At 37.4% G+C, this 59213-nt stretch overlaps 1 protein-coding gene across 1 annotated transcript; it reads left to right on the top strand.

The window, feature by feature from the left end:
- Positions 1–9604: 9604 nt before the first annotated feature.
- Positions 9605–55732, top strand: LOC104083463 (TOX high mobility group box family member 3-like; the record flags this gene model as incomplete). The annotated part of the gene is made up of 3 exons (XM_009586949.1): positions 9605–9703; positions 51476–51541; positions 55478–55732. Coding segments are annotated over exons 1-3 (420 nt in total), but the record flags the coding sequence as incomplete, so codon positions are not given.
- Between the last annotated feature and the right edge of the window lie 3481 nt (positions 55733–59213).

The raw sequence follows: 59213 nt of genomic DNA, 5'->3' as shown, positions 1-59213 counted from the left end.
GGGCACCTCCCTCTGCCCCGCTCCTTCGGGTGGTGCCGGCTCTGTTATGGCCAGTCTCTAACTGGAGGATTGTACCAAACAGGAGGACTATCTGAAAGTACCTCAGCTGCCGGCATGGGAAGGTAACAAACGTTTTGATTTGACGAGGGTTGCCAGAGAAGTTGCAGTACCGCTTCTATCTATTCACACCTTCTCTGCCGCATGTGTAGTTTCTGGAGTCAAAAGCAATAGTCATTTCCTAGTGGCTACCTTCGTTTACAAAAATATGTTTTAATAACACAGGGATGATTTGTTTCACAAATTACTCAAATCTGGGAAAGGCAAAGTTAAGAATGACACTGTGACTCATGCTATTTTGAAAAAGACTTAGCTGTTTGCACTGTGATGTGTCAATAGCACATTGAGCTATTAGCACTGGGCCCTCACACATGCACATAAAGATCCCTTTCACACTGTGTTTTTCCTGGTGCTATGTTTGTCCAACCTCTGGGGCCTTTTGTGAGGCACTGTATGAGATGCTGGGGAAAAGAAGGGTGCTGCACAAAGTCTAAGCTTACGTTAAAACCTGTTTTGTTTAGAATTCTTTCCAAATGAGTAGATAAAGTTTGATGAACTACAAAGATCACTTTAAGAGGGATGTTAGTAATGTGGGCTCAGATAAGGAGGTTCAGTAGCTGAAGAAAACTTTCTCCTAGAGAAATTGCTTCTAAATAGATCTCATGAGTGTACTTTTCTGTTGCTCTTTACGATGATCTCCGTCTCGGCTGCTGCGATGTTCAAGTTTGTCGGTACTGATTTGGTGGCTGCCTCCCTTGTCGAGAGGCACAGATCTGCTTTCACTGGAGATGCAGACCAGTGTTCCCGTGGAGCGTGCACAGCCCCTGCCCTGCGCATGCTCTCTGCGCTGAGGCTATTAGCATGCTGCTTTGTTAGTAGTTAATATAGAAAGACACAGGAGCATGAATTAAAGATGAAATGTCAACCTTAACTTTGAATGCTGCTAAGGACTTCAAGAGCTCTAAAATGCATAGTAAATGTTCACTGTTGTCTGATATGCCAACTAATTTTGGAAACTTGCAACGCTTACTGACAGACAGCATGCTTACTGTAAATTGCACTTATTCAGTAACTCTATTGTGTTATGCATGGTGTGCTTTTTTCCAGGCTCTGTTACAGGTTACTGTACAGGTTCTTTTTAAACTTTTTTTTACATCCGAAATCTTGAATGGCTTCTGAAAACCACTAGTTTATTATGTCCGTTAAGTTGCTGCAAAGGCACAGTTATATATAACCTTTCGACTGTATTTTCCTTCATCATACAATGGGAACAGAGCACACATTCAGAAAAAGTCAAAAGTGACTGACTTTTGACCTATTCAAAAAAGCATTTCAGTTGCTGTGCTCCTGAACATAATTTTGGCAAGTATCTTGTAGGCCAGGCTTCCAATCTGCGGCAGAAAATATTTTAATTAACGGAGTACAGCTCATGATGCATGTGTCTTATAATAGATATCTTTGTGTGCAAAAGGCCTGATCCGGAGCAGACTGACACAGGCGGAGCTGTGTTGCTGTTGCTGTGAGCTCTTCTTTGGCTCGGCTGGGAAAGCAGCAACGTGGTGTACAGGTGTTTCAAGGACAGAAGAGGAATTTGTGAATGAGTTCCTAGAAAGGAGGATCTTAACTGTGTTAATCTAATCTCATTTTCTGCATTGTTTATAATCCATAACTACAGGAATCATTGTAAGTTTCTTTTTTTTTTTTTTTAAATTATTCTGGAAGAAGAGTACATTTATTTTGAAATCTTTCCTCCCTCCCTCGCTTTCTATCCATTCTGTCCTTTTCCTTGTGTTCCTAGGGAAAATAAATGGTTACTCTGTTAGGCACTGTGATGACCAGAAGGCATAGAAAAAAAGAGTTGAAATATTTACTCTGCTGAAGTAAATGGGAGAACTGTTGCTGATTTCACTGGGGACGGTATTTCACCTCAAGTCTTTCTGAAACTCATTTGAGTGTCCTGCCCCCCCATCCGTGCCTGCTTCATTGTTAGGATCCGAATCCATATTCTCCTTGTGACAGTGACATTGCCTGTGACAACTGCCGGGAAGCAGGAAGTGTGATGGCAAGAGTAAACACGTTGCGTGGTTGTATGTATGTGCAAAAGCAGAATTATTTATGTGAAAATACTCTCAGGATCATTAAGACATAGGGTTGATGGCATACGGCCTACCTGTGGAAAACCGTATCTTATATCGCAATGTCTAAAAATACTGAACATAAAGCCTTTTAGTGTAAACGCATTGCACTCTGCGAGACAATGCTCTCTTCCACCTGCACGCTTTAAGGAGGTTTTCACAGGACTGTAAGCTTTTTTTCTTTTTGTGGGTGCAGCGCTGGCAGACTGACCCAAGAATCCCCAGGCAGGGCTTGGGATCTCGCGCTGCCCTGTGAGCAAGGGACCAGCAGTGGGAGGGGGATTGCAGCAGGGGTGACCACGCGTGCTTGGGAGCTGTCCTGGCCCATACCTGCAGGTACCCTGCAGTGGGATTCCTCCTCCACAACTGCTTTTTAAGAGCAATGTCCTGCTTTTGAAATTGGTTGTCAATACTGGGTAAGTAGACCTAAGGGTAAGGGATGTCATCTTGGGGCTTTTTTGGGTGAGCATTAGTTTTGAGACAGGCATTTGAAAAGGGAGTAAAGTACATAAGTATCCCTGCCGTTATTTGTAGTACAGCAGTTTCCAGAAGATTCCAGATTGGGATTATTTTTGTGAGATGGTGTGCAACATGGTAAATGCACGTAAAGGGCAGAGGAGGAAACAGAGACACAGAAATACGGTGATTTGTCCAAGGTTACACAGTCGGTCACTGACATAATCAGGGCCACAACCAAGGTATTCTGAGATTCAGTCCAGTGGTTTATGCTGAATCTCATTTACTCTAATAGGATTACTTACATGTTTAAAGTAAAGCATGTGCTTAAGTGCTTTGCTGGATCAGGGCCATATTTGATAAGTTTTCAGTGCTGGTGTGAGAGTACATAACTTGACCCTGCATGTGTCTGGCTGGTGGTGGTTTGGGATAACAGCGATCCACCTCTACTTCATGGAATTGCATGAGTGAAATCATGGTCTGCTTGCAGTGTACTAAAAAAATTTCACCAAAATGTAGCTACAAAAATTACAGAAACTTGAAAGAGACCAGCTGTTGTAAAACCTTCTGCTTCTGTTTTGAGGCCTTTTATGGTTCTGCAGGTGGAGAATGATTTTGGACACTCACTATAGTTGAGTAGTTTTTTCTAAACAAACTTTTTCATGTACTGATTAAATTACATGTCTTATATTAAAAATATTTAGGGAACTACCATTCATCACAGCAAATACTCTTTTTTTTTTTTTTTTTTTTTTTTTTAATTAAGGGAACCATAGTTCTTACAATGCAGTTTGGAAAAGGGAAAAGAAAACTCCAAAACCTAAACATGTACAGCTCAGTGCTTGAGTTATCATTATATTAAATTCCAGAGTCCTTACTTCATTATTTAGTTGTCTGTGTTTTATAATGTTTATCTCTTCTACACAGATTGTCCTTGAAGGATACAAATTTCAAACATACATACCTTAATTTAGGCACTAGCATACATATGTGAATGTCAGAGCTTGATGTTTTTGGCTGAAATATTTTGCGTTTTACAAAGGAAGCTCAGGAAGGTTATCTTGTTCTTCCAGAGGTAAAGCGAAGACAGCAGTAGTTTAGTAGCATGCTAAACTGGGGCTATAAGTCATTCCTATTAGTGTGTGTTGTTAGGAAAAAATGGATTACAGTTATGCAAAAGATTGAAAATTACTCTTCTTGCAAATCTAGTGTGGCTATATATGCATAGGTTTTTCTTTCATATAGCAGATGGTGAGAGACAATGGGTGCATGTCGGCTGTTAAGATAGAAAGCTCTATGCTCGCTCATCATCTGCCCTGCATATATGCTGGTTTACATCTGGGCTCTGCTCTGATGCGGACAGGGCAGTCTCTGGTGGCTGGAAGCTGGTGTGTGCTGTGGTCATGTGTGTACCTACAATCTGACCATGACAGAGGTGGCCCCAGGTGATGGGAGAGTGCCAGAAGGCACCCCAAGGAGCTCCCACAAAGTAGAGAGTAGAGATGCATAAGCAGAGACACAGGTATGAGTCTCGCTGGAGGCAATTTAAGTAAGGGATTGGGAACTTTCTGTTGCAGTGTCAACTCCGTGGATGCCATTTTATCTTCAGTGTTTCCCATTGATCCTCTGGCACTTGTGGCAAGTGTGCTGAACTGCTTCTTTCCCAGAACAGCCTCCCCCGCCTCTGATACCTCAAAACCTCAGGACTATGCAGGCAACTACTGCTCGGGAGCAAAAAAGTTCCGAAATATTTCGCTGTCCAATCCAGCACTAAAAATATTGGATACGTGATTCCCAGTGCTTGGAAGAGGAGGTGCAATGATCAGATGAGTATGTCCACAAGAATACACGTTATAATTTGTATTATCACCACGGCTTGCATTATGCTGTTTTTCAGGAGCAATCATCCCACAGGTTTCGTGACGTCCTTGAAGAGCTAGCTGTGAAAGGAAACCCCTCTATGCCAAAGGCAGCAACTGTGCAAGAACCTGTGTTGCTCAGAATGAGCCTGTATAATGGTGATACTAATTGCATTGTGCAGGGTACCATTTTTCTGTTGCGCGAATAATGCAGCTCCTATACTGAATGTGCCATTTGTTATCAAGACATAAGGAGTTGGTTGTATACAAAGTATACTAAGTAGAAGTCGATTTTTAAAAATATTTTTGGAATTTTTCATTACATCGGGTTACAATTGTATTAGTAAGATACTTGTAATAACATACGGTAATATATGAAGAGTTTCAGTTTAACGCTTAGAGGTAATCTGGAGTACTTATGGTATGTGTGGAAATGACTAGTGGGTATGTTTTAAAATAATGATAATTTGTAGCAATCACAACTCTAATGTGTGCATGCCATGGACATGGACACCCGCTAAAACATCTGGCTCTAGAGTGAGGAAATACTGACTAAATCCACTGGGATGACAAGAGCCTCATTCCCATAGCATCGCCTGCATCAAATGTTGTACTTCATGCAGAGGTACCGAGTCCAGCCTAACCCTGTAATGAATTATTATGAATTTCTAATAAAATCTAAAATAGAAACACAGGAAATAACAGCTTATATTCTTTGGCAGATACATGAGATGAGAGTAGCTTGTGTCGACTGTAAGTTGTGACTCATTTGTTGCAGTTTTGTGCAGTGTCTGGCAAAGCGAGGCCAATCAGACTGTGACCTTTGGGTTGTGCTGCAGGCTTTTATTAAATTTACAGTTAATACATGCCTATATATTTGTTGAATTCTGACACTCCCTAAAAACCTAACTAATGCTGATGAATGATGATAATCTAATTTAAGAGGAGGAGAATTTGTACAGCACTAATCCTACCTTTTTATCTGTAATCACATTTCTACTGCCGTAAAATTGAGTACTGTTACACAGACCTAATGGCAGGGTTGAATTTTCAAATGCTTCAAACTCTTATCTGATAGCCGTCTTCTAGACTGTTACCTGCCTGTGTGATGTATTTATAGAGTTCCAGTCACCATAGTATCTTTGCAATGATTGCTACCAAAATTGAGAACTCTGAGGTGAAAATCTAATCAGGACTTTAGATAACAATGTCACACAAGAGCCTTCTGGTCTTTGCCTCTATGCTCCGTTCAGATGAAGACTTTGATGAGATCATGCTTGCTGCCGCGTTATTCATTATTTATTTTTGTAACAAGATTTCTATTTCATATCTTTTCCACTGCATGTTAGCACCTGCCAAACCAATCCACATTCTGTTTTGAACGTATTCTCTCTGTTTGTACCTGAAACAATATATTGAAAAACACAGTCATTACAGGGCTGCTGAACTAGCAAAACCAAAAGGGGAGACCGTCGTTATACAACTGCTTCTGCCACAGGCACCTCGGGTATCCGAATAGATGTTTTCATGAACTTTTTCAGACACTTCATGGTAATGGGCAGACAAGCTGAAAATACTATTTTCATCACATTAAAAATAACTGAGTTTTATGAGCAGAGTATTGGAGGATATGATTGACCAGTGCTGCAGAGTCGATTCGGTTGGAAAAAGTGTGCTACTAAAACTAGACAATATGAGTTTATTATTGAAAATGAAAAGTGTTTTAAACAGTTAATCTAGTTTTCAGTTTATTTGTATAGTTCATGTGCCAGCCATTGGCATCCGTGTTCTCTGTTTACTCCTGCATGGCCAGTTTGCCCAGCAGCCCACATTTTGTTGAAAAGCCCTGTATAAGTATCAAGAGGGAAAAGAAAAGCAGTCCATTCTCAAAAACTGCAGGTTGAAAATATCCCTTAATATCCCTTTAAGCTTGATTAAAAAAAAAAATTATAAAAAATCATGGATAGAAGTCTACTTTTTTTTTTTTTTCCCCCCTGGTGCTTGTATCTCAGCTTTGTTTATGCTCATTGGAGACTGATTCAATGTGGGCATCTTTCACTTACTTATATGGGCATTAGATCAGGCCTGCCCTTGGCATTTCGTGGGAGAAATTGTTATCAATTCAATGTTTTATTTTTGCTGTTGTAAATTTATAGCCCTTCTTACTGTCTGGGTCACTACGACCATATATTACCATTCCTGGCTGAAGACTTGTGAGAGCTAAGACTAAATCTTATGGAAAAGAGTGGGTTGTGACATAGTGAAGTTAAAAATGAAGGGCGTGTTGGGATGAAATGCCAGGATTTGGACTGGCAACCTCTGCAATAAGGGTTTGAAGTTTGTCTTCTGCTTTTTTTTTTTTTTTTTTTGGTTATTGTTGGCATGGCTTTATCTGCTACTGGCTGAGGTGAGAGCTGCAGAGGCAATAGCATGGGTATCTCCTCACTTTCCTCATCTGCTTTACACAAAGTATGTAATTGATGATTATGTAAAATCATTATGTTAAAGCAGAATATTGCTTGAACAGATACATTTACATTTGGATTTTCTTTTCTCTGTATTTAATATTTTGAAGAGTTGCAACCTAACAACGGTTGCAAATATGTAAAATTACCAGTATGGTAGGATTTGTGGAAAATGAAGTCTACGTGCAGATGTTTTTGGTCATTTGAAGCGAGTTGTCTTCATTTCTCCATTTGGTTTTCTTAGCAAAATTTTCCAAGAGAAACTCGTCTGTGTTTAGCACTCCAAGTGGATATAGTTTATGTTGTAATTCTGTAAACAGTTAATATGAGAGAAATTAGATCGGGATCTAAAACCTAAATAGTTTTAGATATGCAAATTAATAAAGTATTAGGTTGGTTTTGTTGTTGGTTTTGTTTTGTTTTGTTTGGGTTTGTTTTTTTTTTGCAAGGAACCCATGCATGGAAACAACGTGAACGGTATGAATCATCCTTTCTATCCCAATGGGACAACTCCTGTATAAAGGTTTGTAGGTTCAGGATATATTTAAACACTTTGATATTGATTAACTGTCTCTCAATATTGATTAACAGTCTAATTTTGATATGAAAAATTGTGTTAAAACCGTGCAAAAACCAATTGCTGCGTAGTGGAGTAGTTTATTTTCAGAGCAGATCGTATTTATCTGCCGTTCTTTTTATGCTACTCTCTTTATAGTCATATGGGTTATACAAATACTTGAATTTTGAATGGTTTAGGATACTGTATTTCAGTATTACTTTGTTATTAATAAAAGTGCTTTTGTTAAACTGTACTTTTATCAGTAAACTGTTTTACTGATAAAGGATTAGCAGTCCTCTTTTTTTTTTTTTAAGCAATTTGCTTTCTTAAATAAATAAGAATTTGATTAGGCGTGGGAAAATAGTCATTCTGTTTGCTTTAGTAGGTTAATGCTGTTACTTTTGTGGGTTCTTGGTAAGCGTGTGGATGAAATGATGATAATAATAGGTAGTGATGTAAATATGGGGATATCATGGTATTGATTTGTTCTAGTAAAAAACTTGATGGCTGTGGTTTCCTACCACAACCCAACATAGTTCCTTTTTCTCCTATTGTTTTGCTTGATATGGTTTGAAATACATTAACAAAAAAAAAAAAGCCTACTCTATACATGTGGCAAAATAAACAGAATTTTACAATGCATTTTCTGCTCTTTTTCACAGCAGAACTGTAAGTAAAAACAAGACTGATCTCAAAACTGAACACTGGACGTACCACAAATGTAAATACCTTGTGAGGTACAAACATGGGAGCTTAAGGATTTTGCGCTGCAAAGTAATCATTAAAGTAAATAATGTTTATACCTATGTGAGACTCTGTGGTTTTCTGAGAGTGTCCAGTAACTGTATTTCAAATGATAAAATGAAGTAATTTGTATCAATTCATTTTGTCCTGCCAAATAATTTACAAGTGCAAGATATTATTAAGTAAAGGGATTTAACAGATGCTTCTTCTGTCCTTTCCTTCTGATGTTTTAAAAACCTACATCAGGTTATCTTTATGCTCCCGTGGTGGTGCAGCTGAGACCCAAGGAGCGCATGTGGAGTGGTAAATCAGACATTATGTCACACCAGTCAGCCGGGGTTCCTAAATGGTGGCTTGCATCATTGCTTCCATGATAGAGACCTACCTGTTGTTTATGACATAGCAGAAGTGCTGGTAAGGAGAGCCGCCTTTGTTTTGTTCTCGTACCTCTGTCTAAGCGTTTTTTAATATAATAGCTTTGCGCTGGGATCTTGGATGATGTTTGTAAGGTGCATAGGGTATTGTATGGCTTGTTGAAAATATGTAATTGTTGTTTCAAGGATTTGACAAGCCGTACATGCGTGCATTCTCAGTTCTGATGGTTGTCTTACCTTGGTCTTTTTGAAGTAATGTTTGAATCAGACGTGTGCATCAGTGGCTTCAGTGAAGTGTTTCGGTACCCCGTGCTCTCCCAGTCGTCATGCCTTTTGGAGATGATGACTTGCTGCCGAGATTTGGCCTTTGTGGAATCAGCTTTGTGGGTGCCTTTTCTGTGAAGGACCCTTGGAGCGTGCTCTGTGTCAGCACATTCCGTGGGTGACTTTCCCATGTCCCCTTGGCTCTGCTGCCTGGTTTGGCTTGGACTTGCTGGCTGATAGCACACAGCAAAAACCTGAAATTCTTGGAGCCATGCACAACTGGGACAGAATTTCAGTTGATGTGCAGCTCTGATTGAACAAGGTGAAAGGCAGGCAGTGTAATCTAGGGCTAAATATAACTCGGAGAGATTAATCGAATATCATATGAAATGAAAACATAGTAGTTCTGTTCATTAAATACCTACTCAAGTAGGCAAACCAATAGCACTTCAGTATTTGTGGGATGTCCAGTGTACAGCTTAGAGATCAATCTTGCTCTTCTACCTGTAATTCTTCTCAAAAAAAGCTATAAAATTGTATTGTGAGCTTCTATGTTTATTTTGCCTCAATCTGCAACTGTAGCTTGCCCAGTTTAAGTAGCAAACTGTTTTTCTAAATTTAGCCAGCAAACAACTTGTGATAGGATAGCAGCCTTTTTCTGTCTTCTCTGTTAGCAAGTGTTTGAGTAAGGATGGCGAAGATTGGCTTTGACTTCTATCAGCACAAATATATTGCTGGCGATAACATATCGTACAAGTATGCTGCCTATCTTCCTGTATTCTTGTCTCTAGTAAATAGCAGTTTTTCAATGAAGGTCTCAGAATTTGCCCTTTTGTTAATAGTCTGGCAGAGAGTTTACATACCAGAAAAGAATCCCAATTCTTCACTTGATAATGTATTAAAGGGAGGTTTTTTTGAGCTTTGTGTTGATTTTTGTAAAGAAAAATTGGCAGCTGTTACTGGTAATACATGTCACTAATAAATGTTGAATCAAAAACGTGACTCTTGTACAGTCACACGTTTTTAAAACACAGACAGTGTGTATCGGTCTGCATCAGTTGTAACAATCTTCCACTGCTTGGAAAATGTGGGGAGAGGCTATTTGCTGCTGTACAGGACACATACATCAGGATACGTACATCTTTGGAGAACGTGGGGTTCCTTATCATTGCTTCTAATTTTTGGATTGCTAATTAACTGAATTCCACTGTAGCGCTCTCTGCATCTTATTCCATGTTATTTGTGTGTTTATGCAGAATTATTTCTAAATAGAAGTTTTAAGGTTGTTGCATCATGAGGCATAAGTGAGAGACAGTGATGATAAAGAGCTTGATTCATATTATGACTAACTGCAGGTGAACATTATGTTGTTATGCCTTGTTCTCAGTGTTTCTGTGACTCAAAAATGATAATAAACTCCATTAAGATACTGTTACATCAATAGACTGAGTATTTAAAATGCATATGAAAGGATAAATTCTAGAAATCATAAGAATATAATAGCTATCCATATAATTTTAGACTATATAAAGTAGTTGTAGATCTTCTGAGTTTCATTTATTCTCTGCATGGGTGAGAACTGATACCAAGCATACACCTTGCTTTCTGCCCCCCCGAGGTAACCTTTTTCTTTTAAAATAAGTGTGAAAGTAAAAAAGAAGGAACAATTTCCATGGAGGAAAATCAATTCTGGTCTTTCAGAATCATGAACTCAGATTGATACTTTGCAGCTACAGTGAGTACAAGCAATGCACCACAAGTCTGGCACAGAATTTTGACAGTGAGAAATCTTCAATCTCCTCCTTCTTTTTAACTACAGTTTTTCCGTTTCTTCTTATTTTGTTGAGTCTTACTGTTTTACTTCATCTTTCACGCTGCTATGGTAGGAAGCAGTCATTACACTCTCTGTTGCCAAAGGAAATGGCCATTTGTTAATTTAGAAAAAGAAGAGAGAAGTGGCTGTGAAACACCTTAATGAGAGAGAGAGAATGGTGGCTAGGGAACATTGCTAAACATTTACAATTTGGGGATCAAGTATTTTCAGTCTGCCGAGTTCCTAAACTCCCTGCAGTTCTGGGTGTTGTTTGTTTGGGTTTTTTTTTTTTTTTGGAGGGGGGAGGGAGAAGAGGGTGAAAATACATGTTATTCATACTTAAAGATTTCCTATACATTTTGGAGAACTGATCTTTCATTTTCATTTGATTGAAAGAAAGAGACAGGTTCGTCTTTGCTTCTCCATTCGTTGGCTTATGGCACCCAAGCGAAGGAGCTCCTATCTGCAGCCTTTTTCCGAAACTGTGGTTGCCAGGAATCTGTGAATGTAGAAATAAGAGATAACATGATTTTAGATGATGAATCTCAGTATGTATGCTAGAGCAAGGCCAGTTGCTTTATTGATCCCAACTACTGAAGTTTCCCCTGTGAAGATGATTTATGTTTATCTTAAAAAAAAAAAAAAAAAAAAAAAAAAAAATCAATGAGACAAACTGAACTTCATGTAAGAACTGATTTAAAACATACTCAACTTTTTCTTTCTCATCCTTACTTTCTAAAATCTTCTATGGATTCAAAAGAAATGGGTGCAATCCTGCTCTTGCACATAGGAATATATCCTCTTTGAAGAAGAGAGATGTTTCTGCTTTTGAATTGAGCTTCATAAACTTGCTGGAAAAAATTCAGCTCGGAGGATGTATTTTGAAGTAGTAGTTTCTTGGGCACTGAACCGTTCATTTCCTAAAAGGATAAAGCCACTTCTTTGTACCTGCTGGCAAAACAAAGGCATCGGTACTGGTAATATGTTACGTGGGGACAGGCTGTGATGTTGGTAAGCGTTACTCTGGCTGCTGAAAAGCACCGGTTCTATCTGGCCTCTCATCCTTACCAGAAGCAACACATCTGCCTCACTGGAAATCGTAAAAATGGTCTCCAATTGGTTTTGTCTGCACTTTTACTAAATAAATGAATCATTATTATGTTTCCTCCAGCTTAGATACCAAACGAAAATGAAGCAAAATGCTACATTCAGCTGCTGCAAGTTGGGAAGGTCTAGATAATCTTCATCTCTGAAGTGTGAAAGAACTGACACATAAAATTGCAGGTCTGGCAGCGAAGATTTTTTTTGTTTGTTTGCTTTTTTAAATAAGTACCTTACATTTGGAGAATTGATTTTTCTTAAGAAAAGAAGACATAAGAGACCCAAAGTATCTATGCTTTAACAGTAATACTGGAAAAAGCAGGGTGAGAGAGAGGACAGTGTGTTACAAACGTGGCTGGCTATGAGCTTAGACTGGGAATGAGAAGAAAGCCTTTCGCCTCCGGAGGAGCAAGGTGCTGAGGCACCTTCCTGTAACAGTGGGGACAAAGGAGCAGTCGTCACTTTTAAGGCTCTGAGTTTATACTAGGTATCATATACTGTGGTTGGCTGGAACAGGGACCATGGGGTTGATTGTACTTTTAATCTTGTTTAACGTGGTTCTTTTAGGCTTCGTGTTTACATTCCTAAACATATGATATTGAAGTTTTGTTACGCACTCTGTGATCCCAAGTGAGTCTTTGATTTGGACAAGGCAACCATAGATGTGATAGTTACTTACAGACTCAACAACAATTTTGGAGTTATGCATAACAGCTAGTAAAGAAAATTCTTGTCTGAAGTCTAATTTTATGGTGCAAAACTATTATAAATGAGATTTGTAGATGCTGGGGAGTTACCTAGTATCTGCGAATATGGAGGGATTACTTAGTTCTTCCTTCAGAAATGGTGTGCTTTTCCTTGGTGGTGGTGGGGAGGGAAAGGCCTTTAAGTGTCTGAAAGAGGTGATGGTAAAACCCACATCTTGTAGAAGTTTGACAGCCTGTAGAAGCGTGGTATCAAATTATTAGGTGGTTTGTCTTGATGTGGGTGTTATGACAGTGCACATCAGATAATCATCTGCTTCCTTACCTCCATGCTCTGCTAACTGCCCAAGTTCCAAGTTTCTAAAAATAATCTGGTCTCAGGGATCTGAATGAGAACTTCATTTTCAAAAAGTGTTTGGACAACGAAACTAAGCAGCCCTTCAGAGAGGTATATGAAACGCAAAAATTTGCAGCCTGTCTTTGTGTCCATTTGTGTTCGTGAGCAATGCAATTTCTCTTCTCTAGAGTCATAAAAATTGAAAATTATGATAGTGGATGTCTTTATTTTGCCTTTAATCCATGAAGATAGAGTGTGTTATCTTGTTTGTGTAAAAAGTGCCATCTGCCAGCACCGTTGTAAATATTCCAGCCTAGCAAGAGCAGCTACTACAACTAGACAGTTCTTTGCATATCTACTCCTCCACCCCAAGTTTGGACACTTAATTACTCATAGCCCGACCCGAATGGTTTGTGTGGCAAAGGGAAAATGCTGATTCCCTCATACAGTTGGTATTTTCTGCCATTGTAGAACATAGTTTCTTCATTTTTAAATTTAAGCAAAACTGTTGACAGTACCAGTTGTTTTTATATATATGATAAAAGTGGAATTACAGTAGAGTAAATTAAGGATTAGAGTTATGGATTACTAGTTAATATCAAAGGTACATAGGTACAGCATAATTCCATTCTTCTAATCTTTCCTTGAGAAGTCCAGTTTATAATCCTATTTAGGTAGCAAATTGATTCATTTTATACAACTCCTTATACCATTTTATAGAGTATTTGTGCTTGCAGACATACTGATGAAACACATATTTTTGGCTAGGATTGCAGGGATACTTGTATTTTGGCTTAACTTTACTAAATCAGTAAATTAATTTAAAAGGAATTCAGTTCTAAAAGAGCTCTTGTATCAATTTTCTGTAAGCAAATTAGAGGTTTTTGAGAATGCAGCATTCCCAGGGAATACGCTTTATGCTTTATCCTGTGATGTTCGTTTGTATCTGGTTTTAGTCCAGTGTACAAAAATAACAACATAATTCCTTACCTACTCATACAGTGAAATTTCTACTGTCCTCGATGATGATGATGATTATCTCTTTCTAATTGCTCTTATGATTTTTTCTTTTTTTTTTTTTGGGGGGGGGGGTATATTTCCTTTTCCTGGCCTATTATATGATAGAAAAATGTAGGTGGCATGTTTGTTCATTTTAAACAAAGATTATCTGGTGACTTCCTGAGACAGTCCTCTGGTTGGAGTATATAAAATTGAAACTTCCTCCGATTCAGTTTCTTTGAAAAGTTGCATTAAATAAGAGTAAAATTGAACAGAAGTTGTATGTCAACAAACAGTATCTTGAGAATTCTTCAACTGGGGTGGAATCAGTTTAGTTATTGTTTACGAAAGAGGTGGCCCAAATGCGTGGTACAATAGTCAAAGATCTGGTAAATCATAGATCTTTTTGAAAGCCTGCCATTTGTAGCACTGAACATAGCAGGCTGATGTTTTTGGAAGCGATCATTCAGTTGAACTGGTTTTGAGTCTCAGATTCAAGAAATCTGTAGATTAATTTCAGAAGTCCAGAAAAATTAGCAAGTATCTGCTACTTCTGAGGTTTTAAGAATTGGATGGCTCTTTCTGGACACCAGTAGCCTCATCGTTAGAAGTCTGATTATTTGCATTTGCAGCATGATTTCCTGGGAATTACTGAAGTCTGAAATGTACTGTGAAGATTTGCTGCTTGGTTATAAGGCAGTTTGAGTGCAAAAATCTTATTGCCAAATTTCATTGCTGCTATTTCTTAGTATGTCCTGGGACAGGTACATAATTTTGTGCAATTAAAGCATGATTAAAAACAGTATACAATTTTTTAAAGAGGGTTCTAGCTTTGTCTTTTTTTGAAGTGTGGGTTCATTTGTTGTTGGAGTTAAACTTTGAAGCAGGTGGCTATAGCTGATGTAAAAGTTTTCTTCAAAGCCTCAATTATCCAAAGTGATGATTCTTCCTACTTCAGCTGCTTAATACTAACAATAGGATTTTATTTATTTATGCTCGTGCATCAAGTTGGTAATTAAGTATTTCATTTGGACAAAAAAATGAAAAATAAATTACTACTTTTTCTTGTAAAGTGGACTTTAAAAAAGGGGCTGGGAGATCTGTGAGGCTCTTTTAGCATCACAGAACCCTGAAGCTCAATGTCAGTGCATTTATCCTTGGCCTAATGCATCAACAACTTTTTATGGCGTACTGGTTGGAGAGATATGGGCTGGGGTCTGACTGGCTGGGAAGCAGATCAGTTGAAAAGGACCAGTGGGTCCTGGTGGATAGTAACATAAATCAACAACCTGGAGTGAGTTCATGGAGGGCCAGCAGGATGGTCAGTCCCTGGCACACTTGCAGAGGCTCAGGGAGTGGGACTTGTCCAGCCTGGAGAAGGGAAGACTTCAGGGGACTTGACAGCAGCCCCAGTACCTGCGAGGAGATGCAGCCAGGCTCTTCACAGGGGTACATGGTGGGAGGATGAGAGGCAACAGGCACAAGTTGAAAGGAGAGGTTCAGACTGCATATAAGGGGGGAAAAAAAAAAAATCACTTTGAGGATATCGGGAAAAGTGTTATCTCTATCCTTGATGGTTTTTAAGACCAGACTGAAGAAAAGCCCCACGCAATCAGTTCCTGAATTCACTGTGGCCTGTGCTTTGAGCAGAGGCTGGATTAGAGAGCTCCTGATGACCCTAAATGATCCTATGATTGTACAAGATGAATAGGTAGCAAAGATTAATTTGATTCTCCCTGTACTGTTTTAGAAAAACATGGATCTGGAGGAGTGGCATTGTTTTACCCTTTGCCTGGAAGGTCCATGCAGTGGGAGAACCAAGACCTTGTTCCGTATTCAGGACAGCTATCTTAATTCTGTTGGTGAAGAGTTTGCTTTCAAGTTTCAAGACTGGGAATCCCAGTCCTGCAGGGTGTGCTTGTGCGTACTGGTGTGAGCGAGCTGATGATTGTGACCTGTCTAGAGCATATGAGTGTAATATAGCCGGCTGGATACCTTTGCCTTTGTAGTTGCTTGTTAACTCATGACATCCTAAAAGAAATAATTTTTGTTTAGCTCCATATAATCTTGCTGTAAGGGATTGTTAGTTAGAGCTCATCAGTTTGGTTTGGCAGATATAACAGTGTAGAAAATAACAGCGTGTAAAGACTTTCTTTCAAACTCCAATCTGGAGTATGTGTCACTGGTACCTGTTAGCTTTTTGTATATGTGACTGGGCTGTTGCTTCTATAATTAAGTTTTAGAGCTGCTTCTTTCTTTCTTCAGAATTATAGTCACATGATAATTCAATTTTATTCTCTATAGTACTCTTTAGGAACGTAGTTCAAGCACCAGAATTTCCTATTAAACCCTGTTACTTTTGACACATAGAAAAATAAATCACAGTAGTTTAGCACAAATTTGGAGATGTAAAGTAGTTTTCCTAGAAAATAAAACTTTGTTGTGCACAGCATTTGTGGAAGAGTGTTTCTTGAAGGAAGCTTTTAACTTAAGCAGGCATTCTTCATTTCTTCTTCCTCTCCAGTTTGATGCCAATTGCTGGCTGCGTGGAGGCTAAAGTGCCCATGTGTGAGAGGAATGGGGAATATGGTGAATTTTAAAATCATAGATTGAATAATCTGATGCTTTTTAAAGTCCTAGTTCCAACCTAAATCTTCGTGGTACGTAATGGTACCCAAAATGTTTGTGTGCAGTACAGTATTTTGGATTCTACATTTAAGACCCTAGAAAAGTATCTGATTTTCAGAGGATGGATATTATAGTTATGAAAATGAAACCCTTTAAAATGTCACGTGTCCAAGCCCCTCCCCCTAATCACCATCTGTATTGTAATAAATTAAGCATTGACTGTTTAGTGCAGTCTGAGAATAGGAAGTGTGAGAATCATCATGGTAGTGATTCAGATCATTACTACAAGAGGGTAGCCTAATCAAATTGCTTTGTTTGGGGACGGGGGGGATGGGACCCAAACACTAAAATTGAAAAGAACTCGTGGTTGTCTTCCAAAACCGAAGATTTCACTGTCATTGAGATCTACTCCAAACACTGAAAGGAGTAATAGGTTGAAAAGAAAGCATCACCACTTTTATATCTTAGTACATTTCAAAGCAGCTTTTTTATTCTTATTAAAGTATTTTATAATTGCATCAATTTATTAATCAGACATAATTAGCTTTTCCAGCTTTAGAGTCATTAGTCACAGAAGTCCTAGAGAATATGGACCAGGATTTCTTACATCTGGCAAAAACACGGTGCTACCTTTCTGGAAGTGGAGCTTTCCCTCTGTTCTTTTGTGTTAGTTAATAGAAACCCTCCTTGAAAAAGGATACTCATCAAAGAATGTTTTATGAAACAGAAAAACAGTACTCATAAACCCTGTTGGATTCCAAGAGTTATTACATTTTACATCATATACAGTTTATTTTTCCAGATGCCATGTTTCAAAATAATGTATTTTTAATACTACTTGTAGAATTCTACAGATTCATAATAGCACGTGACATGTTAATATCCTCTGTGACATCCTACTGGTCATATCCAACTGTGATAAACAGTTGTATATGCTATAAAAGTGACATCTATTATAAAAATAAGGATAATGCAAAAGGATACAAACAATCCCTTAAATTTGTAAAGACTGTTACAAATCTTGAATGTTAATTTGAAGGAAAAAGTACATGCTAATGCTAAGTTTATGCCTTCAGTTAATAGTCCTTTATTCCTTCAGGAAAAAAAAATCAAGCAGCTATACTTTAAATGAATTTAATGAACTGCAAAGACTGACATTTTCACTATAAAAGTCACACTTCATTTAATGAAGTAGTTAAATATTGATGCTGTATTAAAATACAGGCTGAATAAAAATGGCAATGTGGTTTTCAAAATAGGAATTTGAGCTGGTTTTTTCTTGTTATATTGAAAATTTCATGAACTGAGAAAAGGGAAATACAGCAGAATATCTCCATAATAAACAGAAAGCACTTTGTTGAAATAACATTAAAGTTGAAAGACGCAAACCCGTAAAAGCAAGGAAATTAAGTCACTGTACTCTTAACTCGGCCTCTTTGTGCTTAAGCACTGAATCTCTTAAACGAATGGACCCAACATTATCACCATTCGATGCACAATATTTTCTAAAATTCTTGAAAACAAAGGCAGATTGTAACCCTGTGCTACAGGTGGCACATAAAAGACCTAGCCATGTGTTTACCTGGGATGAACAGTTATATCATGATATTGTTTGATCTTAATTCAAAGTAATTGTGTTTTAAGTGCTATGAATTCGTTGGCAATATTCTGGGAAAGCTGTGTTGCCTGTGTTGTGGCTTCCACACGTTTCCATTGATACAATTTTAATTTTCAACTTCATTTATATATCTGCACTTTCACCATAACAACATAATAATGACGGTGGATAAAGGAATATTGCTGACAAACATGGCTGAGGTTTTTCCCAGCTCCAACACATAGATGATGGTAAAGGGAAAAGAAAACAAGAATGAATCTTACTATAGATGTGAGTGGGAACAATGATTGAGTGATGATACGATTGGCTTCGTTTTGATGGATTGAATTATGTTGTACTGTACTTCATAAAGCTGTACTAACTCTGACATCAGGCTTCTGTGTATAGTAAAATACCGAGGATGACATCTTTGGCCCATTGAAGTCAATGGCAAAACTCCCATTAATTTCAGCCATCTGTGATTTCATTCTCGGTGGCTGACTTGTAAAACAATGGCAAATTGATTTAGTACATTTTTTTCTTCCCCCCTTGGGAAAGATCTCTACTCCATGTAAAATGATTTGTCTTTTGACTTTCATGCTCTTACTCTGAAAATATGAATTTTAATTCAGGATAGATATAGTCTGATTTCTTTGCCATACTTCTTTCATGTAAACATAAAAGATGATGGAAGAAAGTGGAGCTATTTTGAAAGTGGTAGGTTGGGTACACCGTTATATACACAATTAGTAATAGAAACCAATGATAAGGAATGCAGCTTTCCTATGGAAGACTAACGAATCATTTCTGTAACTAGCAGCTATCGGGTGTGGTCTCTACATGTGTTGGTGAAAATGTGGTTTAGGTGTTTGTTTTTTTCCCCCTTATATGCAAACAGTTTTTCTTTAAAACAAAAACAAAAAAGAAAACACTGGAATCTGAAGAACCGATGATTTAAGTGTATTTGTATTTGGAAGACATGCAGTATTTGTGTTTATGATGGTGATCCTCAAACTTCTTCATAAGGTGCTAGATCAGCATCTATTTGCATAGTTATGTCTCCTGATATTTTGCCACAGCAAGCACTGAAATGATCTCCTTAATAGAACATAAATTTTGTAGGGTATTATGTAAAATCACCAAAATTTACCTAGAAATTAATAGAGCATTGAAGAATTTCTTCCTCTTCTAGACATCCTTTCAGAAAAAGGAAGAAAATGGATGTCAAATATATGTTCACGCTATTCATTGTCCTAAACTAGTTCAGGTTCTGCAACAGCCGTGGCTCTTGGTTGCTGATCTGCTCTCTGCTTAAGGCAGTGGTCCCACTGAATAGAAAAGGATAAGGCATAACCCAAAGAGAAACACTTGGTGACATGTTTAGCAATCTGTGTCCTTATGTAGGTAAACCTTTAAAGAAAGGATTGCAAAAGGTTCCTGAAAAGGTATTTCTATACTGCAGATATTCAATAGTTACATATTAGAATGCTAATATTAAAACTGTAGCAGTGCTGCTGTCTTTAACAGTAGTATAGGGAAAAATGTTTTATTAAACACTAATTTCACTAGTTATTTAAGAAGTAGCTGGCTTTGCACACATTAATCTCTTTTTCTTTTTAATTCAAGGTTGATGGTCTAGGTCTTACACATTGTATTTATGAATAGGGCACTCAATAACTATGCAAAATATCTATTTCTCCCATGGGAATCTGTGCTTTGATATATTCTGATCCTTATTAAATTTAAACAGGATCAAATTTATACAGCTTTGGCAGAGATTTATTAAAATACACTGAGTGGACAGCTTGTGGGAGTGCAGTGTGCTGTAATAACATATGCCTCTTACCAGAGAATAGTAATTATTGAGAATCAAATAAATCTGTAGGAGGTTAAGTATATATGGAAAAGATATCAATTGTAGTTTTTTACAACCAGGCAGAAGTACTGTCTGAAGATTTGTGGCTGTATAAAGAAATGAACCACCCTTATAAAACCCTAAATATTCAAAATGTCATTTACCAACAAAGCTAACATTCATCCAATCTTCAAAAAACGTTAATGACATTTGCTCGGTAGCATTAAATTAATTGTTTAGTGCTCTGCATAAGCAGCTATTCATATTTATATCAAAGATTGATTAAATGTAATTGAAAACTATGTTTGTTACAAAGTTTTGTAAATGTCTTTTCTAATCAGAATCATCATGTCCTTAGAAAGGAAAATCCAAAATAATGGCTGCAGATTAACCAAAGAATTTTTTTAAAGTTAAAAATACATTATATAACGTCCATCATTCATCCAAAGTTCAGCAATGGTCTGTTTAAGATTAGATACTTTAACCTTTTAAATTATTGTATGTGGTAATTTCACTTGTGTAAGAATTGAAAAATTGATAGATGGGTCAGTCAAAGCAGTAATTTCTGGCATAGTTGTGGTTCAGATGAAGCTTTTGTGTTTTGTGACACAATTCTTTGGAATTTCAAAGCTTGAGACATGTAAAAATGGTAATTTTGTCACTAAACATGGCAAAAAACCCAAGCCATCAATGGGTAGGTGGGGGGCAACAACATATATCCTAGCCCTGCCTCCACTGCTCCTGGCAAAAAGACTCATGGTCACATGTTAAAGCAGGAGGATTTGGAGGAATGCTTTCAAGTTTGGGAATCCTGAGGAGGTTGTCCTGTGCTCTCAGGGAACGTAGCAGAGACAGTTGGGTAGTTCTGGTCCTTCCGTGGTTTGGATCTCCCAAACAAATTTTCTTTGGAAGGCCAAAAAAGAGTTCTTTCAGACACCACGGCGGTTCCTTCAGTTACATATGGAGTTCTCTACTTTGTTTTCCATCAGTCTTCTCTGCTGATTATTTCAATCTAAAATAGATTTGGTTTTGAAGCAGTAGTTAAAAATCTGTAATTTTTGTGCTATAGTAATTTGTAATAAGCCATTAGGATGATTTTATGGGTTAGGGATGTTTGAAAGCAGTATCCAGATAGACTATCTGTTATGTATGCGCAGGAGTGTGATTCAGCACTAATGTGACCTTCGGACTCTGGGCTTTGCCAGAGTGGTTTAAGCGAGTAGGACTTCATTCGGACTATTCTACTTGCGTTTCTGCTCCATTGTGTTGTGAAAGGAATGGAGTAATTTCAGCAGAAAATTTATTTCTCAGGGCTTATTGTATTAACAAAGTGACTTTTTAAAGAAAATGCATTTAGATAGAGGTTATATTTGATTTAAAATTAGTACCATCAGAATACCTCTGCGTTTTATTATGAACATCTAGTGAAAGCTGTCTGGTTTTATTGGTAAGACACGTAAAAGATACTAATTTTGGTAAAAGTCTTTATGCTTAAGCAATTGTATCCTTTTTAAAAAATTCACTGATTCACATTGATGTGGATGTGATACAAATCTAGTTCACTCCTTATCGAATTGGTGGTGGTTCTTCTATTAGTTTTTTGTCCTATTATTCTTCTTCCATCCTATGGTTCCAAACATAGTTCAAGATTTTTCTAAATAAACTAATGAAACCTGATTACTTCAAGCTAGCAAGTGTATTCTCTTAAAATAACATACGTTCTGTTTCTGTCCTTTATTATAAGAGAAGAAACACTGTGTATTTGTTAAAATAAAAGTCAGGGCATTTAGGTTCCAATCCCATTTCAGTTATTACATTGCTGTATGACCTTGGGCAAGCCGTTTATTGTGCCTGTCCCTCACTGACTTTTTCTATGAAAATAGAGGTGATAATATATAGGGACCTCCTGGTAGTGCTCTGAAGCTTAATTCATTGCTATCTGTGGAGGGCTGTGGGAGACCTGCCTAGGCACTACTGCAGATATTTCTATACATTCATGCATGTTACGGCTGTGCGTTATATATGAAATATATATGTATATGTAATGTCTACCAGCATATTTGCTTACCATCCTGTATAATTATAGCTTATATTAACGAGTCATCTTGTGACACTACTGACTTTTTTGTTTCCATTTATGATTAGTAGAATAAAGATGTAAGAAGTAGGAGCAAATTCTTTTTCTTAAATCCACAGGTGTTTTGACTCAGAATGTGTATTTCTGTGGGTGTCATGATTTTTTTTTTTTAAAGTAGGTACACTTTAACAATATACACACGGATTTTAATTTATATGGGGTTAATAAAAACTGAATAATTACGCTAAAAAGAGGAATTGCAAAGTCAAATCACTAGAATAGCAGTTTGCTCACATCATTATGCAGGTAGCAATACTGTATGGTAGATAGCTGCCCAATTGTCCTAAATTTTCATGTTTAAGGCTGCATGGAATCAAGTAATTGTGGAATAAAACTGGGAATCTGATGTGCTGCAGTTCTAAGAAAATCTTCATCTCATCTGTTAAATATTTCTAGGTCATGCTTTTCATTTTCCAAGCCAATTATAGAAAACACAATGTTTTGCAACTGATTCCTGTTGTGTTTTCTTGGGAATATGCTAATTTCCTTTGGTGCAATATAGATTAAGGAATCCTTTGCTTATAAACAGACATAAGACCGTTTCTAGTTCAAGCACAGGAAATTTATTGTTTAAAAAAAATAGCTTTATTTGTTGATGGAGACTAGCCACATTATGCTGGTTTGTGTTTACTTTTATTAAATTTGGTATGCGATAGAAAAATTGTAAATCTTCTGGGGTTTTTAAGTATTTTATATGCACAATCATCTTTTGAAATTATTTCCTCTGTTAATGTCTCAAATCAAATGTGCTGTGACAAGCTATGAGGTTATGAATTTATTCATTCATCACAGTAAATCAGGTTGGCACAGTGGCTTCTGAAAGATCATCATCTATATTGGTATCTTCAGGGTCAAACAATCACATCACCTCTTACTTTGAATTGGTGTTACTGTCTGTATGCTTTACTACAGGCCCTAATACAGAGGAAGATTCGTCACTGTGTTGAGGGGATTATTAAGGATTTAAAAAAATATTTTTTTTCTTTTTTACTAAAATTTTCTCTTGACTGCAATAGTTGCATGTTTTGTATAATGCAACAATAAAATTTGCTTGCAGTTGTAAAACAATTTATGTAATAATTATGTCATGGGTTTTGTGCATGTGCTACGAAGACAGCGTAAGCTAAAGGTAATAGCCTTGTAGTATTTGAAGACAGCTAAATAATTGTTCTAAAATGTCAGTGGTTGTGACATTCTAAAAACATTGACTTTCTCTTGAATGATGTCTTTTTCCTCTTAGAATCACATTGATTAATTAATAATGCTCAGATAGTAAAAGTTTTAATTTGAAGATAACATATGAGGTACAAGATATTAATTGCACCAAAGATAACATGCTAATTAAAAGGTTCATGCACAGTTGTCTAAGGTTAACAGCGTGCATTGAAATACTTGGAATAGAAACCTAATTATAATCTAGTATCTGAATGTTGTATTTTTGCAACGGTAGCATCTTTTGTGGTTTCTGATTTTCTTTTTCTGGGGAAGAATTCTTTGTGCAATGTTCCTTTTGCAGTGAAGGTAGTTCGATAAGAAAACAGGCATTGTAAGCCAATGATTTAAAGCGGTATAAATAGTTCTGCATTGAGTATTAGTTCCAAATGCAGTTGCAAAGATTGTGTCAAAACAAATGTATTTAAATTCACAGTTTAGAAGAGAAACAAAATGCAAACCTCTCACATCTTTAAAGCAAGGAAGTTGTTTTTACCTGTTAGATGCTTTATTTTTTGATAGAGGAATGATGCACAGTGTAAGCAAGGTAATTGATAAAAGTCGTAAATATCAGTGCCTACAGTTTATGTGGCGATCTGGAGTCTGTCTCCTGGGCCAACCTCCATCTCATTCTCTCAGCAAAAATGGAAAGGAGAAAAATGCAACTCCTGTGGCTCTCCTATGATTTATTCTATTGCAGTGCAATTTTCCAGCACAGCAGTTTCTACCATTCCTTCCTCTGTCCTCAGCAACCTTTCGGAAGTTTCAGCGTCACCTTATCTAGCTCACAGGAGTGAAGCAAAAGCTTCTAGCTCTGGAAAGCATTGGCTTTCATCTACAGGAAGGCTGCATGTCAAGCACTGGCTTTGGGCTCAGTGAGATCGGTCTGCCACTTGTGCCACGAGTAATATAAATAAATAGCACGTATAAAGCAAGTGTCACAGTTTAAGATACAAAGATTATCTCACATTGAACATTCATGACTTTTTATGCGTTCTCCATCCAGGGCTATGCAGTGGAAATATACCTTTATGTACTTCCTAGATTAAAATGAAACCAACAGCTTCATACCAGAATAAAACTAGATTAAATGGTAGTGAAGTGGGTTCTGAATTCTTACCTGCATGAAGGAATGGCTCTGGACATTGACTGTGATCTCACACCAGTGTTAACATTCATTATTTGTTGGCTCGGAGGGAGCAGCCATTCTTAAGCTCTATAAACCATTTATAAAATTCACTAACTCAAAGTGCAGAGGCAGTATCACTTATATTTTAAATCATCAAGGTGAATAATGGAAAAAAGTCTCTGTGCAAGAGAATTAAGCAAATATTTAAAGAACATAAATCTTCAGTCTTGGCTTTCTCCAGTGCTACTGTAGGCAGCAGGAGCAGTTGCTGCTCTGTGCAGTTATATGCATGTGTAGGGGGAGGTATTGAGTTGCATAAGAATACTGCATGCACAGCTGAAATAGCTTCATATCACTAATATTCTGCATTGTGCAGTCATCCTTGTACTAAGGAAAAAAAAAGAAGTCTTAAATTATTTGAGTCAGCCAGATGAGTTACCAGAATAAAATCCGTCAGTCACTTCTTATGAGTGGTTGTTTCATTCCGTGATTCTGTAGTGCCAAGAACTAATTCACCAAATAATACTTCTGTCATTTAGAAACCTAAATGGTTTAGAAGTTTATACCCTAGTGTGTAGGGCTGAGATCTAGACAGAAAGTGTCTAAATCCGAAAGTGTGAGCTTTAAAAATCTCTGCTTCAGTGTTCTTTTCCCTAAAGCCCATAGGAACCTGCAATTTTTCTCAAAAGTGTTTATACCTAGAAAAAGTTCCTGTGTTTCTACAGGTAGCCAACAATGCCACCATTTTGCAGAAAGCCTGGTAAAGGGAAGACCACAGCTTGATAAGACCTAGATCAAAGAGAAACTTTGCGATTGTGAATCCTGCTTGCATTCGGGGCTGTAGCCTCTGTTGTGGAGCTCGGATGCCTACAAGTTGTGTGCAGGCGAGAATCAGGACAGTGTTTTGCAGACCTAGCCCTAAGCCAACGGAAGGGGACTTTGTGTTTTAAATGGGGCACTGGTAGACTTAAGGAGCAAACAAATGCCAGGGTATCTCCAAAGACAGACTACTAAATCTTAACTCAACCTGTGAGCGTGTGGCTTTCTGTTGTTGTTTTTGGTTGTCTAACAAATGTTACATAACAGAAGTAGAAGCAAATACAAAGAATTAGTTTCTAATCAGCAATTTTCTGTAAATGGAGGCTGTATGAATATTACCACTTTTTTTGCCTCCTTAATTTGATTCATATCCAATTTGATTAATATCCAACTGGGTATTAACATATGACCTGGTGATTAAATTTTGGAGCCTGATTTATCCTTTATTCTTACAGATTTTCGTGCTTTTGGCTTATTCTCCTTGCCATTGGAACAACAGTCCTTTAAGTTTTCCTACTTACATTTTAGTGTTACCTAAAATCTATACCCTGTCATGTTAGAAGTTTTATTATTTTTGTTAGACACTGAGGGCCAAGAGTTACAGAGAAGTTAAGTAACTTGGTCAAGGTCATGCAGACTCAGGTGGCAGAATTAGGAATTGTACGTATCTTTCCTTAGCTGTAATTCCATCCTTCCTTTCCTGGTAAGATGCAGAAACCTAACTCCCTTGAGACTGCTACCTGTGTATCAGTGGCTTCCAGGGAAGAAATTAAAAAGCTGCATTGGACTGTAATCAGTAAAAGTCCCCAGGCTGGTTACAGTTCCCTGGGCTCAGGAGATTGCACTGTAGCATTAAAACTATTTCCCCCTGCCCCTTGGCACGCGTTGGGTTTTCCTAGGTTACCCTGTTAGTGTCTCTGAGGCCTCTCTAACTCTTCAGGGAATTGTGTTCAAGAAATAAATAAAAGAATCTGTCTTCCAAGAGTAGTGATTCCAAATCAGCCCTAACAGATGTGAGAATAACTTCTTGTGCCAGAAAAATAAAAAATTCACAGGAATATGTTCCTGTTGGTTATTGCTCAGGGATAGAGACACTTTCAGATTTGATTCTAACTTAAATGACGCATACCATTGTTTAAAAAAAGCTCAAAATTAGTATACACAGACATACAGATTTGAGTTAGCAAAGTTACGTAGAGTTTTTCATGGGGTATTTGTACTTTTATTAAAGTGCTTTTACTTGGACTGAACATTGTTTAGGCGCTCTTAATTTTCTTTTTTTCTTTTGCTTTCAAGAACAGACCTTACCATGCAATAAGGTACGAATTAATTTCCTCCAAAATAAAAAGATATCTGAACTACTGGCTATTTGCTTAAGCAATAGAAGACAAAGACATTACCCTTTGAATATCGAATCTTCTGCTTATGTTTTTTTCTTATGTAGACTTCAAAATACACTAAGCCCTGTAAAAAAGGTAACATTTATGAATGTTTTCCTGAAAAATACTGAAGCATGCATTGCATTAAATTTTTCTTGGCATTCCAAATAGTGCTTTTTCAAGGCAACTTATTTGTAGCATCTGGATTTTTGAAAATAAAGAATCCACGTTTCATAGTCAATAACATCTCAGGCTTTTTCAGCCTGTAGATGTCTGGGTAACAAAAACTTGGTATGGTTGGTGCTTCAGTTCAGCGAATGCCAGAATTCTCCATTACTCATGGTTTGGTGTTGGGTGTTTTTTGTTGGTTTTTTTTTTTTTTTTAAATGTAGTGTGGTTCCATGTAAGAAGATGCTCTTCTGTAGACAGTACTTACCATCTTCACTACAGAAATGAGTTTAATGTTCTTCGGAACAGAATCCTGAAAGCGCTTATTTGAGTGGAATGGGCTGAATTATCCTATCACCTTGGGCAAGTGATGGTTATTACATTGCCCAGTGGTGTGACAACTTTCAGGCTTTGAAAATACAGCCTTTAGGGCAGTTTATCTAACTGTGGTAATAGCAGAAGTTAGGTTAGTTATCTAAACGCTCAGTCTTTCAGTATTTCACAGAGGTTATTATTTTGGAGTCATTATTATTATCCCAGAGGTCATTATTTCATTGTAACAGAGGTTCACATCAGAAAATCTGGAAGATGGTACTTCAAGGAGTTGTTGTCTTGGCAAATCATAAACAGATGTTTCGGTTCAAAGCTGGTGAGTGTGCTGTGTGGAGACAGCAGTCAAATTCCATGTTAACAGAATATTCAAGGGACAAAGGACCTTTTCTAGCACCTTTTGATCAGCTCCCTCTAAAGAGAAGGGCTGTTACGAGTATTACTGAAAACAGTATGTCAGTGGCACTGTCCTGGAAATGATCATCAGCAACGCCTAGCAGAGCATGTTATGTCAGAAGTATTATAGCCAGTGTAATAAGTGTTAGGTAGAAAAAAAAAAAAATCTATCTGAGAACAGTTTAAGCAAGCTGTAACAAGAACTAAGGCAGATTAAGCTACTACACTAAATGAGGAAGGGATGCTCAATGAAATTATATCCTGAGGACAACATGTGTCAGATGCAAATGTATTACTGCCTCTAAAGGAAAGCAGTGTGGGGTTTTTTTTAATTTTGTTTAAGTGTGATAAACAGTTGGCGTAACTAACTGGTTTGATGATTCAGGGCTGATTATTGGGAAGAAAAAAAAAAGGAACTTGAATTTTAAAGTATCCTAGTTAGAACTCAGCTATGTAGACCACAGAAACTGTGTACGTGGAATACTTAGTCATTGCTACTCTTGTGAATGCCTGCTTGCAAGTAGTTCAAACAGTGGACAAACAATTGTCAAAATCTGGGCTTCTCTAAGCCATACCTGTGAATGAGAATGATGCAGACCATCTGAAATCACTCTTCCCTGTAGCCCAAGTTGTTCCAAGCATACTGAACTTACCTTGGAAAGAATTCTTTCCTTTGCAGGAACTGGAAACATGCTAGGTAAAGCTCTCATGAAAGTCAATGTCTTTCTAGGCACGATGCTATGAAGTGCTTAAATTTTGATCCTGTGCATTGAAGTCTTTCCTTGCAGGCTTTTTTTATTAATGCACATTTCATAACTGAATGGGTTCAGTATCACAATGCAGTATCACTGTATTTGTTAAAAGAATCGATGTGTAAAAGTCCAATTTTGAACAAGGGAAGGCTGTAGCTATGCATACATAATGGTTTGAAAGTCCAAGCCTGCATTGTGTGTGCAGTCTGTTCTGACAGCAAGTGTTATTGTTCACTAGCTGATTAGTTGGCCTTCTACCTTGAATGTACTACTTATTCTTTTTAATGTTATAGTTACTATTAAATGCTCTCCTAATCACTATTTCTGATGCCCTGCTAGTATAGCAAGCAGCTCTATAGTCCACTTAAAATATAAATGAGTTTTCTGTGTTTTTTCTCCTTGATGTCAGCTCATGTATAATAATGAAAAAGGAAGAGAAAAGCCATGCCATCTTAAGTTTTCTACTACTTTGTACAGAACAGTGCTTAAAAAGTTTTACAGAAGGGACAAGAAAACTTACAAAGCCTTTATGAAAACTGTATTTGTGCTTGATTTTTCTACTGGAATAGCTGTATTGGGAGGGGAGTTCAAGGGTCTTAATTTTTAATGTTTTCTCCAACAGTAGGAATGTATCTCTTTGAATTTTGTGGAACTATTATAATAACTTCACACCTTTTATAAAATTTCAGATTTTTGCCATTGTTATAACCTCTGCTAATGAAAATGTCCATTAAAGTGCCACGAATGTTTTAAATACATATTCATGCTGTGCTTGAAATCCTGCACGTAATTTTCTAAGCCATTAGCATTGATAGACACTGTTATTTTGCAAATCTTCACTTCAGCAATTTGTACATGTCAAATTTAACCACTGCACAGTAGCTATATAGAGCAGTAAAAACATCTGAGTTTGGTGCTGTCTATACACACAGCTCTCAGTATCTCTTTTGATGGTTGATAACGATGATGCTGCTAGATATGTTTTTCACTGTATAACGCAGAACACAGGTCACTATTGGTAAACCTATTCTAATCATGGCTTCTCAGAACACAAATCCATTAACCTGTAGCGATAACCCTGCTGCAAAGACTCGACACAAAAAGTGCTGCACTATAAATGATAGAGTTCATGGCTGACCTGCATTTGAAATGGCATTCTGAATAAAGTTAAAGTAAGGTAGAAGAAAAGTTAATGAAATTTAAGATGAGTTGCCTGCTGTCAAGGTACAACTGCTTACTGAAGTTTCTACTCGAGAAAGGCTAATTCCAACTAGAATATTGCACTAACGTATGCATAGCCTAACTCAAGCAATATAGAATGCTTTTGTTTCTTTTTTTCTGAAGGTGTTTAGGAAATACTTTTACAGGTTGCTTCAGTGTCACTGAGTCTTGAAGAATTGAAGAGCCACTTCATCATCAAGAGCCATAGAATAATTCTGGCATGACAGATGATGGTGATGGTAAAGCTGACATTATCATAACACATCGTCATCACTTTTGACGAAATGTTCCACGGCAAACATCAGCTAGCTGAGGTGAAAATCTGCTTCGCTTCTTGTTTGACTCCACTTCTTGGAATATCTGTTGTTTGCTTTGGGTTTTTTTCCCCCCTCTTAACTCTAGTATATAGGGATTCTCCCTATATATATGTATGGCTTCTTGGAAGCAGATGAAATGATAGCTTTTTTTCCTTAATCAGGTCTTCTGAGACCTAAGAGTAGTTTCTCTGGTATGCTTTCTTAGGCTTTCATGTGACATTATATCTCTTGCTATACATAGGAACATCTTTGGGGCTGTGCCGAGATGTCTCTCTCACTTTTGTTTTTTTCAACAAATTCCTTGAAAACTGCCTCAGGCCTTTCTTTTTCATTGTTTAGCGGTTTGATTTTTCTAGCTCCCAACCTTGGCAAAACAATTGTTTTAATCTTGTTGGAACCAGGCTTCATTCAGGAACTGAATTCAGTAAAATATTGAAAAGTCATTGTCATCTTGTAACCAGAGACTCTGCTTAGAGTAGTTTTTTTCATTATTAACTTGATATTAATCTTTTGGAAGAAGTCACCTTCCCAAAGAGAATTGGTAGTAGTGGACATGTGGCTGATTTTGAGAACCAGTGGATCTACAAGCTGACCTTTCCGAGTTACTTTATGGTGAGAATCAACTATCTGCAGCAGCCGTAGACTGAACCACATGTGAAAACCACTTGTGAAGTTTTTTAATATCTCTGTCATCACAGAGACATTCGTTTGTTCTTGAGAAAAATCTGTTTATACAAAGAAAATGGCCAGGGCCTATGTCGTCAGTGAAGGAAACGTGACAAACTGAACTTGGAATCAACGCAGAGGGCCTGAAATCTTCAGCATCTCAGACAAGCAAGTAAGAGAGAACCCATTTTTTTCTTTCAGCGTGTATTGGTGAAGGCATTGGCAGTCACAGATACTCATGCAGATGTACAGATACTAATGCAGATAATACTAATACAGCGTAATACTGGACTGGCTCAGGAGAAACCTCATGCCACGGATGGATTTCTCATGAATTGTCCATTGCCTTGTAAAACCCTGATGAAAACATTGCCAGGGATTGTTGTGTGATTGCTCTAATGCTGATGTAAGAACATATAATTATGATTAAAAAGAAGCTCAGATCAGCATTCCAGCTCATAGACAGCATTCCTTATGTTGTGCAGGGAAGAGCACTACCTTATCAGCGATTACTTAGTTACTACCTCTAATGCGTTCTGTAGTCAAGAAATAAATGTACCTACCATAAATACACCTATGCCAGGTCTTGATTTTAAATTGCACATCTGCTAATAATTTTTCTTGTCCACGCTTTTGGAAATGTTTTCGGTATTTCGGCATAGTTTCTGATACTTGTAGAACACTGTAAAATAATGACAGAAAATAAAATGTTCTATGTTTTCCCTTGAAGTCAGGTACAGTTTGAATGCTTTTAAAAAGAAAAGTAAAAATTTTAGTGCTATAAATCCAACGTAGCGTGAAGTATCTGTTCGTGAAAGGACTCTATTTGGTTTGTATAAAAGAAGTCTCTGGTCATTTTCTGGTGATCACAGTGAAATCCGTCTTACCTCTGTATCATAGGTACGTATTTTCTGTCTGATTCTGCAGTCTTTACTTGCATTCAGCAATGTTTTCCTGGATGAGTAAGTCCCTGGTGTGCTTAGCAGCTGTATGGAACCACTCATGTAAGACCTGATCAACATGAAAAAGGGTTGAAGAACTTGCTGCCTAAAAGAAATCTGTGGGTGTATTTTAATTGCTACATTACCATGACAGTCTACAATATTTATAATTCTAAAGACTTCTTTGAAAAAAGAAAGATAAGCAGCTTGCGTGCAATAGAAAAACAGGCAATACATCAGATGTTTGTCAGATAAACATTATAGGTCTACCCAAATGAAGGTATTGCAATTGCATGGTAGTTTTAATGTCAAAAGCTTAACGCCTTTTGGTGCCTTTAGCCTTTGTGATTTCCCTAAGTGATCATAAAGTTATAAACAATCTTTCTAGGAGGTCTCTAAGAATCCTGTTAGGAGCTTTTTATTATACTGGCAAATTCATATTGAATTGGTATTTATTTTCACTATTACAGAATAATCAAATCAGTTCAGTTGTTATTATACTGTTGAAAAAGAAAATAATGGGGATGTAATGTAAAACTGCTAATGTGATGAAGCGCTCTTATGATGTTAGGTTAGGAATGCTATGGCTACTTGTTTCAGCTTGCTTCAAGCAGTGATTGAAGGAGGAAATGGAGGGCGTTCTGTTTGTGGCAAGAGGTTACGTACATTCTCATTTGAATGTGTAATTGTCTTTTGATGGCCGAAAGGGTGATTGCTTTGCCTGCTTGTGCTTTCTGCCAGGCTGTGTTGTTGGTTCTGGACTGCAAGAACACTACTGTTCCTCCTGTCATGCATACGGTGCTGTGATCTCCTTTTTTAATCATGACTAGCATCTGATGGTTCTCGCTCCAGAAGAAGTGGCTCATGTTCCCTTTTATGTTCATCTGAGCTTTTTTCCAAAAGGGAATAGAGCTCTTAGAGTACATTGTTAGAAAGTACAACAAGCCCCCTGAAGGTTCAAATTTGACAGGGATGTTAGGAGGCAGGTCAAGTGACTGCCTAATGAAGATGAATGGAGAAAATTGCTGGTACAAGAATCACGTGGTGGGCGCTTAGCCCAGGTTGCAGAAAGTGTGATGGAATCTCACAGCTTCATTTATCAGTGTCATATTTGGGCTAAAAGTGAGCAGTATTGTTCTCATTTCTTCCAGATGGATAGGTCAACTTTAATATTTATTGCTCTTGTAGAACATTTGTTTGATGTATTTCCATTAGCTAGGCAATAACTGAAAAGCAGTGGAGAGAAACAGAACAGCTCCCTTCCTCTTCAGCTGAAATATGGCATATACTAATGTGTAAATATTTCTAAGACTGTCACTGATTTTTTAATTTTTTTTTATTTGATGACATGATCATATATATTAAGGAGTTTTATAAAAACACCTCACCTTCCACATCAAGGAAATATAAAATATTTGACTTTTGGGGTGTGATTGTTAATCTTTTAACTTTTCATGAGCTAATAGTGCTTTTCAGGAGTGGCTTTTGCTTAAGAATGTCAACTTGTGAGAGAGAGAGAAGACACAGTAACACTGTATTTGAAGGACTGCTATAAGACTGGAAATATTTTAGCAAAATCAACTTACAATTTTGGATTTCTACAATGGAATATAAAGATGTTTGTTTCTGTCATCTTTTTTCCTTCATTTCTGTCGTTGCTAATTACTTTTGCTATGATGGGAAAAGACCACTTAATCTGGGTTGATGTAAAATTTTACATAAATAAGGGATCTAACCGTTACAAAATGGTGGCTTGTAGCTAATAGTGGTAACCCCTGGTTACTGTTTATTAACTGATTTTTTCCCGTTTATAGGAATCAGGTTCAAGGTGTTTGACATGTATTATTTCATACTGTGGAAGAAAACTTAGCTGTTTGTGAAGCAGGTGTTGTGTTAAGTGCAGTGCAAACATCCTAGCCATATGTTTCTATAATTTAAATTAATTTGGTACAGTCATACTGTTAATCTTTAGTGACTTGTTGATTGGCATTTTGCAGACATATTTCTGGAAGGCACCCAATACCATTTTCTGTAGCCTTTCTGGCAGTAGCAGAGAGTAACATTTCCACAAATTGGAATCTTGTACAGCTCTGGGAAGGGAGCCAAGATTTAAATTAGACAATAACCTCTGCTCTGTATATAGCTTCTTGAAAGTGATTTGTTTAATACAGTCAGCTCTGTAGCATATAATAGACTGATATATGAGTCACTCCTTGGCAATGTGTGTTTCTTAAATTTATATAGATTGAACAACTAGTTGGTAATGTACTTAGTTACAGTTGTGCAAACAATAACTATTAGCAGAGCTGAACAGACCTAGAAAAAATTGCGTTTGGGTTGGTGTTTGCTAAGGATTCTGCAGAACTGTTGGATTTTAGAACAATCCTTCTCTTCAGGTGCAGAGGAAACAATTTCATAAACATGAGTATTGTTTGAGCTTTGGAAAATCAATAATAAAGCTTTTGTATCATAGTTTAACGTTTCTTAGGTTTTGTATATGGATGTGTGTACACAATGTTCCTTAAAAATTAAACTTAGCATCAGTCTGTGTTGTAGCTACATAATTAGGTTGTGGCTCTTTTTGTTTTACCCTTGTATATTTTTTTCTCTCTTCATGTTAAAATCTGTTGCTGTCAATTGATATCTGTAAATGCAAAGAATTCTCTTCTTTCCAAACAGCAAGGATCTTTTCTTAAAGGAGAGCTCTTTACACCGTTCGGCTCATGTTTATTTAAAAGCTTAAAATCATTAGACCAAATCTCACTTTTTGTCCAACAGAAAATTGATTTTGCTAACAAAAATGGTGTGGGCCTGAAAGAGAATATTCAGAAATATGCAAATAAGTAGAGATAGAAATCTGTTTGACCAGCTGAACAAAGCAATCAAATGTTTCCCATTGAAAGTTTATTTAGCTTCACTGTGAACGTTTTTGAACAAAATTATAAACTGCTGTTAGTGAAATACTTCTTTTTATAGGGGAAAGGGGATTCTTTTTAAGCAGAACTATTTTTAATACTCTTCATTTTTCTGCCAGGTCTTATATTTACAAAATAAAGCACATTGTAAATATTGAACAATACACAGATATATTTCCTCACAGTTTATAGTACGCTGCATATTCTGGGTGGGTTCCAAGCAGTAGTTAGTATAAATGATATGCCAATCAAAATTATTTTTCCAACTATAACCTGTTATAATGCAGTCTCTTATCTGAAGCGTCAACTTGATATAAGCCAGATCTCTTTTCTTAAGCTTTAACTCTTACATGTATAATTTCCCTTGTCCTGAACTAATCCTGCTTCTGTCCCGTAAGCTTCTCGGTAGTGTGCAACAGCAAAGCATAATTTATTTACTGGTTATATAAATTTTAATCATCACTGCTTCCATTAGGTCATGTGCATTTTATTCCTTAGTCAGGATTTGAGTTGTGTACAGAATATCTGACGTACTTCAATGAATAAATAAGATTTGTAAATGCCCAGCATGTCCCTTCCAGGCCAGTTTTCTAATAATTAAGCTTCTGTGTAAAAGATGACTTTTTAAAAAAAGTCCCCTGTAGCCAGCAAGGTGATTACCGAAAATTGGACCGTTTCTGTTGGTAAATATGTGTGTGGTTTCATAATGTACCAGGTTTGTCATTATAGCTAGCTTAAGGAGTTCCTTCCTCCGCTCTTCATTCCTGCCCTAGATGAAAAAGAATCTTTAATTGCATTTACCTCCGCAAGTCCTAACGAGTTCAGTGTTTCATTTTTGCAATGGGACCTCAAAAATAGTTGTATCAGCATAAGCAAAGGGATACTGAATTATAGAGCGAATAACTAAATAAACAAGTGGGTGGAGGTTTGAGGCATGATGCACAACGAGATCTTCTCTGGAGCTTGAGGTCACTTAACGGTGTGGCTGCAGGTGGCAGTGCTGGCATCACGACTTTGAGTCCACTGGAATGTCTTTTAGTTTGGTTCCCACTGCTGTTGATAGCTGAAATTGAATCTTGCACATAACCATTTTGTGGAAGCTGGAGATGCTGTAAATCTCCTTCATTGTTGTTGATGAGCATTCTAAATGTTGATGACTCTGTTTAGATGACCCGGGAACTTCTGGTGTGAGGAGAGTGTGGGCAATTGCCATTTTTAGATTCTGATAATTAAAAAAAATCCATTAATGAGGTTGAAGCGCTGTGATATGCACAAGCTGAACGCCATTCTATATCTCTGAAGGAGACAGAGGTTACAGAGCCAGCAGCATGGGTTGTGCTTCCGAGGGGATGAAGAGACCGGAAAGGGGCCTGACATTCCCCAAATTTATGTTTACGGCGCAAAACGTAGGAGGAGTGAACTCAGTGGAAAGAGAATTTGCATTTGCGAATGGTGAAGGGTTTATAGAGACTTGCCGTATTTACAGAGATTGGATATTCTTTCAATTTAGTGTTCTGTTACGAAGCTTTTAGTGTATACATCTCTGTAAGGATTGTAATCGATACGTGCACCCTCACTCACTTCTTTTCCCCTTTTCACACGTGCATGGTTAATATTACAACATGGCAGAAACTTTTTTCTTATCTCAGAAGATGATATATTTATATGTTGACATGAAAATTGATAGCCCTTTTATTTTTTTTATAGTAGCTAGTTTAGCTACGGGTGATATTCCAGTTACTGGAATATAGCACACAGCCACCACCACCATCTGAATCAAATGGTACAACCTAATTTATGTTGGCAAATAAGCCTTCACCATTTTTCTCCCTGGTAGGTACCACTGCAGATTTCTGGGTTTCCTAGATGACCCTTACAGAAATTATTGTTTGCATTTTGATTTTATGAGAGATGTGGGGGGTTTGGTATATATATATAGAAGTGGAGGTGTTTCTTATAACCAGTGGTTTGTATGTATGGTTGGATAAAGGTGAGATTATAGCACTGGAAGACATTCCTGTGTCACTTGTAATCTATCATTGTTGGTTTCGGTGATGGTAAGGAAGGTCCCGCAGAGAGATGTGTGAAGGATCATCACGGCATGTCACCCGGAGTTTCCCATGGATGTATGTGAGCTTGGACGAGGACAACTGTTCCATGCTCTTGGGAAGGCAAAAACATAAGATTGTATGGGAGACAAAGGAAAAAGACCTTTTTCTCTGGAACTGTTAGTGGTCTGGAATGATGAGATTAACTTAAATTTCATATTCACTGTTACAAGCTGTCCATTTTTTAAAAATACGAAAAAATGACATTTATATGAAGGTGTATGTAAATACACATGCTTTGAATTGCTTCTAGATGCTCTCAAAATCATGTTTTACAAGATATCACAGACTTCTAAATCTTTTTTAATTTTGAATATCTCTCCTTTGCTATGTGTTAATCTTTCCTCAAAGTTTATTTTCATTCCTTTTCTCTTACCAGTTTTCAGTTTATCTTTTCTTTATCTATCTGGTAAGCTAATTTTTATTGTCCTGCTCTGATAATCATTGTCTTACTATACCTTTCTATGGGCCTTTCTTCCACCCTTTCTCTGCCTCCTGATACCCAGCACTTGTATATCATTTTATAGCGCTTGTATATAATTTTATTCCTCTCAAAACCAGACTATGTATATCATATTTGACAACTCAGTTCTTCCATTAAAATACATATATATTCTTAGGTTGTTCTTAAAAAGTTTTGAAAATACCATTGAGAAACCTTGTTTTGCTTAGCAAAGAAATCTCTTTCACTGGAGAACTGTTGTAATAATTCCAGGGCAGACCAGGCAAGTGATTACAGGCAAAACCATTATCTTGAGGATGGTTTGGTTTGCGTTTGGGGTTTTTAAAGTCTAAAGATTATTGGACAATAAAATATTCTCAGAAACTATTCTAGATGCTTATACAAATGAAGAGGAAGTCATGATTTATACCATTTAGTTTTTACTGTGACCAATTAGTTATTTCCCCACCCTTCTTTGGTATTTTCCTCTTTTGGTGGCAAGAGAGCTGCCAGAACATCACGTGCTTTCCTCTGTTCCTGCCCTCTTTGTTGCATTCACACTAACAGTGTGCAGTCTCCCAGTTCAGGTAGAAAAAATGCCTGAGAAATTTTTGGTAGAGCAAAATCTCCCATTTTGCAGATGATGAAGCAACCAACCTTATGGATTTCCTGTGATTTGTTCTTATTGTGAACATATAAAGCAATTTTCGTGTTTCATGCTCCCTTGCATGGTTTTGCATTGTTTCACTTGCTCACCAGAACTGGATGTGGGATTAGTAGTTCTCAGCTCTTATGCAACTTTGATAACGCAGAAACGTAATCTGTCTGTGTCACAAAACTTGGCTGAAGTGATCCAAAATATAATGCAGTAATGAGACAGCTTTAGCCCTGGGTATTTGGGAAAAAAAATCCCGAATATGTAGGACTTTCTGAGAGTGCACTGAGTCCAGGTCTCACTTCTACTACGCAAAGCTTTCTGATCTCTGGGAAATTTTCTATTCTAAAAGTGGGATGGAATTATAAGGTTCAAGATATAAAATAAAGATTAGAGAACTTCCAGTAGTTTGCAGCTAGTTGTAGCCTGCCAGAAGCACACGGTTATGGTACAAAGTATTATTTGGTTCCACCAGAATGGTTTCTGTATCAAAAATACTGTCTCAGAGACACCCGAAGAAATGTTTCTGTAGAGCTCAGATCATCATCATGCCATCAGCTGATAAGGAAAACTTAAGAGTGCTACGTGAATATAAGCTTGTAACTTTTCCCATTTGACCTCCAATTATTAACCTGCTTGTAATTAACAGGTATTCCTAGGAATATCTTGCATAGTTTCTGAACATTCAAAGAAAGTTCATTAAGAGATTAGAGCTAATTCATACATCTAGTTTGAATTCATACTAAAGCTAAATCTGATTATTTTAAATTCAGCTAAGAAGTGTTGAACTCCTTGCACATCTTTGGTGTGAATAGCATAAGACACTGAATTGTCTCAGTCCACTAAATTAGGAGAATATTTTCAGAGCATGAGTTGTGAGCTGTGGAACAGCTTTGCCACTAGGATCTGGTGTCTCTTATACTTCAGGAAAAGAAACTCAAGAATTTGCATGTATCAAAGCTCAGGCTTGCTTACATCAAGACATGAAGGGTAGTACTTGAGTATTCAAGAGAGCTTTTATTACCATTTTTAGTCTTATATTAAAAAACATTGGTTTTTTTCTATGGCATCTGAAAATTATGAGGAGAAATTACATTACTGAGATGCCTGGTGTGCTTTTTAAAATGCACTTAATTCTAACGCTAATTAGTCGTTAGTATTTTGAAACATCAGTGCTGAAGATCTCCTCAAGACTTGAGAGTCCTGGCTTTCATATGGTGCTGGACATTTCCAGCCCTGCACGTGTGAGGCTATTGGTCAGGTTGCATTTGAAATAAAATTTTAAACAGAGCAACCTGATTTTTCTTAACTGGCATTAATTTGCTTAATGTAAGATTTCAATATTTTAACATTAGGATTTTCATGGGGTTTTTTTATTACTGGGAGTGAAGGTTTTGCGTGAAACTTGATTCATTTCACTCCTCATAAATGGAATTTGCCGTGTACCCTTTGTGTGTCCTCAAGTCTCGGCAGAACCTCAGGGGCTGCAATCAATATCAGAAGTAATTTCTGTGCCCACTTACAAGAAGAAATACAGTGACCCAATTAAGTGAAGAAAACGCTAGGCAGTAGTAATGGATGAAAATGCAATTAAAGTAGGTTACTCACCTACAAAATAAAGTTTCTGCTGCCCAAAATGTTGCCTTTAGGTTGGAATTAAACAGTGGGAAGCTAAAGATAGATAAATTAAGCCTAATTAGTCTCAGTGGCATGAATTAGGAATACAAGCTAGCATGAGGGATTATTCCACACTTAAATTTAATTCTCCTCTACTGTTATGGCAGAGCATTGCATCCAATTCAATCTTGCATGTTTAAATAAAGTTAGTTGTTGCTGAAGACTCTCCAGAGGCCTCCCTGCTGGGGGATTTGTAATCCAGCCCTGACTAAAAGTAGTGGAGAAATCCTCCAGGTTTAAGGTTGATGTAAGATAAAGAAACAGAGGAAGCGATGTGTTACGTGCCTGTATCCATAATCTATATTGTATTGACACACCTAATTTTTCCAAATTGGAAAATGTCTTTACCTGAGGAAACCTCCCAAATCTTGTGCCTGTCAGTCATTTTCTTGTACAACCCCTGTCCTTACAAGGTTAGCATGTGAAATCCTTGAGCCTCATCTGTGCTTTCCTGTTCTTCCCACATAGAAGGGCATTGCTTATTGCATGCTGCCACTTAGGGCTTTGGTTGAGGGTAACCATCACTGACTCTGGCGCTGGAGTTGGTGTATTTTCTCTGTTTTTCCTTCGGATATGTGTGTAATAAGAGCAGAGTTACATCCTTCAGGCTGTCTTTGCAATAGACGGCTTGCTTTGTACAGCCTTGTAATGAAGAGGAGTTAACACAGACTTTAAAAAAATGCTATTTTTTTATTTGATTATGATTAGTATTTCTAAAGTGGAAAGTATTTAATTTCAGAAAAAATCGCAGGAACCCATGGTATCAACATGACTGAGAGTTGAGATATTTAAGATTTTATGCATGTACTGATTTTAGCCTGAAAGTGTCTTGACTGATCCTCCATTATGATTATTATAAAATGTCTACATCTGCTTCACCCTTTCTCTATCAATTTTATATTTAAAACTTGATATGATTTGCTAATATAGTAGAGCTGAATCACAGTCTAGAATGGAATTTACAATTTTTGCTGGAGTGAGTGAAATTTGATAAAAGATTCTAAGAAAAGCTACTTACAGCCCAGTTGCAGTATAATCACATCACTTTAAATTCGTGTGAGAAAATGTTACAGTAATCTTGAATATAGTGATATAAAACTATTTCTTGGGATTCTAAGAATAAAATGCTGTCATTATGTTAAGAAATTCTTAGACTCAATGCCTAGACAGTTTATATAAAATAAATGGGGGGTTAGACATGATTAACACTTTGGTTGTATGAACTTAATGCCTCGAAGAGGAAGGTGAAACAGAAATGTTCATATGGCGAAAATAGTTCTGTATTTATGCGTTTTCCCTCGAAAAAAACTGTAAAAATATTGCTTACAGCAGTTAAAAATCAAGTTGGGGGTAAAAGGATACTCAAATAGAGGTGTAGAGTTGTCTTACCTCCCTGCTGAGGGGGAGTTAAAGAAGGGCCCTTGGTATTGACCTTGGTGTATTAGGGCAGGAGGGGGCATGGTGCTGCTCTCTCTCAGGACCTCGCTGGCTGGCAGGTCCCATGTGTGCTGGAGGACCCCTGTCCCCGAGCCGGGCACGAGCTAGCGGCCTCCAGTCATGGCATCGGTGCTCCCATCGCAGCCCGGGGGTAGGTAGATTGGAGGGGCAGCCCCAGAATCAGGTCCACAGATTTGGTTTGGGTCTTTCTTGCAAGTTATTTACGTGTTGAGGCCATTCTGAGAGGCTGTTGATCGTCCTCCATTTGGTAAATGTCATGGAGAATTGAGACATTTCCACCCTCCCACAGGGCCGTGGGAAGGGAGCAATTGTGCTTTACCCTTGCTTCAGTTCTTTAGAGCAGTTGTGGGGGGAAAAAAGTGAAATTTAACCGCCATCTGTCCTCTGATTTCATCAGAAATAAGATCTTATGTACAATTTGAGCTGTTCAGAGAAATGTAACTTGTAAAATACATACATTGAGTGGATACTGTGAAACTGCATATTTGAGACGAGCTTTCTCATGTGGAATCCAAATTGCCACAAAGTTGTAGAAAAATGTTGTATAAACAAGAGACCCAGCCATATAAGTAAGGTTTTTTTGCATTTCAGCAATATATTTCTTCCATGATGTTTATGTCTAACCTGGTTTATTCCAGCAACAATTATGTGTTCATGAGAGTGATCACGAAAATAATTTCGTAGTTCATCACCGCAAACATCTCTAGGTTAGAAAGCAAAGAAAGAAAATATGTTCTTTAAATATTCATATATTTTTAAACAAATACTTAAACTACAGTGGCTTCTCCTTGGCTTTGTTACTGAATGTGTTTATCTTAACGTTTGGTCTCTTCCTGTATTTAAGCTTCAGGCAACAACAGGGTGTGATGATAGTGAATGTACTTCAGAACTCTTTGAAGTAACATCTGTAGATCTTGTGGCGTCTTTTTTATGTGACTTAGTGGGTCGGCTTAAGTTTGATATTTGTATTAGCCTTGTACAGAGGAAAAGTAGTTCTTAGTACATGTAGGCGGATGCAGAGATATACCGAGAATCCGTGTTTGATTCTCCATTTTACTACCTTTGAAGGCAACGTGGGCAGAATGGAAAATCCATTCTTGTCTACAAAGAGCCAAAATGGTAAATTGAAACTCTTTGAATATGTGACAGCAAAATATTTGGTATGTTTGTCTTGGAGAGAACTTTCAAGATTCAGAGTAATTTTATAACACCTTTATCTTGTATAAATATTAGGACCAGGACTGTACTTTGGACCACCTTTTAATATTTATGCATTTAAATATGCAATAAGCAGCATTAAAAATCTGGCATATATTGAATTGCCTTGATTGTCAGTCAACAGAATAATAATACTGTGCGTATTCATACAAAGTTACTTTGTGCATATAAAAACTTTTATAGACTGTATCCTTCTTAAGAGATCTGAAAATGTCTAACATGAGACCATTAAATATTCCTTTCATTACTGTTCCTAAGACTTGCATAGTATCACACTTGGCAAAATATCATTCAGTTACTGCTTTTGGCCATGCAATTCACTGAAGGAGTTCATGTTAAAGAATTTGGCTGGAATTAGAGAGATTAAGGCAGTGCTTTTTATTGTTATTGTCGAAGTTTTTATTTGCTGGCTGAAAGCTTTTAAAGTAGCTTCAAATATTTTCATTCTAATTGCTTTCCTAAAACTTTTAAATCTGTACTGTCTGCAAACAGTGTGTCTGATGGAGATTTGAGGATATATGAAAAAAATATGTGTCTATTTTTCTTTATGATCTTGCTCAGTATTTTATCCCACTGAGATTTTTTTGGCTCTTAGCAAAGAATGGAGAATGTGTGTCTATACCTATATACATGCATAGACACACGTATATAAACATATATGTAACAATTAGTGTGGCAGAATTTTAAGACTCAAAAATTGGAATCTAAATGGTCCCCTGAATTAAAGGCTTTTAAGATTTTAAATATCAAAAGACTGTCAAATGTATGATTGTACAGATACTTAAGTACAGATTCAATAATTAACGAACCACTAATGAGATTATTCATTTGCCTAAAATTCAGCACTGGGGATGTGACTGCAAAACTGGGTACTTAGGTACATTTATCTTAACGTTTTGTGCTTCTGTCTGTTGTTGGCTAGTTGCTCATCAGTGATGTGTTCTTAAGCAAATAAAGCTTTCTAATGTGAAGTCCGCTATAGGAACTCCTTTCACGTTTAACGGGGCCAGCATTTCCTCCTGATTATTGCAGGATCCTGATATGTGTGTTAGAGAATCCTGATGTGGAAGAAACGGAGAGAAGTAACTGTCGTGTAGTAAGTTCTGGTGGCCAAAGTCACCAAGGCTAACACTTCCCGGGTAGTTTTTCACACGTAGATGAAGGTCTTTCCTAGAAAATTTGTAGGCAGAATCTAGCAGGAATTGAACCCACTTCCAGAAGATACTATCTACTGAAAATAAGAATAACACTGTCATCTGTCTCAGAAAGCTGATTTCTATTGTACTATCCTATAATAATCACTAATCGTAAATTTGCTTTAAGAATATGAGTGGAAAGGCTCAAGTATAAACTTGGCATATATAATACATGTTACCTAGTGGTCCAGTACTTCATGAAATTCTTCAAAAATTGTATCTTTTGCTGACAAAAGCATTGTCTCTGTGCATGTATCCATACCCTCGTGCACACACGCACGCAGTGGGTTGGTGTAACTGGGGTACGTTATCTGCTTACTGACGTTTGGTCAAAGGCTGACCCGAATGGACAGCCGTTTGACTGCACCGGGCCCAACTCTCCATCTCCTTTATACTCAGTGACTCAATCCTTAACCTCCAATAGCTGCATGTTGTCTTCGGTAAACAATACTTCTTGCATCTGGTAGCACGTGCTATTTCTTCCAAAATGTTAGCATCCTGCCAGAGGAGTACAGAAATTTCTCCGGGTAGCTATGTAGTGTCAAAATCGAAGATACCATTTTGCATTCATTCTGAGATAAAATTACTTCTTTATTTACAAGGTTTAAAATTCAGGTTTTAAAAGATGCATCATTCACTTATAACGATATAAATCCCTAACAACTTTAGTGGTGTTGCATCCGTGAACTGGCTACTAAAATCTGCCTTATGGTTTCTAGTGGCAAAAATAAAATAGAATATTTGTATTTTATAAAATAATATGAATACCACCTACTGCTTCTGAAGTATTGAAACTGTCACGAAGGACTTGCTCTTCCAGAAAAGAACGCTCTGCTCCTGCTATGAACACTTCATACTTAAAAGTAAAGCCTCTACAGAGATTAGCTGGATATCCATCTAGAACAGAAATGATTGGAAAATTCTCGTCTGTTATTTTTATGTTCATTGAGAAAATAAATTGTGTTTCCTGATGAGAAAAAAACCCAATATTTAATTTAATACATCTGGTGAGGACACTGCTGTTCATAGATGGTGGTAGTTGATACTATTTAAAAAGAAAAAGCCCCCTCTCCCAACCCTCCTCCCACTCCATCTACTTCTGTTGCCAGAATAATTTTAGTGTATATTGTTTTGTTTGGAGTAATCAGGCTGAAGTAGCATTAGTCCAGCTTCTCATCTTTTAATTACAGACAGTTTATTGTCTATGCTGTCCCACTTTCTGCATGGTTCCCCACCAGCCAGCTAGACTTAGCAATCTCCATTAATTTAATTTGGCATTTCATTCAATCAGACAGGCTGTGAACATGATGAATTTTTTTTTTTTAAATAACACAATGCTCATTCTTAATTGATGTCCTTATCAGACATTGTATTTGCCAGAGCTGTAATTATTGGTCAGGCAGCAAAATCAAATCTGCCCAAATGCAGTGAAGATGTTCTCCGGTGAAATTATTAAGATACAGTACTTAGACCTGCAAAGTAATTTAGTTTTGGTCTGTAATTACATCTTTTGGGATCGTTATCTTTCTTTTTACTCACAAGGATAGTGTAACCTCAGAGGAATTAATTTGCCAAATATGAAGATAGAACTGAGATCCTTGCCATACTATATATTTGTGCAAGTAGATGTTATTCTGTATAGCAAATCTGAGCATGCTCGCACCATAAAAGAATGAATTTGTTAATGGCGATATTTTAAAAAATATGGCTTCCAATTTTATTGCAGAAATACTGAAAGTGTGATAAGTTGAGGCTGCCATTTTCCATAAGCAATAAATTGGCATCAGAAATGATAGAATTTTGATGTGTAACTATCTAAAATACATATGCAAGTGGATATGCGGTACTGTGACAGAACTAGTTTAGAGCTAATTCTGCAGGCAGTAGTTCAGCATCAAGCCAGTGAGAATTTTGTCTGGAGATACTATCCTGAGAAACTTTAAATGTGTATTTTGACTAAACGTTAACTAATAATTATGAAAGGACTGTCAGTGTCATGGTAACTAAGTCTGAATTCTGTTTTGCAGTAAGGGTTGGGATAGGGCTTTCTTTGATTAAAAAAAAGGGGGCGGAGTGGATTCTGTAATAACTCTGTTTTTTTTATTTATTCTCAGATATATGATATGTAGTCTTTGAGTACAGAATTGCAATCATTCCTTTTAAGCAAAATGTAAGTCTCCGGATTAGTTATGAGAAGATGATAAAATGTGTTTCATTCCTGTTCTGGATGTATTTTGTTTGAATTTTTCATTTGCGATATTTATTCACATTCCATGGTTTTGGTGGTATTCTGTGCTCCAACAATAACCCTTCCAATGGTTTCTTCTTCCTTGTGGTCGCACTATTAAATTAAACAGCAACATTATAAAAAGAATTATTTAGAAAATCTAATGTTTTTGCCTGATGAATCTAATTTTACTGTTGAGCATAAAAATACTACCACTTTAAAAATTCATTTTTGTTCCATTGAGATGCTCAGATAAAAGTCTGGGCTCCTCAATGTCTGGTTTTAAGTTACTTATGTATTTCTATATTTGTACTTTTTAGGAGATGAATAGCGGGTGTGAGTTCTAATGTTTTTCAGATTAGAGTTGCACCACAATTGAGTTGATTGAAAGACAGAAGTGTAGAAAGTTGTAATAAATACCAATGACTGAATGTTGCAAGTAAAATAATTTCTCCATTAAAATCAGTAGCAAAATTTCCATTAACTTTTATAGGTTAAAAATGTTATTCTGTGTGTCCATAACACCTTCGAAATTAGTTATTGGCTTTACTTTTTATGGTTGTTTTGTTTTGGTTTTTTTTTTAATATTATGGTTTTGTGGTGTAAACTTCTCTTTTGCTTGTTTTATTTCTTGCTGCAGCTTTTGGCTCATCATGGCTGCAAAAGAAGAGCCCAGACAGTAGCCACTATTTAACCTTTTGAGATTTTCTGAAGATTTTTTTCAGTAGGAATTCAGACTCTGTGGACATTTAATCACTGATTTTTATCCCAAACTGCCAAGGTTTTCTGTGATATTCATCATATCAGACTTCTTTCTTAAAACAACCATTCATTAGTCTCAGCCTTCATAACCAACCAATTTTTAAGCTCTGGTGAGTGCAAAGGGTAGCTTGAAAACCCAAGTAGTGTTGTGCTGTGCTGATTCAGAGTGGCTAATCCCTTGATGATACAGATTTATATCCCCAATCCTGGGCAGAAGTTGATTTGGTCTTCGTTAGGGCATGCGTTGGGGAAGGAATAGAGGGCAGGAATTCTCCCTTAGCATTGCAAATATACACCCTTCCTAGAACAGGTGAATAAGGCTAGATGTTGGGCTTCAGGTTTGGTAGTCAAAGTTAAGAGGAGAGCTTCCGCAGGCTATTTTATTCTTGACATTCTTTATACAAGGTATTAGTAAGAAAAGATCCAGCCTCTCTCATTACAGTCTTCGTGTCGGTTGTTGCGGATTTCAGTAGGGCCAAGATTCAAGTGCCCTTGCAACATAAAAGAGTAGAGGACTGAGCTGTCATAGTTTTAATGCAATGATTTGCATGAAGAATGAAAGCTGTGATTCACAACAAGTTCAGAAGAGGTTTTGTTTGTTTGCAATCCATTTCATGAAATCAGCATATGCGTGTGGTTTCCCTTGGTTTGTTGTGGCAGGAAGTTGTGGTACTCATGCTTAATATATTTATCAAAACTTAAGGTGGAGTTTGTTGAACTCCTGAAATCGAAGGAAACAAATAGTAGTTTGTAATCATAGAATCATAGAGAATCATAGAATTGTTTGGGTTGGAAGAGACCTTCAAAGATCATCTAGTCCACCCCACCCCCTGCTGTGGGTAGGGAGAGCTTTCACTGGATCATCCAACCTGACTTCGAACGTTTCCAATGATGGGGCATCCACAGCTCCTCTGGGCAACCTGTTCCAGTGTTGGGGTGCCAGTCAGCACACATCATCACACACCCAAAATATGTCTACTTCTAGCTTGTTTAGTTTTGCTGTATTCTGGCTCTTTTGCTCATGGCCTGTGTGAGGACCCAGTTGCTTCTCTGGGCTCCAGAGCTCTCTCCTATGGCACGCTTGTCTGAAACTCCTTCTTCTCTCCTGAGGATCTCGGGTAGCTCATGTCTGGTTTGCATCTGAGCTCTTGTGTCTCTGACATAGGTAAGGGTCTCCATGCCCCATTGATTTCATTTTGCTGAGCCTGCAATTTTTAAAAAATCTTATTCCCATTGGAGAAGGTTCTGTTTTGCCAGATCACCAAACCATCAGCATGGAGATGCCAATTTATCCGTATGTCCCCAAGTAACTAGCTGGATAGGGTTCAGTGTGCAGTATTCAGAGGAGTCAGTATCATTCCTTGGTTTTGTTGCATCGGTGTAGCTTGTTGTTGCTTGTTGAAAATGATCTCTTCTCAAAACTTTTCTTTTTCCTTAGTTTCCTTACCAGCAGGAAACGCATTTATGATGGCAGATATGAATACGAATAATAGACCCTTCAGTTTTCCAAATTTCAACTTAATTGTTGTCTACTTTTTACATTTCAACAAAAAGATATCTAAAATATTGAGAGAAGGTCTATCATTTTCTTGAGAAACTCCGTTAAAAAATAATTTTCAGTTCCTCCCTTTTCTCCATGCCAGTATTCTCTGGCGGGCGGGGTTTTTTTTCTGGCGGGGATGCAATGGTATGTGTTGCCAAAGGAAGCTGAAAAGATTTTATTCTTTTGTAGTTACAGAGCGAGGGTGCTCTGAGATATTCAGATGCAAAAGTTTATGCAAAACCTTGCTACTTGCTATGGCTAAGTAATTTGCAAAGCATCCCAACGCCAGCACGGAACAAAAAGATAGCTGGACTAGGTGCTGCATCTTTACTCTCTTTCTGTCCCGGGGCAATCCAACAGGTGGGACCCCAGAGGAGTGTACCTGGGCAGACCAAATTGCTGGATCTTGCCGTTGATTTGAATGCCTGCTGTCAACTATAGGAACGCTCTGAGATGTATGTGAGGGGTCTGAGCAGGGGATCCTTTAGAAAATAAATGGAGAAAAATGTTGACTGCAACCAACAAGAGTCATTTCACAAAAAACATCTTTCCCAAATTATTTTACTAAAATAGACAAGAACCCCTTGTTCTATTTAGATTGATTTATAACTGTTCCCAGCTGATCACAAAGTGTTTCTAAATTAAAAGCCATTAATTATAGCCTTATATAGATACAAAGATATGCAAGAAGTGCTTTGTAATTCCAGCTCTGCACTTCAGGTGAGAGCTTTTTAAATTACTTGGACCATTGGAGCCACCTGCTTGACTAAATGCTGAGGGCCCTGTGTTTCAGTAGTCATCAGTGCATTGCAGTGTTAACATTGTTACTGATTTTTCTCATTTCTCCAGGGCAAATACTAATTAATGGATACAATTCACAGCTGATTAGCTGTAGTTTCTTCAGTAATTACATTCGCAGACTAACTGTTCAGAAGAGGATTTCTAACCCAGTTCTTATTTCACTCTAAGCTTCATTTGTTTTTTGAATTGTTTAGGTCCTTAAGATAATAACCATTTTATTTTCTTTTGTTGCTATAGGTACGATGAGATAATAAGGAAGTTTAATCTTAGTAATCTTAGAAATACTCACTGATAATTGTTGTGTGCCTTCAATGGATTTCTAATTCAGAGACAAAAAATAAATTTAAATAATATTAGTTATGATCCATACTAACAAAAGCCTAAATATGCCAGGTCTGACATCAGTGCCTGAGTCATACACAATAGGGTCTTAAATATTGTAGCCCAAGAACAGGATGAATCTAAGGATACGTACTTGTAACTTTTAGCTTTGACGTTCCTCGTTAGGTCATTTGCTTCCACAGTCTTAATAAAATGGAAAATTATGTTGTCACTTTCCCCTTTGTTTTACTTTAATAAAACAAAAAGGAAGAAACCCACTTGGCAATCAGAACAGCAGTAGCTGTGGCGTGAGGAATAAGTGTAGATCAAAATGATGTAGGATTTTCCTCTTCAAGGTAAAAATCAGCTACATTTCCATTTTTGAGGCACTGGAGCCCCTAGGATGCTAAGCTCATTAAAATAGGATAGGGTTTGTTCCCACTAATTTATCCAATGCTAGCGCTACACTCGCCTATTGTACCTGTGCACTTAGGTATAATTTGAAAACCTGATTTCCTTTTTTTTTTTTTTTGTTTGCTGCTGCAGAAAGAACAGCTCTATTGGAGCCATTTGAGTTTTTCATGTAAATCCTTCTTAGTTTGCCACTAACTGACATGAAAAAAATCTATCGTGTCGATCTCACTGTTGAGCTGAAGTACTATGTCTTTGTGCAACAAATCCACGCACACACATCCTTATGTGCCAAAACAGTAATTTGAATGTGCAATTTTATTTGAATTTTGTAATCTCCAAAAATGGGTGACATCTGGGCTTTTAAAAAATGGATGACATTACTTGAGTATCTGCATAGCTGGGGATAACAGAGTTTTAATAGCTATGAGGCAGCATACATATTGTGTTAAGGCCTCTGTTACTTAACATGTGTTATAAGTTGAAAGATTCAGCATGTTAAGTACACAAATGGAATTTCATACTTCAGAATGAGGAATGTGATCTCATATTCCTTCCTCCCCATGATTGTCTTCTGATTTTGTTGATGTCCAGTTTTATCAATCAGACAATTCATCAGGTACACGAGGCTCCAATTCTTTGTGTCCATCTTCCTTTTTTAATCCTCTATCACTATAGTTTCCTCCTCTTTTTTTTTTTTCTTTTTTTTCTTCCCCCTCCTTTTAACTTTTGGTCTTATTTTCAGAAGTGGATTTTGGAGTTTTCAGAGAAAGAGCCTTTCTCGAAAGGATCACTCTGGCCCCTCCACTGCTCTGGGATGCTGGAGGAACTGGAGAGAGTCAGGGTCTGAAACACTTCCCTGATAAAAACAGTCAGGCACCAAGTACTGCAGTAGTGAATTGAGCTGGAGCAAACCGGTTTTCCTTTTGGGACAGGTTCAGCTGCTTTGAAAGCACAACAGAGTTTCTTGCTTGGAAAGAACAACCTGCGCAAGTGCATGGTTACCCATCCTCATGCACTTGTTGCAGAGCTTGTGCTGGTGGTGGTGGTGGTGGTTGCTGTTGTGGTTTGGGGGCGGGGGGAAGGTCCACCATGATCTGGCAAGGTAAAACAAAGCCTTTCTGAAAAAAATTTGCTTTACAGAACTCGAAAATGGGAATTAAGGGGAGAAAGCTTAGTGTGGCTTTAGCAGCAGTGATGTGGCAGGGCATTGTAGGGACAGCACGGGGACTTTTCTCTCATTTGATACTCTGCGGTGTGCACTGTGCCTGATAATAGAAACATGAAAATGTGAAAGCCTGTGATTTAGTGTTTTAGTGGTAGCTGCGTGACATGTGTGGTATCTGTTCCTTGAGGCAAAGGCTCTCGACACCCGCCTGCTCCGGGAACACCTGCAGGAATAGTTACCAGACTACCTGCTTTTTGGAAGTGTTCCTTAAGGGAATGAGGCACACTGAGTGCCAGCTAACGAAATGCTGATAATCTCTTTCTTTTCTATGCTCAGTCTGTAAAAGAAAAAGTATTTATCTTCTTCAATAAATGTTCATACTTGAGAATTTGGAGGAAATGACTCTGAGGCATCCGAGAGGATCCTTTCAGATCACTCGTGTGTGAGAGGAGTTGCACCTCAGTGGGAGCAAGTGGGCACTCGGCCCGCTCCACCCTGGGTAGATCTCAAGGCCTCAGTGTGATACAGTTTCTCTGAATTGCAAAATCTTCTGGTGATAACGTTCACTGGGGGCATGGGAGCTCAACTGGAATGAAGGAGAGACAAAGGGGGATTGTTTGGCTTTTTAATTTTATGGCAAGAATGGGATTTTAAGAACAACGCTGCAGATTCTCATTCTTCCCCTTATTGACCTTCGTCTCTTTAAAACCAGGTCTACTTGGAATAGTAATACACCAGCTACTCCTAGCTGCAGCAATCCTCCGGATCAGGATCATCTGCAGAAATATTATAATGCATGTCAGGAAAGATGTAGCAGAGTCGAAAGGTCTTTTCTGGAGAATAGTCTCTTTCTAATGGACACTTAATTTCCAAAGGCACCTCTAGGTCTGTGGGGTGGCTTTGCTACATGGACAAAGGAAGTTGAAGAGATACACTTGGATATCTTCCATGTACAGACCTGGGGATGCAGAGTACGTAATAATAATAATGTTGAATCCAATCTAATTCTGACTTCAAAGAACATCTGCAAAATTACATCTTATCTGTTTGTTGTTTTGGTTTTGTTTGGGGTTTTTTCAACTTTTTCTATGCCAGTGATGGGGTAAAGAAAAGTTTATCATGGCAGGCATTAAAATCCAAATATTTATTTTTCTTTCAGTTTGGAAACAATAACAACTACATGAACATGGCAGAAGCAAATAATGCATTTCTTGCTGCAAATGAGGTAGATGTTTTTCTTTTTTATCTATGCTCATATTTTGCTGTTTGCTGTGATAATTTAACAGACTTTGAATGGATGAAGAGTGAAGTGCCGAATTTCTGTGTGTTTTATGGAGCACAAAATAAAGACTTTAATGAGAAAGAAAATAACCTGACAGCTCTCCATTACTAGTCAATTTAGCTGTCCATAAGGCTGTTACTTACATAGCATGTCAATAGAAATAAATCTGCTTTATGTATGAAAAAAATTATAAACAGAAGGAAACAAATAAAAAGCACAGTAGGAGTACACTTTGAAAGCAAGCTTAGTAATAGTCATTACTAGCTAATGTGCTAATTTCTGTTATAGATACAAACATTTTAATTTGGGTTCTTAATACTCATATAAGTTAGAAAACCAAAACCAGCTTTGTTGCCTGAAGTGTATGTGCTGCATGAAGGAAACTTCTGACCAGGATCAAGAACAAACCCAAGGGCTGGGCTGGAGGGGGCTCGCTGGGTTGTGGAGGTGATTTATTTGATCACTGATTTGAGACTGGAAACAGGAGGAAGGTATTGCAACTACGGTCTCCATGTATATGTTACAGTGGTGCCACCTTACAGGCAGTTAATAGTCTATCAACATGCTAATACTGACCCCAGCTCCAGACAGAAACACCTTTGCTCATCACTAAAACCCAACAGCTCTTATTCCAAAGGGAAGGACAGAAAGTGTAAGATGCACTGACTAGTAATGTGCATATCAATGTGGAGAACAAGAAGTAAGTATTTATATAGGGTGCATGCCATAAATGATCTTCCCAACATGAGAAAGGTTAGAAAACTGGGCAGCCTTGGTTTTACATGTTGTAAGTGACGATTCAGTCGCGGGTATTCTTGTGCACTTACGAAAAAGCGGTCTCGGAGAAAATAAGCAGAAAGGTGTAACAATAAATATGAAGGTTAGAATTAAGAGTCATATTTTATGGATCATTTATAGAATGGTCACCATCTCTTTTTACCCAGCAAGACTGCTTAGATAAGGGAATATTGTTTGGCACTAGCTCCAGTGTTATTTGTGATAATGAACACAAACCCCATCTGTAATGACAACATGATGTTTCTTTCTGTAGAATTTCTTTCCTACATTTGAATCAAACATTGATGAAAGCTCTGCTGCCAGCAGCTGTTCAGAGACAATTTAATTCCAGCTGTGATAATTCACCGTGTCAGACATTGGCTGTTATATGTTGATACAACAGTTCTCCAGATTTGCATTTTTATCAAAAGGAACAAATGTTTTGAACATTTCAGTACAGATGGCATTTAACCATGCACACAGTTTTTTTTAAAAATGTGTAAGATATAAATATTTGAAAAGTTAATAACTTTAAAAAATGTGATTGGTAGGATAAATCCCACAAATGTTATACCATCTTTCGGTCATAACAGCACCTTTCTGCAATCCCAAATTGCATACTATTGACGCTCTTTTTGCAGACTGAATAGCCCAGTGATTTGGATTTAAGACTACTTCACTAAGGGGCTTTCTTTCTTCTTAGATTACATCTATTTTATCCTCAATCTTAGGTCCGTTATATGCTTTTAAAAAAAGATATGTACATATTTGGACAAGTTATATTGTGAGAATTAAATTAACATTTAAAAAATGTTAAGATATTCATCAATTTACTCTCCCATTTGTAGTAAGCTGTAAGTATTAAGATGAATGCTACTTTTCTAAGTAAAATATTGTATTATTATCTAGCTGTGTTATATATTTATACAGCTGTCCTAGAGCTGTTCTGTTAGATGGGGAAAAAAGATCCAGTTCTTATAATTACTACTATCTCATAAATATGTCAAGTAAAGAGAGGTTCAAATGTCCTATAATAATACGGATTTCACTGAACCCTTTTGCTTGAACAAGGAATAAAAAGATCATTAAGAGTTAGTGTTTGCATTAAAGCGTGAACCTAACTTTGCAATTACTACATTACAATGTATTTAATTATAGTTTTTTTACGTTAACGTGAATGTAGCTTTCTTGCTATGATTTTGGGCCTGAGCACTGCTGAGCTAGAAGCCCATTTTATTCCTGTAAATAATGCCTTAAGAGTGTAATCCTAGAGCATATTCAGGCTTAGAAGCCAGACATTTGCTTTATGTTTTCTGTCTCTATGTCATGATTACTATGACCCATTTTAAAGCACCTTAAATATTTATTGAAATAATATTTCAAGTGTTAATTACAGTGGTAATGAAAACAGCCAAATGCCACATATCAAGAATGAGTGTTTATCCGTATTGTTAATGTGATATGTTAGATTTCATTAAGCAGTAATGGGGTAGCAAATGAGTCACAAATTACAGTTGCATCTGTTACTAGACCACATTAGTGCCAAAATAACTGCAAATGCAGCCATAGGGTTATGTTCATTAGCCAACCACTTCTCCTGGCCAATCCATCCTTTGTGTTTGTGAACTACGGGGTCCACAGGAAGAAAAATTCACACCTTTTGTAATATAGCAGCGGGGAAGTCAAACGTCTCCCTAATCCGGGCCCAGCTTTCACATCCAGAATTAAGTTACAGTCTTGCAGTTCGAGCGAGATGGGTAGAGTCTCAGCAGACTCTGACGGTGCTGCAGACTGCAGCAATCTGGGACCTCATCATTTCTGGTGTGAGACCAATAATGACAGCTGACAGGTTCTATATGCAAGCAAAGGTTTTCCTTGTGTTTCAGTTTCCATCTTCTCTCAAGCGGTTATTAATTTATATCATCATTAGCAGTTTGAAGGATGACAATTTGCAGCAGTTAATGAGATCTTTCACTGAACATATCATTTTTAAATTAACTGGCATTAAGTCACTCTTTCAAACAATGTAAATAATACATAAAACAACACCCCCCCCCCCCAACTTGAATCCTGAACTAATGCAAACAAACAAATCCCAGAGCAGCCTTGCATGTCCAGAACAAGACAAGAGTGCCTATTTTAGGATTGCCAACTGCCCAATTTTATCAAGACAGTCCTGATTTGGGTACATTTAAAATGGCCTAATTTCAAGCACTGAATTTCTATTATTAAGTAGCAGTGGACCTGAAATAATACATGAAAGTTCATTTAACTCGCAAGAAATTTGAATAAGCATAGCTCATTTGTTTCCCAAGTAAAAGTCAGCAATGTCGAAGCCAGATACAGACTCTACTTGAATAAAGATTATCTTTGACAGACACATGCACACGTACCAACACGCACAAACCCTGAAGATAACTGGCAGTAAATGTTTTGCTCAAGGCATCTTAACAGGTGTTTAGTCCATAACAAACCTACTGCTCAGACAAAGCTGGCTTGCTTTAGAAGGCACTGGAAGCTGCTGTAATCACCCTCGCTCTTTTATACGAGTCTCTCCTCCAAATTACAACCCTTGTTTAAAAGGGTGCATTGTACTTTTGGGATGGGAAAAAAAAAAAAAAAAAAAGAAATGAAGACCAGAATTTATAATGTTTCATGTTTATTAGTGGATAAAAAGGAAACAAAAGATGTGAAATGGTCAGTGCTGAATTAATTATGTGTGCGCGCTACAAAATTGTCAGTATTTTATGAACCATGAGAGTAATGTAAGCTGTTTGTGCTATTTTACTAACATATCAATAAAGTGGCAATTTGTTATACAGCCAAATCCAATGTAGCTGATATTCAGACTAACAACAAAGACAGATGTTACTAATTAAGTACGCATTAAAAAACTGTTAATACTGATACTCCATTAAAGCCATATGATAATGAGACTTAAATCTTTAATCAGAATGATCCACAAACCCCTTCAGTATACGAAACTTAAAAATGTTGTTGCATATAGAGTTTGCATTTGAGAACAAAACAAGATTTGGACTGCAGGTCGAGAGGTGGTTGCTGAGAGCAGCGTGCCCTAATGCTTGTCCTGTCCTTTTCTAGCAGACGTTCCATACGCCGAGCCTTGGGGACGAGGAGTTCGAAATCCCACCCATTACCCCCCCGCCCGAGTCAGACCCTGCACTGGGGATGGCAGATATACTGCTGCCCTTTCAGGGCCTTGGTGACCAGCTGCCTGCACAAGGAAATGAATTTACACCTCAGTTTCCTCCCCAGAGCTTGGATCTTCCCTCTATTACAATATCCCGGAATCTCGTGGAGCAAGACGGCGTCATCCACAGCAATGGATTGCATATGGTAGGTCCGGTTCTTTGTGTGTTTCCGTTGCCTAATATTGTCTGTCAAAGCGTAGTAATGTAGATTTGTATCATCTGACAGTTTTAATTGACCTTTCAGAATATCTGTATGATTTCTTGGTGTTGTAGCCTGACCAAGCATTTGCCCATGTTCTGTATCACGTGCAGACGTATTCTGTATGAACGATGACATGTGTTGTCAGTGTTACACAGCAAACAACGATATGCTATTATTCAGTTCCCTAAGGCAGTTGGCAAATGGTTAAGGGTTTAATATTGGTGGATTCAGGAAGATAAACATAGTTGTTAATGTACAGTGCAATGCTATACTGTGTGTGAACAGATCTCTTGTGAAGAAGCAGTCAGGCTTTATAAACACAGAATTTTAATTTTGGGAATGGACTTGGAAGCCCATATCCATTGGCATCATGTGCATCCCAAGTGCTGCTAAAGTTCAAAAATGTGTTACACGATTGACACTGGCATCAAGAGTTGAAAGACCATTGTGTTGGCCAGAGTGAACTACAGCGATCAGAAGGAACTGCTTGTCTGTATTTCACGTATAGGACCCACATCTGACAGCCATCAGGCTGTTTTGAACATGCAGTATTGAGAGTAGCTCAGAAAGGGAGCCAGACACTGTATGCCAGCAGAAAAAAACCATATATTTCCCTATATTCTGTGTATTGCATGGCCTAAATCTTTATAAATGGAAATTGATATTTTTTTTTTTTTTTTAAACTCATAATAGAAGTGATACGGATGTATTTCTGTATCAGAAATACAGGGCCATAAAAAGACTTTGTTCTGTCCAGTGCTCTTGATGACCATGGCGGCTGGGGCAGGTTGGGCCTGTTCTCCTGTTCCTGGGCTGTTTCCGAGCCCTCTGGAATGGGGAGGGACGATCCGGGTGTGCGGAAGGGCTGAGTGACGGGGACTGTTAGGCTAATTCCAGTGATCATTCCTGTTAATTAAAAGAATCAAAACCAGGGCTGTATGGAGTCTTCTCCAGAATCGATACACACTGTATGGCTGTGATCTCAGCGGGAGGGTATATGGGGCAGGTTCCACTTTCTTGTTGTACTTCCCTTTCAGCTTTGGGGGATCTCCCTGCTTGGGTTCCTCTAAGCTTTGTGCAGTACCATTCATACTCGCAGTGATGAGACACCGCTGTGAGTCAGTTTATCATACTTAGCATTTTAAACTCAGTGGTTACAATTAGAATTAGTTTCTGTATTGCATATTGAAGACAGAGTGAATGTTTAGCTTGAACAGATATTTTACAGCAACTATATTTTTTCTGATTAGCTGTTTTATATAGGACCTTATGCTAAACTTGGTGTAGTGAAAACACAGATTTACTGCTGGATTGTAATAAAGGTCATCGTGATGTCATGTTATGCTTTAATGTAAATCTTTTTTCTTTTTTATTATTCTGGCAAGCAAAAATTAATTAAAGATTTACAAATCAACATGCAGCAAATATTTCTCTGGAATTCTGCAGGCTGCTGGCTTTGTTGCAAATTTTAATATTTCCTTGGAGCTCATGAAGAGTAGCTAGCACTAATACAGAATTAAGCACAAACTGCTCTCTACTTAGGAGGTACAGAATTCAGTAATTCCATAGATACAAAGCAGGGACTGCCTAAAACAGGCCTTGAAAGATATGATACTTCTTTTCAGATCCCATTTTGCATGGGATTTTGCGTGCATTGGACATGTTGGGTGACTACTAAAGAAAGCTCAGTTTAATAAAACCTGAGGGTCAGGAATGTTATGCCTGAAAACTAAAGTAATGGAGCGTGTGTACACTGAATACAATGAGACTTGCTCAGAAATATGTAATAAGTATCATGAGCTGGATCAGTGTTGTGTTACATGTGTGAGTATCCCCTCAATGTTATCAAGTGGTTTGTAACCTGACCCAGTTTTGCCTTTTAATTTTACGTCCTTTCACTGAATGTGTTTCTTCCATGAGTAAATGCTGTCACCTTAACAGTTCCCACCAGAAGAGGCCTCCTGGTTAGATATCTCTTCTTTCACCTCTTCTTGCACTGGATGAGAGTCTTTACATCTTTTCCTTTTTTTCTAGACCGTGCAATGTAGAAACTAATGGCATAGTTTACATTGACTTCAGTGGTAAAAATTTGTTCCCGTATAGGTCAAAGAGAAGTTCTAGAGAGGCTCATGCCACCTTATGCCAGTAGTCAGTGGTATTTTCTAGCGTGATTGCCAGTTCAAAGCTGTGGGTTGGGAACTTGTGTGTAGTTTTGCTGCAGAGGATTGATGAGGAATTGCGTGATTTGATATGGAGGAGCCACATAGGGAAGTTCGTGTGTCAGACACTTCCCCACAAGTGCTTGATTTGTTTTATACTGTGAGATGGAGTGGCCCCTGCCATTGTATTTTAGTCAGTAGTCAAGATGACTGCTCATAAATGCTGTGTAGCTTCAGGAAGTTTAAAAACATTAACAGAGGGTCCTTGCATAGGTTTCGTGTGAACTCACATAGCTCTCTTTAGTACTCAAGTTTTCCAGCAGTTAATCTGTATTTCAAAAATAGAAAATGAAAACATTATATCATATTTTATGTGAAAAATGTGCACTTTATTAAACTGGTAAATATTTATTAATAATATTAGAATTCATCTTTAAATTAGACATTTCATGAATTACCTTGCCTTGGAGCTATAAAAACTTTATTGCGGCAATAAAAAAATGTAAAGGAGGCATTTTGACTACGAAATTTCATTTCATGGTCAATTGAATTTACTATATCTGAAAGAACTAAAGATGGGGTTGTAAAATAATTATGATGTTCGTATACGCTTACAGAACAATGTTCTTATCCAGCGATACTAGGATAGTCTTATTTAAAGGCTGTATTAATAGTCTGTTGCTAATCACTAAAGCTTCTTTAGCTGAATACAAACTTAAATTATTTTAATATGAACTGCATTGAGTTTATTGGTTATCTTGTGAAGCATTAGAGAGCTTTACTGTAAGCAATATTTAATTTAGATAAACGTAGTCCTACTCTGTTGAAAAGTCCAGTAGAAGAATTTCACCTTGAAGAAATGTCATGAGATTTTAAATCACGAATGTTGAAAAAATAAAACGGGCTTGGACAGAATTATGATTAATACTGTGTGTCTTTGGCTTTTTCCTATGTACTACCTGACATGTTCACCTATAAACTTGAATGCAGAATCGCCAGAGGCATGGTTAAAAATAGGTTATGTCAAGGTTTTGCTATGTCTCCCTTAGGGTATGGGGTTGGCTAGCTACCTCGTAATACTTCTGCAAGTATCTCACATATTTCCCACAGGAAGCGGGGGGGTTGGGGGTGAAGAAAGAAAGAAAGAATTCTCTTTTTAACATATTCTTTGTGTATTATTGTGTCGAAAAAACCATTCATGGTGCAAGAAAGATATTTATTCTCAGCATAAATGTGGCCTAGCAATTATTAGAAGATCATATTGA

Source organism: Fulmarus glacialis, unplaced genomic scaffold, assembly GCF_000690835.1.
Source record: "Fulmarus glacialis isolate BGI_N327 unplaced genomic scaffold, ASM69083v1 scaffold11131, whole genome shotgun sequence".
In the NCBI taxonomy this organism is placed as follows: domain Eukaryota; kingdom Metazoa; phylum Chordata; class Aves; order Procellariiformes; family Procellariidae; genus Fulmarus; species Fulmarus glacialis.
The sequence above is the reverse complement of the archived record's forward strand: the minus strand, read 5'-3'. Positions and strand labels throughout refer to the sequence as shown.